This window comes from Phyllostomus hastatus, unplaced genomic scaffold (assembly GCF_019186645.2).
Source record: "Phyllostomus hastatus isolate PE091 unplaced genomic scaffold, TTU_PhHast_1.1 phas_scaffold_501, whole genome shotgun sequence".
Lineage (NCBI taxonomy): Eukaryota > Metazoa > Chordata > Mammalia > Chiroptera > Phyllostomidae > Phyllostomus > Phyllostomus hastatus.
Genome location: NW_025334033.1, coordinates 22,922,262 through 22,994,350, shown reverse-complemented (window position 1 = coordinate 22,994,350; position 72,089 = coordinate 22,922,262). Strand labels below are relative to the sequence as shown.

At 40.4% G+C, this 72,089-nt stretch overlaps 1 protein-coding gene and 1 pseudogene across 2 annotated transcripts; one reads left to right on the top strand and one right to left on the bottom strand.

Annotated features, from left to right (window-relative positions):
- Positions 1–15,754: 15,754 nt before the first annotated feature.
- On the bottom strand, positions 15,755–58,627 carry AQP9 (aquaporin 9). Of its 2 annotated transcripts, none has more exons than XM_045823149.1 (6): positions 58,303–58,627; positions 35,908–36,034; positions 30,856–30,993; positions 29,931–30,049; positions 23,778–23,995; positions 15,755–19,054 (listed from the first exon to the last, which is right to left on the bottom strand). In XM_045823149.1, exons 1-6 carry the CDS (start codon positions 58,411–58,413, stop codon positions 18,880–18,882), a joined length of 888 nt encoding a protein of 295 aa, XP_045679105.1. In that variant the 5' UTR covers positions 58,414–58,627; the 3' UTR covers positions 15,755–18,879. The 2 variants fall into 2 exon arrangements, with proteins under 2 accessions (XP_045679105.1, XP_045679106.1); XM_045823150.1 differs by lacking the exon at positions 15,755–19,054 and adding an exon at positions 20,843–21,075.
- On the top strand, positions 43,098–43,615 carry LOC123808321 (annotated as a pseudogene).
- Positions 58,628–72,089: the final 13,462 nt, after the last annotated feature.

Below are 72,089 nucleotides of genomic sequence, written 5' to 3'. Positions count from 1 at the left end.
AATAATAAAACAAATGACTCTAGCTATATTGCATTGATAAAATAACAACATAGAGAAAAGAATTGATTCCATTAACTTTTTAAAAGTATTTTTTATTGATTATGCTATTACAGTTTTCCCAATTTTCCCCCATTATCCCCCCTCCACCCTCCTCCCCTAACCCTCCAGCATTCCCCCCGCCTTAGCTCATGTCCATGGGTTGTACATATAAGTTCTTTGAGTCCTCTGTTTCCTATACCATTTTTCATCTCTCCCTATCAATTTTATGCCTACTAATTATGCCTCTTTTTCCTGTACATTTTCCCCCCTGTTCTTCCCTTCTCCCTCCCCACTGAACTCCCTGTGTGATGTCCATTTCTCTGATTCTGTTACTGTTCTGGCTGTTTGCTTAGTTTTTGTTTTTGTTGATTTTTCTTTTCTTTTAGGTTCGTTTGTTAATAGTTATGAGTTTATTGTCATTTTATTGTTCACATTTTTTATATTCTTTTTTCTTAGATAAGTTAATTAAGTTAATAAGTAAGAGCTTGGTGATGATGAACTCCTTTAACTTGACCTTATCTGGGAAGCACTTTATCTGCCCTTCCATTCTAAATGAAAGCTTTGTTGGATAGAGTAATCTTGGTTTAGGTCCTTGCCTTTCATGACTTGGAATACTTCTTTCCAGCCCCTTCTTGCCTGTAAAGTTTCTTTTGAGAAATCAGCTGATAGCCTTATGGGAACTCCTTTGTAGGTAACTGTCTCCTTTTCTCTTGCTGCTTTTAGGATTTTCTCTTTGTCTTTAATCTTGGGTAACTTAATGATGATGTGCCTTGGTGTGTTCCTCTTTGGGTCCAAATTCTTTGGCACTCTCTGAACTTCCTGGACTTCCTGGAAGTCGATTTCTTTCACCAGACTGGGGAAGTTTTCCCTCATTATTTGTTCAAATAAGTTTTCAATTTCTTGCTGCTGCTCTTCTCCTTCTGGCACCCCTATAATTCGCATATTGGAACGTTTCAGGTTGTCCCAGAGAGTCCTTAACCTCTCTTCGTATTTTTGGATTCTTGATTCTTCATTCTGATCTGGTTGGATGTTTATTTCTTCTTTTTGTTCCAAATTCTTGCTTTGAATCCTGGTTTCCTTCTTGTCACTGTTGGTTCCCTGGATATTTTGCTTTATTTCATTTTTGGGTATCTTTCATTTGTTCTTTCATTTTTCCACCACCCTCAATCAGTTCTGTAAGCATTTTGATTACCAGGGCTTTAAATTCTCCATCAGTTAGGTTGGCAATCCCCTCATCGCTTACTTTTGAGGTTTTGCTGTGTTCTTTCATTTGGGCCATATTTCTTTGTCTTGGCACAGCTGATAAATTGTAAGGGGGCAGGGCCTTAGGAATTCACCTGGGCAGGGCAACCCTCCTTGCTGCACTTCCTGTGGGGGAGAGACCAGAGAGGGAACAGTGCAGCTCACCTGCTTGTGTCCAGCGCACTTTCCAACAGACTCTGTGTCAGACTGGAAGTATCTCTCACTGTGGCAACCCCAGCCACAGTCAGCTCTGAGTCTCTCTCAGTTTTCCCCTTAAGTCAGTCCCTCCTGTGCAGCTGCGGAGCTGAGCAGTCAGCCCGACCCCTCAGCTGCCTCCCTGGGGAGGGTTTTTCTGAGTCGCCCAGTGGGGTCCTCCCTACCAGTCTGGTTGTTCTAGTTGATTTTTTTCTGTAATTCCTTGGTTGTTGGAGTTCCATGCAGTTTGATTTTCTGGTGCTTCTGGTTGTTTACTGATTTTAGATTGCTTGTTATCCTCCTTTTGGTTGTGTGAGGAAGTGAAGGGTTTCTACCTACGCCTCCATCTTGGCTGGAATTCTGATTCCATTAACTTTTGATACCGGAACTCTGGCTGACCATGCCTTAGTGGGATCTTTCTTAAGAACAAAAAGACGAATGGCATATAAAGTTTTATTATATTTATTGGTTATTAGCAATGTTAGCATTACAGTTTTGAAATGATACATAAGTTTTGTAGGACAAAGCAAATAAGTGGATATAGAAATATAAGGGAAAAGAAATAAAAGTAGAAAATAAAAGAAGTTTAGATAAACATTTTACATTGAATCTGAATATGTGAAGCCTTAAATATATCTATTCCCTGGCTTTGCCCACTTGAAAGGACTCACAGGTAATGACACACAGGGGTAACGAGTGCACTCGCTGCCCAGGTCTTGATGTGAACATCATTTTCCACCAAAAAGGGACAAGACTCCTTGGAGAATGGCTGAATCTAGGCTTGGGGAAGAAAAACTATGAAACAAATCAGAAAAACCTTATTTCCTTGCTAAACAGCAAGGAAAAACTAAAAAAAAAAACCCCAGCACTACTTATAGTAAGGATATAGGATCCATCTTAATTGGACTTTCTCTAGCCAAATTTGGGACCATTTGGACACCAAAAAGAATAAAGTAAGTAATTACAACACATTACATAATAGAGAAACTCATGAGACCATAGTAATAAGAGGGAGAAGGAGAAGGAAAGGAAGAAGAGAGAGGGTGAGGGAAAGAGAACTGGAGAGACAAGAAAGAGAGAATAGAATGAGAAAGAGGGAGAAAGATTAAGAGATGGAGAGGAGAGGGCGACAGACAGAGACCGAGAGAAGAAAATGAGTGAAAGGAAAGCTCATCTTCACAGAAGAATGCTAGCTAACAAATACAGAAGGAAGCATAGAATTAGACAATGCCTGTAACCCAGCATAGTGATGGAGACAGGTAAGGATCTTCAAACGGTTATTAAAGTAGTTGGGGGAGAGGTTTGGGGGAACAGTTTATTCATATAATGTCCTGTTACTACTCCACAGATTAGTAAGGATAAAGGAGGAGAAAATGGACCTTCACTCTGGGGAAATCTGGCCATCACCACCTTAGCCATCTCAAACTTACCATCCCAAATACTGGGACAGTCTGAAACTATGTGGCTCCTCGTGCAATGCAATATAAAGAACACAACGTTGCCTATGAAGTGTTCTTGCCAAAGGTGCTTGACCTGAATCAGATCAAGTTGTCAGACCTAGTTTTCAGTGTAAAGGAAATAATGGGGATGTGATAAATTTCACCACGAGGAAACAGCTTTATCCAGAATATGTAAAATGTTCTACAAAATAACTGGATGCCTCAAAAAATCAATGTAAAAATTTTAAAAAGAAAACACAGTAAGATGAACACTACTCAATACTTTAAAATTTTAAAGGTTAAAAAACATAAAAAATATAAGAATTGGTACAATGGTAGAAATATGAATATGAGCTAGATATTAGATTATATGGAACTGTGGTCATTTTCTTAAATGTGATTATAATATTGTGGTTATGTATACAACATAAGAATGTCCTTATTCTAACATGCATAGTGAAGCATTCAGTGATAGAATGTAACAAATATCTTAAGTGATTTCACAACAACAACTATATATATATATATACCTTCTGCATTTCCTCTGTAGATAGATAGATAGATAGATAGATAACAATGGAGTCAGAAAGATAAAGCAAATGTGGCTTAATGCCAATAATTGGTGAATCTGTATGTTAATTCAATTCTTTGATCTTTTCTATAGACTTGATCTTTTTTTTTTTTTTTTTCAAAATACAAACTTAGGAGAAAATGCCTGACTATAAAACTTAGGATCTGGAAGGGTCTTTGGATTTTTACCTTCTAAATATTTCATTTGTAAACTGTAAAATTAAAATCCGAAAAGATTAAGTAGCTTGCTCAGGTCACAGAGTTATTTATCAAGCAAGAGAGCTTGGCCTCATTTCTGTTAGTCTTTGCTGTCTCTTGTGAAAGTTAACCTCACTTTGTTGGCATGTAAACATTGGAATCTCTCTAGTAATCCATTGCCTTTTCCATACCAAAGTGACTGGGGGAGGCAGGGTACACACGAGGCCTTGACGTTGGTCCCTGTCTCTCTTCAGGGCTGTGGTTTCTCTTGCTCATTAGCCCTTCGCACCTGGACTACAGGGCACCTTGGCACTCTCCATAACCCCTTACACTTGGTTCCCATCACAGCAACCAGGGTTTTACCGTTTCCTCCTGTTGTGATCTTGGTGCCACTTTCACTGACGTGGTCGCAGCAAGTTTTCTTGATGTTCTAGGGCTTTCTTTTTTTTTAAAGGTTTTATTTATATATTTAATAAATAAATTAGAGAGAGAGGGGAAGGGAGGAGAAAGAGGAGGAGATAAACATCAACACTTGGTTGCTTCTTGCACACCCCCAACTGGGGACCTGGCCTGCAACCCAGGCATGTGCCCTGACTGGGAATTGAACCAGTGACCCCTGGGTTTGCAGGCCAGCACTCAATCCACTGAGTGACACCAGCCAGGGCTCAGGCTGATTTTTTAAAAAAAGCTTCTTTGCATTATTGAAACAAACCCTAACACAGCCAAGATAGCATACTCATACCTTGACCATGCTAACTGTAAACCTGAGTTTGAAACAAAAGTCTACACTCAAAGCCGTAACATCCCCTGGTCTCCAAAGGGATAGCTTGAAATACCCCAACCTATAAATTAAATCACCATGCTGAGTTTGCCCAAGAATATTTTACAAGTAGTGAAACAATAAGAAATAAATATGTTGCCCAATCAGCCCTCTTCCCACAAAGGAAATGATGGAGGTGCCCAGTGGAAATCAAGCATAAACTATGGGGCTTAAGCCTGCTCGGTGGACAGGTGAGAACAACTCAAAGATCTTTAAGGCGGGAATTGAACTTTTCTCCTATTTCCCTCCCATTCCCGTGGCCTTGCCTTTTTTTTTCATTTTAACATTTTTTTCTTTTTCCTATTCTGATGTGCTTGCAATTTATTTTTTTCTTTGACTGGAACAAAAATGGTTTTCATTCTTAATGTGTGTTGGCAGTTTGGTATAAAAACTTCTAGACACTTAACCTCCCCCCACCCAAGCTGTTGCTTACCATGAACCTCTTTTCAATGAGAATCTAATGAAGGTAGCTGTTCAATAAAAATGAATGTTGTATAGAAAGTTGAGAAATGTTATCTTCTACCTTGTAAAGAAAAAAATGTATCCACGTGGAATGTACAAGTATAATGTATAGCCGAGCTGGAAGACTGTGACATCAGATGTAGAGTGGGCAGGAAAATCTGCAGTCATCAGGGAACGCTGGAGCATGTTCTAGATACTGCAAGACAATGCCCAGAGCTTCAGCGTGTTTGCTGAGTAAGGCCCTTGGAAAAACCATCCTGTGGGTTTACATTATTGGCACATTCCCTCCAGAGGAGAGATAATTTCTTCTCCAGAATTTTTTGGGCTGAGTTTCTCAGTTCTAGAATGTTGTGTGGCTGCATATGGAGCTCTAAAATTAGCTTTAAAAGCAGGCACAACAAGCTGCTGGCCTGGATTTTATTTGGTCTGTGCAGTATCTTTAAAAATCAGAAATGTGCACATAAAAACCCTGATTTCCAACTTCTCTTGACATATTGGAGAATCTGGCAGCACTGGGCTTGCATCTCCTCTAGGTAACGGGCGGTTGTCTCCCGTGGCGGCTGTGAACTCACGGTTGGCTGCAGTCCTGGACGTCCTTGTCATCAGGCATCCAGGCAGCTTTCCTTAAATGGCTGGCTCCGGCAAGCATCCGAGTTTGACACCCATGCTTCAATCCATTTAGATAAAACAATTTCTTTTTGACAAATGTAGGCATTTACATCTATTAAGGCATTTTGCACCACATCATTTTATTTAATCCTCCCAACAACCCTTTGAAGTAAGTGTAATTATTTATAACCACTTTGAAGATATGATTCTGAATCTTGGAGAAGCTGTGTGACTTGTCCATGGTCACATAGCTAGTAAGGAGCAGAGTCAGGATCCAAGTCCAGCACCTACACTGTCAGAGAACTGAGGAAAAGTGAATGTCAAGGTCACAATTATCTGCAGCTAATTTCCTTGCAGAGCAGAAAAGCAACATGGCAGCATCGAGAGGACCATGGGTTAAAGACCCAAGAATTAAGGTTGTAAATATAGGCTTTTTCCTCCCTCCCACACTCCTGAGGATCTTACCACTGAGCATTAGTTGGGAACTTTGGGAAATCCCCTTTCCTCTTTTGACCTCAGTTTCGCAATCTATAAAATGAGGGTGGGAATGGAGGGGGTGGGAGGAGCAGTGAATGAGGAGACCTCTAAAAGTCTGGACCTTCAGTTTTACTGTTTGGTATCTAATCTGAGCAAGAACTTGTTCCTTTTCTTTGGCTCCCTCTGCTGGACATGGAGTAAGAGAACACATTTGTGGCCCACTCTATTCCATAGTTAATTTGATCACTTGTGGAGGGCTTGCTTTATACAAGGTCATGGTGGGCTCCTTGTTATGAGTCACTTTCTGATTGACACTGAAAAGAGCAAAAGAAGTGAAGGTCTAAAATAACTCAAGATTTTATTGTATATATGGAAATCACAGACTCAGAAAATACTGTAGTAGTGATCATGAAAACCTAATGTTACGTACAATATAGGCCAGGAAAGAAAATATCTAAAGTACTTTATCTATTTTCCTGTCCATTGTATCCTTGACATAACCATAACAAAGTTGGTGTTTATTACCCTGACTTTGCAGAGGGAAGGAGGTTGGAATCCAATCTCCTCCTTTTCTAGATAAAGACGTTGAGGCCCAGGGACATTAAGTGACCCATGGTCACAGCAGCTGACTGTTGGCAGAGCAAAGACTAGACACTACTCCAGAAATCTTTTTATTCCTTCACCTAGCTTCTCCAGTTTAAAGTCTGGCTGGGGAGATAGGACTCATACCAAGAAATAACTAACAGAAAGGAGGCACGTAATTAGAAGCTGAGATTTCAAGAGTTGAAAGGGACCTCAGAGGCTATCTAGCAAAACTTCCTGCTCAGACAGAAACTTCTCTGCATGCCCCCAGATGAGGGGGCACTCAGCAGTTGTGTCGAAATCTGGTCTACTCCGAATTTCGTTCCTGGAGATACATAGGATATAGCTAAGCCCTCTTCTCTACCTAGTCCTCCAAGATTTTGAAAACAACTCTTCTGAACCTATAAAACAACACATCTGTACTAAAACCCCCAAGTTTATTTAAGTCTTTCACATTCTACAAGAATATTAGAATATAATTCGTTACAATCCTGGTTGTCTTCCTCCAACGGCCTCCAACGAGCAACACGCCTGGCACCCCTGTCCTGGTGTCGTCTGCCCCACACCGAATTTTGGCTCTTCCTTGACCTACATAGACTAGGCAGAGGTGGCTGTGCCAGTTTTGGTCCAGAGCCTTAAAAGAGTCTAACAGATTTTATCTTTGTGCTCTCGGAAGCTAACCACCATGTAGGGTCAGCTACCCTGCGGGAGAGGAAAGCCTTGGAGGGCGAGATGCCACATTGAGAACCGAGATGCTGGCTCTGTTGAGTGGAGTGGCCGTCTGGATGGCCCGCTCGTGGCTGCCACTGCATCAGAGGTTCCCAGCAAAGCCAACGAACACCCAGGAGAGCCCAACCAACACACAGAATCATGAGACATAAGAATAAAAAATTTTAAGCCACTAAATTTGGGTTGTTTATTATATAGCAATAGATAACTTGAAACAACCCACTCAAACATATATTCCCAGAACCAAAATCGACCCATCTCTTGCAGAGGATGGAAGGAATAGTGCCTCTGTCTATATCCTGACACCATGAACACTGTCCTGGCTTTAACTTATGTCTAGCAATCCTATCATTAAATTGAATGCGCAGCCAACTATAAATCCCTGGCATTTGTCATAGAATGACTGTTTGGTTACTTCCTTCCAGTGGTTTCCTAAATGGCATTGTGAACCTAAATAAAGGATTGTTACATATTTTTTTCTTCATAATTTCATCTTGTCTGCTGTGACATCATTCCAACTTGATGACGTTTTTAGAAATATTTGAGTTCTGCCATCGAATATTGTAATTATCCCTCATGTTCTCTGCAAGTGGGCAAACATGTCATACATCTTTCATTCACATCACTGAGAGAATTGCTGAGTAGGACCAGACAAAGTCAGCCTTTTAGCCGCAGGGCACTAAAGATCTTCTGAGTAGGTTCAGAGACATTGAGAACCATTTTTAGAAAATGGCCATTCTAGCTAAACAATCTATTCAAATCTGTCACCCAATATAATCATTATCCCTTGTGTCCCCTGCAATTTGACAAACATGCCATATGTATTTTATTCAAATCATTGATAAAATTGTTGAATTGGGACCAGGCAAATTCAGAATGCTGGGCAGGTTTGCTCTATTGATTGAATAATACTTTTAGAAAACGATCATTTCAGCTGCAGATCTGTTGAATCTGTTATCCACCACACTACCTTACTTGTTTTGATTCCCAGTGACATTGCAGAGGATCTGCCTTGCTGATGTCAAGGAATATTTAGTCTCTAGCTTTTCTGGGTGAAATGCTCCAATAAAGTGGTTTAAATTTCATCTCACACAACCGGCTGCCCTGCGCAGTCAGTGAACTCAGGGGGTCCAGTGAGCGCCACTTGGCTTCCTGCACAGTCAGGGGTGGTCTGCTTCAGAACTGGATGAGCACAGGCTCGGCAGTCCAGCACGCCTCTCTGAGCTTCAGTTTCTTCTTCTGGAAAATCAGAATAGTAATGCTTTCTTCATGGGTTTGATGTGACAGCTCAGAGGCAATGCTGTAAGCAAAGCACTAGCATGTAGTAACTCAGCACATGTTGGGCTTCATTTTTGATATTGTCTTCTCATTGTAATGATGAGCTGTTACTCAGTCTGTAGTTTCTGTATTTGACCTCTTTCTTTTCACTTTTCCGAACATTTGAACAACACATGCCTCTTCCTAATCTTACGGCACTGTGTCAAAGAATATAGCAAAAATAAAGCAGCACTGCTTTCTATCTGCCCTCTGTTAGCATTAACCATCTTCCCAAAGCTGTGGGCATATCCCTTTTTTTGCTCTTCACTCGAAACATTGATTAAAATGTGTCCCCTACCCCATGCCCAACTTACAGCTTTTGTGACCCTGGCAAATTTCACATGGCTCAACCCTGGGGGACTCCAGCTGCCATCACACAGACCCCTGGGGTGACTGTGTTCCTGCTGTATTTTGCATTGGTCTGTCATCACCGGGAGTGAGGTGGGTGAGATCTAGACATTATTTAGCTCTGTCAGAAGCTAAGGGGGTAGGAGACCATTCAACGTTAAGAAGTCGTGGGAACAAGACTTGGAGAGGCGGGAGAGCACTAGGCAGGTGGCCGTCATGGAGAACTAGGCCACCGGGAAAAGAAATGGCACAAAAAAATTATAGTGGCAGGGACCTGGGTACCAAGTCGTAGAACCATGCACAAGCCTAATATATTAAGATACCAGGATTTCTTACATCCCTCTTCGAAAGAGGTGGTACCAGATCTTGGGGCCGAGTTGAGTCTGTTAAGTAGTATTAGGTGGTCCCAGCAGTGGGGATACTGTGCTGCTGCAGCACAGAGCCGAGCAAGGTACTAGGATACAAGAGAATTTCCAACGTTCCTGACCCTTGCTCTTCCCATCTGCTTCTTCCAGCTGGTCCTGAATTAAATCCTGGAGAGCCTTTCTCTTACTGACTTCCAGGTTTTCTGAGAGATGATGACCTATTGTAAGGCCAGTCAGAAACTACTCGATGCCTTTCTTCCTGTGGGATGACAATATTTGATGATAACTGAGTGGGATCAAGGTCACCGGAGACTCTGAGTACTCAGAATGTCAATTTAAGGCTAGAATAGATCCTACAAGAATGGAGAGAGGTGGTGTTAGGTTATATTTCATAACACAGTCATTTTTAATCTGCTTTAATGCCCTGAGGGAATGACACTGGTTATAATTTTCTGGCTGTCTGTAGCATCAAGAGGGACTTAAATGTCACTTAAAAGCCATCTAAGACTTTTGCCATTTTTAATCTTTCAAAATTAAAAAATATACTTAAAAGATTTTGTTTTGAAGGAGATGGAGAACTAAACCTCACCACAATTCTGCCTCCTGGAGACAATCTGTTAAAATTTTGGAGTGCATCTGAGCTACCTTCTTCGTGCCCTCCTTTCCTCCCTTCCCCACTTCCTTTCCGCCCTCCCCCTTCTTTTTCTCTCTTGGACCTCAAGGTCAGAGAGTTATTTCTACTTCTCCATCACAGCACATTATCAACATTTGCATGTCCTTGCCTTTGCTTCTATTTTATTTTATTATTTTCCTTATTCATCCTGGGTTTTTACTCCCTGCCCCTGCTCCTACCACTGGTAGCTATTCTAAGATGCTATATTTTTGCATTATTGAAGAATATATTGTATTTATGTATTTTCAGTTTACATAAATGGCACTTGGTCTGGGTCTTGTTCTGTTTCTCACTTTCCATTTTTAAATCGACACTGTTTCTATACTGTTTATAAGATCTATTTATAGTGTGGAATGCTTATCTCGCTCATTGCTGCTAACTGCTGCATGGTGTTTGATGGTACGTATCCACCACATTTCAATGATCAGTTTCCCTAGCGATGGACATTTGGGTTGTTTTTAACATCCTGCTGTCAAAACAGCAATGAATGTCCCCATGTGTATGCCTCTAAGGCTCTGATGATCGGAAGCACACAGTCAGGAGTGAGGTTTCTGACTCAGAGGGATACACATATTTAGTGTCGCTAAGTGCTTCCATATTGCTCTTAAAGTGGTCATAGTGTTCTTTTTTATTGAGAAATGATTCATGTACGGTAAAATTTGCTCTTTTAAAGGTATATAATTCAGTGATTTTTAGATCATTCACAGAGCTGTGCATGTAATTCCAGAACAGTTTCAGCACCTCCAAAAGAAACCTGGGAACTATTAGTAGCCATCCCCCATTTCCTCTCCCCCTGCCCCATCAGCCAGGGCCTGAAAGTCTGCTTTCTGTCTTTACAGATTTGTCTATTTTGGACATTTCACATAAACGGAGTTATACTCCGTGTGGCCTTTTGTACCTGGTTTCCCGCACTTAGAAAATTGTTTTCAAGGAATATACCTCATTCCTTTTGGCTGCTGAATAATATTCCATTGTATGGAGATACCACACTCATTTATCCATTCATCAGATGATGGACATCTGGGCTGTTGTTTTGGTTATTGTGAATAAAGCTGCTACGAGCATTCATGTGCAGGTTTTTGTGTGGGCACGTGTTTTCAATTCTTTTGAACACACACCTAAGCATGAAATTGCTACCTCATACGGTAACTGTTTACTAGGAGTTTTCCCAAGTAGCTGCACCATTTTATATTCCCAGCAGCAATATATAAAGGATCTAATTTCTGTATATCCTTATCAATGTTTGTTAATGTCTTTTTTTAATTTTAGCCATCCAAGTAGATGGAAAGTAGCATTTTGTTTTGGTTTTGATTTGCAGCTCCTAAAGACTAATTACTTTGAGTATATTTCTATGTGCTTATGGTCATTTACACATCTTCTTTGGGGAAATGTCTATTTAAGGCCTTTGCTCATTTTAAAATGGGGTTATTTGTGCTTTTATTGTTGAGTTGTGATAGTTCTTTTTATATTATGGATACAAACTCCTTATCAGATAAATAATTGCAAATATTTTCACCCATTCTGTAGACTCTTTTCACTTTCTTGACTGTGTCTTCCAAACACAAAATTTAGTTTTCAGGAAGTTCAATTTAGTGTTTCTATTGTTGATTATGCTTTTGATTAAACCATTGTCTAATCCTAAAGTTCATAAAGACTTGTGCCTATGTTTTCTTTGAAGACTTTTATAGCTTTAGCTCTTCCATTTAAATCTTTGATATATTATGAATTAATTTTTGTATATGTGTTAGGGTATGGATCCAAATTCAATCTTATGCAAGTGGATATCCAGTTGTTCCAGTGCAATTCGTTGAAAGGCAATCGAATTATCTTGACGCCCTTGTTAAAAATCAGTCGACTGCACATACGAGGGCTCATTTCAGGGCTCTCAGTTCTATTCCACTGTTACATGTCTCTCCTATGCACACTGTCTTCATTACTGCCACTTCTTACTGAGTTCTAAAACCGGGAGGTGAAAGTCCTCTAACCTTGTTCTTTTTCAAGATTGTTCCAGGAGTGTTTGGGAGGGTTATCATTTCTATTAGTTTGCTATGGCTTCTGCAACAAATTATCATCAGTCTGGTGGCTTCAAACAACAAAGTTTTTATTAACTTACAGTCCTGTGGGTCAGAAATTCCACACGGATTCGCCAAAACCAAGGCACTGTGATCCATGAACTAAGCATGGCCCTATGCAGGTTCTTTGCACCTGAGTATATTAAGAGAATTGTCATTCACTACGTTGTTGTCTTTAGGGGCAGGAGGGGAAGGTAGAGATGGAAGAGGTCATAGGTGAGATAAATGGTGATGGAAAAAAATAGAATAAAATTTAAAAATTTTAAATTCATAACCAGGCCACCAAAAGGCCACATGAATGCCAACCTCATTAGAGTTTTGCCTTTGGAAATAACAACATCATCGTCATCAACAACAACAATAACAAATGATGGTGATGATGATGATGATGATGATGATGAAGATAAAGAGAAAAGAAAAAATAAAGAGAAAAGGCAAAAAAAAGAGATAATTGTCAAATCTAAGTGAGTCGCATATTGGATTGTCAGCAAATGCACATCCCCAGAGAATTTTCATCAGTGTTTTTTTTAATGTTAGCAAAGCAGATATATATAGCTGAGTATGTAATGTGAGATAATGATAGAATGAGCTGACACTTATGAAGAGGGAAGTCAATTCCTGGCACCACGTTCAATGTTCCACAGACATTTTCTTCATAGTTTCAACAACCAACAGAAAGCACGTGCCAGTACTGTTCCCATTTCATGGATGAGGAGACTGAGGATTAGAGGGTCTCAGCTATCCAGCAGTGAATCAGGTTTCAGTGTGGCTGTCTGCAGCCCTGACCTCTTGAGCACTAGCCACACAGCCTCCAGCCTGTGATCGCAGACTGCCCTCATGGTCTTGTTCAGTGGGTCAGCGACAGAACACCTATTCCTATCCTTGGCCTCAGCTAAGATTAGGCTGCCGTATGGACAGTGTGAGGTCTGCCCCTTCCTTGTTCTATGAAGACCTTTTTTGCTCTGTCATCTACTAGATGAGAATCTTATTCTGAGAATATCACCAGAGATCGGCCTGCTGAGGGCCACTGAAACCCCCTTTCAGTAGAGGCGATTTCCTTTAGACAAAGGTTGAGACTTATTGTGCCACTTTTTATTTGCTTTTATTTCCAAAAGTCTGAAGTCCTTGGGTAAAGACGTGTAAGTAAATAGGAAGTAGCAAACAAACACCAGTACTAAAGCTTATAGTAGCTTAGGCATTTTCAGGTTGTCACTTACTTCAGTGAGCCACAGTGTCTCACACGGCGATACATGGCTGTTAAAAATGTGGAGTTCTATTCACAGTGCATTTTAGCTTTTAAAATGTATTTTAAAATGTAGTATGCATTTTTGATATAACAATAGATACTAACAATCTTTTCCACAATTTCAAGTAAATTCAAGAATTCCTCCCCACCTAAACATAATTTCACTCCTGCCAGATGGCTACTTTTAGTGACAGTAGGCAGCAAATGCATTTTTCCTTTTTGTGTAAAAATGAAAATATTTTGCAAAAATCTTGTAGAGTATTCTGACACAAAAGTGCAGAACACAGGTAAACAAGTGCTACTAAACCCTGATGTCCCCCTGAGGGATCGGATTTCAGCATGAACCACCTGTCTGCTGTGGTCACAAAGTCCACGCTGTTATCTGCCAGAGTGGAAGGGCAGTCTCACTGGAAATATACACTGTGACTGAATATAATGTGCATGACATCAAGAAATTATTGATCATTATTTTTATGTGATATTAATATTTTTAAAGAATTCTTATCTTTTAGATACACATATTAAATTTTCCTGAATACAGTGATATCACGTCTGGGATTTGCTTCAGAAGATAATTCCAGGGAAGTAGTGAGACAGAGGTGGGGGTAGACAGGAAACAGTACTGGCCATGCATTGGCGACTGTTGCAGCTGGGTGGAGAGAACATTATATTATTGAACTCCCATCCTACTCTTCTCTACTTCGTGGATTTATGGGCACAGTGGTGGGAAGTGTGTAAGTCTTGACTCAGGCGGTAGGGTGACTGACTTTTCCCGGCTTTAGCATGGACTTCAAACATCTCAGAAAATCCTTGAGTCTGGGGCAAACTTGGACCATTGTCCACTCCACTTAGGAGTGTGATTTGTCTTCCACCTCTGCCACTGTTCACTCTGGAACTTGGTGCAGATCATTCAGGCCTCTAAGCCTCAGTTTTCTCATGTCTAAATGGGGATAATAATCTACTTGCTGGGCTCCTCTGAGCATGTTATCAGATACTAGATGTGAAAGTGCTTTGTACACTGTGAAACACTCCACAAGAATTATGTGTTAGTAATGTAGCACAGGGTCTCTGCTGTTTATGGTGTCCAGGGCCCAGGACCCCCTTGCTTTCTTCTCAGGAGGTCAGGAAATCCCCTTTCCTACTAGGTACTTCACAAGGAGGGAGGGGCCAAGATATGGAGGATCCCCAAGGCCTTGGGCCAGGCCTCTGGAGTATTCCTCACAACTTCCAGGACTCCCAGAGCTCTCTTCTGTCTTCACTCCCACCTCTGGTTTCAGTCTTCCCTGGGCCTTATTGGCTGAGACCCTAGAGGCAGGGGGAGTTGAGGGCCTTGAAGAAACTGGCTACTGTACGGCTGGGCTCCAGACACCAGGGGGTGTGCTAGAGGGAAGAAGCAAGAGGGCCAACTTTTTCATTCTGCACAAAGCCTACAGCTCATTATATTTTCAGTAGCCCACAAAAATGTTTTAATCTTTTCTAAGATGATATGAAAAAATAATATAATAGAGCTTATCACCAGTACAGTCATAAAATATAGTTTGTAATTTGTGTGTGTGTGGGTGGGTGCTGGGGAAGGTCCCCCAAAAAACAAAAGTGCCTAAAGCCCCCAAAAGACATAATGTAGCCCTGGAGGGAGAATCAAATTGTGCTGGATAGAGTCTACACATTGTTTATTCATATTCAGTTTATAAGGGGGTTCTCCCTTCCTTAGTCCAGAGACAGCTTTTCTTGGGTAAGAGCTACTCCCTTTCCTTGGATAAGGCTTGGTGGATTGCTTGATCATCTGTCTGTTGATCTACCTATCTCTCTACCTATCTGTCTACCCACCTACCTATTTAGTTATTTATTTGTACAGACTAGAGAGTCAACACAGTAAGTCTGACCAGGACTACCGTTTCTTCTCTCCATGTGCTGTGATTAATAAACATGTTATTTCAGCGACTCTAAAGGCCCAGTTTGAGAATTGATATACGGCATCTCTTTGTGGGTGATGTTTGGTATGTTGAGTAATTCTGTTTAAACTATTGAATTCATTTATTAGGAAGCCTGGAAAATTATGTCAGTCTGAATTCACATAGCTTTTGGTAGTTTCTATCCTTGAAACTTTTATAAAAATGTTCAACAGCTTGTTCCAAGTATTTTACCAATGGTTTTCAAGTTGTGAAATTGTGTTCTGAAGATTGCATTGCATCTTACCCAGCCCCCACCCCTCTGCCACCGACACACACACATACACACACTTTCTTTGCGGAGACATCTCCGGGGCTGTGTTGGGTTTGAGCAGAGTGGGGTGTAAGATTATATCATGCAGAATGAAACTCCCATCCCCTTCCTCACCCTTTCTCTATTTATAGCAGTTCTGGAGGTTTTCTTGTGGGTTACCACATGTTTTTATTGGAACAACAGGTTCTGTGGCTCAATAAAACATAAAACAATTCTTTAAAACTGGAAGTGGTAATTCTTTTTCCATGATGACATTTTTGAGCACTGACATACCTTTAAATAAGACAAGTGTGTGTGTGAAAGCCATAAAGGAAATAATAATTTATATCTTAAGGATCAGATTTTAAATGTGACTTTTTACCCCACTTACCCTGTTCGATAGCTGAATATTAACTCTGGCTCTTACTGGTTAGAAAAGTCCTTCAACCTTAGACATGCCCTGTGATCTCAACTGGTTGGAAAATCATTCATTCTATTTTGGCATAAAAATAAGTGTTTCTATTAAGTTTTAGGATTGACAAGGAAGAGAAAGAGAGCATGTTACAATTTTAGCTCCCAAAGGATCCTTTTAACAAGTAGGTTAGTTGTTTCTATCTAACTGACTTCTGAACAAATCACTCAACCTCACAGACATTCTCTTGGATAAGAACTCGACTTAGGTTAACCCACTTGTTGGGGCTGGGGGAGGGGAGGACTGGAGTGTGAGCACCTGGAATCAGAGGACTTTTTTCCATTTAAAAAAACCATCCCGGGGCTGATTTTTATAAATGTACATTTCCTCTTCATAATCCAAGTCATTAATCACTGAGTAGTGTATAATGAACACCTGTGTGGATCACCGATTTCACAATCCAACCTGAAAACTCAAATTTTGGGTTGTCTCATCCTCTAATAATTATAATCCACCCCTGGGGTCTGTTCCTGACTTGCGTGGCATCTCTGTTTTTGGCAGAACTTGAATTAGGGAACAGGATTTCAACATTTTCTCTTACTCCTCTCTTTGCCTTTTCTCTATTCCAGGGTCTCTCAACCTCTGCGCTATAGACATTTAGGGCTGAATAATTCTTTGTTGGGGGGAGAGCGATGTCCTGTGCATTGTAGGATGTTTAGCTGCCTTCCTGACCTCTACCCAGCAGATGCCAGTAACACCCCTTCCCAAGTCGTGACAGCCAAAAACGTCTCCGGACATGACAAAATGTTCCCTTACAGGAGTGGTAGGCGGGAGTGGGAAGGGAACAGTGGGAACCACTGCTCTCTAGTCCGTGAGGCTCACAAGACTGAGAAACTTGCCAGGACAACCCGGCCACCACTAGACTTGGTTCTCAGAGAAACCTTAGAGCCATGTGATTCACCAAGCCAGTGTGCTTAACCATGGCTGCCCATTAGAATTCCCTGAGACATTAAAATGACCAGCTGGGCATTAGCATTTTCAAAAGCTCCTCAGAAGATCTAATTTAGAGATAGGCTAGACAAATATATGAACTAAGTGTACTTAGCAGTCTTAATGTTTATAAAAACTCAATAAAAAATCCAATTTTATTTCAAATAGGAAATATCCAAGTAGTTTTGGAGCAAGAAAAAAATTCCACATGTCAGCGGATTACAGAACACAGGCCACAGGAGGTATTTTACTTTTGCTTTTTGTGGTTCTGCTATTATCACAGAGTAATTGAAAAACTGGGTCCCTCTGGGAATTCTGGGCTTTTTAACAGTTTGACTAAAGATGCAACACTTGATGCAGAGCAGTTTCTCTGGTGTTTGTAACTCAGAGACGCTTTTGACCAAAGAACATCACTTAGAGGATTTATAAGGGAAGAGCCTAACCCAGGGGAAATTTCCTGAATGTAGTGTTTGGGACTGGCAGGGAGGGGAAATCGAGACTGAATAATAATGGTGGACTAGGAAAGGAGGTCTTCTGATAATGTTTTTCAGCAGATGAAATACATGATCAAATCGTTACCTCTTTCCTTTGTTAATGCTTCAGAACAGCAGGAATAAAACCAGACAATGAAGGTCTTTTATCTCAGGATGGAGAATTACGTCCAGAAGGTGTACACATCCTGGCAGCTGTCAATACTGCTCCTTCTGGCCGGCCATAAGGGCTGGCTGAGATTCTCAGCCAGGGACTGATCTTCTGAACCGTGTAGGATACAGGAGAAGGTGCTCCACTTTCTGCCTGACCTAGGCAGTTCCACTTAGCTCCCCTGACATTTTGAATTCTTATCCAAAAGACGTGTACGAAGCTCAGACAGTCCCTATGAGGATTCAATTAGATAAAACATGTGAAAGTGCTTTGTTTACTGTGAAGGCCAAGAGGCATGTTATTTCCAGGGACCTTCTATCCTGAAGATTGCACTAGACTGGGAGCCAATGGCTTTCTGTTTTTGGCTTCTAGGGCACGTACAGAAGAATGGATGAGTGCAGTCATTGACTTCACTTGTCAAATGTCTGTCCTCAAGTGGGCAATTAGGAAAAGACATTTGAGCTAAAAATACAGAGTGATGTATTTTTCATGACTGAGGGTTATGATTATATTTTAGGTTATTACATACTAAAGACCAGGGAATTAATTGGTGCCCTCTAAAAATGCAAGGAGCAAGGGATTATTCTGATAAATGGTTTCCATTTAAAAATTCCATTTGGTTTCCCAAATTTATCTTGTCTCCTGAGGTTTCTGAATGCCACAATGTCCTTCTCCTATGCTTTCCAGCTGCATTCTACTGCTTCTTACATCCCCAGGTTTGGAGAATATCAGTATTTATACAATAATAGTGGCACAGCAAAACTAGGGAGTTAACCCTTTAGTTCCCCAGTTCATGGATATGTGAACTGAAACCACTGTTCTATCTTTCAATTTAGTTTTGGCTGATATTCAGAATGTAACCTTTGTGGATTTGAAAATAAAGCATTTGGTGATACTGTTTTATACAGATAATGCAGCTGAGACTATCCAAATAAGTCCATGGTCAAAGTTCCAAGTTATTAGTGCTCACCCAATAACAAAACTTCACATGAAAGAATGAAATAAACAGGGTGGAGAGAAGACTGTTTCAGGAGTCAGTTCGTGTTATTCTGGGGAGGAGGGCTGGTAGAGAAGAGGTCAGTATTCTCAAAACTTCATTCAGATGCTTTTCTAATTAGGTGTCCCGAGTGGCTAGCAGAGAACATTGGGCAGATCTGCCCCGGTCTTAGGAAAACATAGACACATGCATGCCATCTTTCCTGAAGAGAACGTCAGCTCAGCCAACTGTAAGCCTAGAACTGAGCACGCTGCTACATTATCACACTAAGTTCATGTTTCTCTGGTATGTCTTCAGATTGTTCTGCCTCCAAGTCTGGGTCAGGGTCTGGATGGTGGATTTCAATGATAAAAACATAGATGAGGCCTCCAATGGCAGCGCCAACCAAAGGGCCCACTACAGGAACCCACCAGAAGTTATTTCCAACTCTGAAATCAAACAAGGAATTAGTAACACGTCACTTGGGCTTTCTCCTGCTATTACTGCTTGTGATTCGCCAACCAGCGCACCTTTCTCACGCTACAGCTTCCTTTGCATGCAACAGTCAGGGCACTCACTCACTGCAGCTTGGCAGCCTGGGTTTTCCAATACACCTGATTTCAGATGATGCACTCCATTGTTTTATGAGTGCTTAATGAGAGACTTTGTCCCATTTATTTTCCTTTCAGAAAATATCGTCCTTGAATATGGTCATCATAGAGGGCATTTAGCAAAAGTGCAGGGTAGTTATTCAGGAGTCTACTTTCTGTCATCCTGAAATAATGAGTTCTGAGGATTATGACTGGGAAGATGGGGGGAGATGCCTGGACATCACAGGTGTATGAGGGCAGCCATATTTTTTGAGGACACAGCTTAAAGTTATTTTCTGATGAGGCTATTGTGCTGTGATTCCCTGTCCCCTCCAGACATCCTCAACATCAGTACGTTATATTAAAGGTATAGTTCTATGAGAAAGCTGTTTTTGTGAATTGTCATCCTGTCTTTGGGAGACAGGAAGTCCACTTACCTAACTCAATAGAAAGGACCATGAATACTCATAAGCAAGCACAACTATGTAATATACTGCATTAGATACAAACATTTGAGATAAGACTTTTTAAAAGTGGGGCAATGATGAACAAAAAATAATTCAGGACAATGTGGAGGAGGGCAGGGGAAGCAGGAGGAACACGTTGATACACGTGGGGGGTTTCATAGTGTTCTGGTAAAGGGAAGGATTCAGGGCTGTTCTTAATAACACGGTATCATTGTGCTGAATAGCTACACATAGGGTCTTTTGCTTTGCATCAAATTTTGATGATAAAGGATAATAAAGGAAATAAGCACAAACAAGGGGCCAGTCCTAGGATTCATGAGACTGAGTTCTAACCTCAGGATCATCTAAGAGGTCTTTGGGCAAGTCTCCCCCTCTCTGAGATTCATGCTTCCATTGGCACAGTGGTGTCTTCCATTGGATCATCCAAGCACTCTTAGATTATAAACCTCAGATCATCAATGCTGGCTCACGGGAACAGCACTGAGATTGAGCATAGCCACCACAAGATGTCACTCTTACTGCATGGGAGAGAGGACAGGGCACTGCTGTTCCCACAGCACCCTTTACCGTGTCCCCAAATCCAGATGGAACTTTCTGTGAGAGGTATAGGGGTTTTAAAGAACTAAGAGGTCTTTCATTCCCTTCCTTTCATCACTATTTCATAGTGGATCTCTCACTGTCACTTAACAGATTATTGTGGGGGAATAGGAACAGAAAGGTGCTCCCCACGTGAGGAGTGGCCCTTCTGTTCCTATTCCCCCACAGGATCTGGTTGTCTCTGTGTATGTTTTTAGCATGTTTTGACGAACATCTGCAGCCGAGATGGATACTGCTGGTCGGTATCCTCCACAGATTATGTCCAAGATATCCCCCAAGCCACAAGTTCTCCTTTCCCTGGATGGACTCTCCTCTTATCAGAGCTTAACGGCTTGTGTCAGGGTCACAGGTCATAAGTGGAGGGGCTCATATGGGGCTCCCTGACTGGTTACATCTTACATGTACACAGGGTCATTTGTATGCTATAATTTTGCGGGAAAAATATCTGTGCTAATTGCTTAAAGTGCCATCATGGAATTCATTCATTCCTTCAGATAAAGTTTTGAAAAATTAAAATTGCCCTGAAACCCTTCATCCATTAAGTCATTAATATCTTCATGTGAATTCATGGAGAGAACCCGAATAGGAAACATCCTCATGTTTACTGGAAAAGCAAAACTCAGCCAGGGTCTGTTGACACTGGCTCTTGTTAGGCCTTCTGGTGACTCACTTCCCGGTCAGCCTCACTGCTTGCCATACAGGGGCCCATGAGGGTCTGAGAAGAAGCATCCTGGGTTTTAGCCGAGGGTGAGGGTCCAAGCTTGGACATCTGCTGAGGTGCTTGCCTTCGCTGTGGAACCTTGAAAGGACGGGACGCTGTAGGGACACGTTGGAGTGCTGCTGTCTCTCAGAGGTTTTCTTGAGAATTTCTTGGTTGAGGATTACCAGCAAGCCTCACTTTTTCTTAACTGGTTTCTGCTCCTTCTACTCTCTTATTTTTAATTCATTTTTATATTATTATGTCAGATTAATTTTGCTAAATTAAAGTTCTAAGCATGTCAGGCTTCTGCCCTAAATCTTTGTTGTTTCCTGCAATCTATAGAATAGGGAGAAGCAAAGCCCCCACATTTTCATTCTGGGAGTTTAGGACCTCTATGGTCTATCAATACTTGCCATTACTGACCTCCATGCACCCTTTCCAGCTAGACTGGATCACTTGTTATTTTAATATTCAGCTTTTGTATACAGGATCCTCTCCAGCTGAAATATCCTTGGAAATATCCCATTTAAAATGTCTAGGTACCACAAAATGCTCATGTGTAACCCCCACAATTTCTAAATTTGGAGCTGCAAACCTTCTCAGCTCCTGGAGGCAATTAGTCAAATCTCTTTCGTGTCACTTGTCAGCTTCAACCTCGTGGAGGAGCCTATGCTAGCCCCTCTGAAATAGAACATAACAACAGCACAAAGGGCAACGATTGGCTGTTAACCATCTTTAAAAGCACAGGGCCTTGAATAAGAGATCTGGTAGCTGCATGGATGAATAAGTGAATGCATGAAGGGAAAAGACCCTGATGCTAAAAAGGGACATGGAATTCAGAGTTTGGCATTTAGTGATTCAGTGTTCTTCCACAGATATGGTCTCCTACCACATACTTAGTAAAGCTGAGAGAGAACGGGCAAGATCTCTGCCTGTTCTAGAACCACCGTCACTCATAGAGCTTTGGTGAATTACCAAGCAGGGCTCAAAGGGAGGCTAGATCACCTTGGGGCATCTTAGTTCTAGGGTCCTGTGTGAAACTAACAGGAGTGACTTGGTGGTGGGGGTAGTGGTCTCCTGAGTGAATATCAGGAACATGGGATTAAAAGAAACTCATGGGCTAATTCTGGACTCTGGGAATAAGGAGATCTTTAGGACTTACATTCTGAATCTCTACTAGAAGCACACAAAGGATCATTTTCAGCTGAAGACATTTTATTCAACCTTCTTGTGTCCTAGTGGTGACTATTCTGGAATAGAGCTCCTTAAGTGGCACTCCTGATATTTTTGGCCAAGTAATGCTTTGTTGTGGGGGTCTGTCCTGAGTACTGTAGGGTGCTTAGCAGTTTCCCAATATGCTAACCTCTACCCACTAGATGCCAGTAACAACTGCTGCCCCCAGCCTTCCCAGCTGTGACAACCAGCAATGTCTCCAGACACTGCCAAATGTCCCTGGGGGCAAAATGCCTCTGGTCCAAAAATCACTGTTTTAGAAAATTCATTGTATTTCTTGTTTCTTAAAGATAGGAATGTTGCTTGATTCTTCTCATAACCCTCATCTCCTCGGACATGTATGGAACACAGCGTATATTCATTCCTTTGTCAGTAACTTCTATTGAACTCTCTGTGTGCCAGGCCCTATTTTCATGGATACAGCCATGAAAAAGCTGTCAAGGTATCTGTCCTCATGATGCTGATACTCTAGCAGCTCTCAACACTATCTGTGGTGGTGGTTATGTGAATGGTGAATGGTGTCAGTTATTCTAATGGCTTGATCCTCATACTTGTGAAGGCCAGACAAACTCTCACTTAAATAAGGTTATCACATGGGTATGACTATTTGTGCAGGCCAGCATTTAGGGACACTCAAATCCTTTGTTCTTACAGCAAACATTAAATGAAAATTTGTTGTCAAGTGTTTTTCCTACTTCTCTTTCTCCATGTTAGAGCTCTATTTCTGAGGAACCAAAGGAAGTTCCTTTCCTGTAGAGAGATGTGGTGAATGGGTGGGATGAGTCACTGTGACTTTAAGTGGGGAGAGTGGGAGGAATTAATGGGCAAAATTTGTCCTGGCAGCTTGGCACTAATTGTTGGCATAGTTCTTCAGTACATTCTGAGGTTGAAAGCACAGGGTCTTGCCATTTCCTGTGCACAGGCTGTCTTTTATCTCTGACAGGAATTTTTTACTCATACCTAAAGACCCAAGTCAACTCTTTTTTCAGTGGTGCCTTTCTGAACTTCCCCAGGCAGAGCTAGTCATTCCTTGGAACTTTGTCTGAGGGGTTGCCAGACCACTCATTACATTGGTCATGACTACTGACTTAGCTAATTTCAAATTTCCTTGCCTAGCTCAATGACCACAGCATAGATAGTGTTCAGTGAAGATCTGCTGAATGAATGAATGAATCAATCAATCAAAAAAACATAGCTAGCATGGGTCACTAGAAAGAGCCCTGAAGTAGTATTGAAACATGTAAATTCTAGTCCAATTTTGTCAGAAAGTGAATCTATAGACAAGTTATACAATTGAAATATTCACCTTTAACCGTATACCAATTATATACAGGACAGGACTGTCTCTTTGGAATTCTTTCTCTCTGTCTTTCTGTCTCTCTGTCTCTCTCTGTCTCTCACACACACAGAGCCCCATGTTATCACAAATCACCAGTAAAACATTCCACATTCATGATCAGAGTATGCACTTGATCTCTACCTCTGCAATCATACTCTCCGGGATCCCAATTCAAAGCACAGCCTTCCCTGATAAAGTACAGCCTGAATCTTTCTCTCCCCTCTGCCCGCACCCATTGCTACTTACGTGAAGACCTCAAAGCCCCATCCAGCCAAAGCAGTGAACAATCTGGGACTCAGGTCTCGAGCTGGATTCATGGCACAGCCACTGTTCAGCCCCAAAGAGGAAGAAAGGACAATAATCAGGAGGCCAATGACAATGGGTTCTAAGCCTTTAGGGGCTCCCAAGTTTCTGGAGTCAAAGATGGCAAAGACAACCATGAGGAGAAACATGGTGGCCAGTACCTGTGGGAGGAGAAAAAGCACAGAGGATTTAGCTTATAGTCTGTCCATTCTCCCACCTCAAAATTCACTCCTTCCTGTTAAAAACAAACCTAGTAATAACTAACATACACTGGGTGAGCACACTGTACCAGACACTCACTTTATCATAGCACTCTTAGGTGTGGGTGCTAATATTTTTGTGTACAAATCAGTTCTTTGCCCAAGGCTACACACTTAGTGGCAGTCAGGTGTGGACCCAGAGAGTGAGGCTCTAGAGAATGTTATCTTCACTACACTCTCCTGCTAAACTACTACCCAGCTAAACAGAAAGACAAACTGCAGGTTGGAAAACCTGCAGACAAAGAGGCTCCTTCAAGTTGGCAAGACCAATGATGTGAGGTGTCAAGAGGTAGATGGGTAAAGGAAATGAACAGAAAGTTCATAAAAGAAAAGCAGAATTAAGAAACAAGTTAGCGGGGAAACTGATTTATAATGAAAAGAAATGCAAACAATACCAAAAGTTAGAAAAATGACAGCAGTTCTCTCAGGCTTTCCCAGCAGAGCTAAACATGCACCACACTTCTGAAAAGAAACTCAGCAGAAATTTAGCAATATGCATTTTAAAAATTATTCAGTTTGACTTCATTGGGTATTTGACAACCATACCATGAAAATAATCTAAAATACAGAATTATCATAGAACAGATGTGTTCATTAACCATTACAGTTGACCCTTAAATAACATGGGTTTTCAACTGCATTTTTTTCCAATAAATACTGTAAGTGTACTTTCTCTTCTTTGTGATTTCTTCAATAACATTTTCTCTAGTTTACTTTATTGTAAGAACATATAATACATACAACATACAAAATATGTGTTAATCAACTGTTTATGTTCCTGGTAAAGCTTTCAGCCAAAAGTAAACTATAGTAGCTAAGTTTTGAGAGGGTCAAAATTTATATGCCGGGTTTTGATTGTATGGGGGTGGGCACCCCTCACTCCGATGTTGTTCAAAGGTCAACTGTACTTATAGTATTGAAAAACTGGAAACCATCTAAGTACACATCGACAGGGAAATTAGTGCCCATTTTATAGTCTACTATATAGTCACTAAAACGAATAGCCCTAGAGCCACTTCCGGTCAAGATGGAGGCATGGGTAGACACGCTTCACCTTCTCACACAACCATAAGAAGGATCACAACTAACTGCAAAACAAAAAATGCCCAGAACTGCCAGAAAATTGAACTGTATGGAAGTCCACAACCAAGGATTTACAGAAGCCATATTCATCTAGATGGGTAGGAGGGGTGGAGATGGAAAGGACACGGTGTGGCAGTGGCGGGGCTGCGATGGCTGGGCCCGTGAGATGGGCAGTCCCACATTCATGTGTGACAAATAAAACCCAGAAGGCCACTTGGGGAGCAAACAATCCCAGCCTCATGGCACACCATGCAGCCCAGGGTTCCAGCACTGGGCAAATGAAGCCCCATAACTTCTGGCTGTAAAAACCAATGGGAGTTGGGGTGACAGAAGAAACTGCCAATTTTTCAGGACAGTTTGTTTAAAGTGGCTGCACAGTTCTAGAATATACACAAACCCGCCCACTCTGGAAAACACCACTGGGGCAGCAACTGGAGGGGTGCCAGTCACATACGGGAAGAGGGTGAAGTGACTGGCAATGGGGTGAGTGCCAAGCAAGCTTCCACTAACCAGATAGTGGCATTGTCCTCTCTCCGACCCCTCCCCCACATACAGAGCCACAAAGCAGTGAAACAAGTACCCAGCCCTGGTGAATACCTAAGATTCTGCCCCATACAACTTAACAGGTGCGCTAAGATAGGGAGTCAAAGCAGCTCTACCTAATACACAGAAACAAACACAGGGAGGCTGCCAAATTGAGAAGACAAAGAAATATGACCTAAATGAAAGAATAGAACAAAACCTCAGAAAAAGAATGAAATAAAACAGATAGCCAACCTATCAGATGCAGAGTTCAAAACACTGATGATAAGGATGCTCAGAGAACTCACTGAATACGGCAAAAGTATAAGGGAAGAAATGAAGGCTACACTAAGTGAAATAAAGAAAAATTCACAGAGAACTAACAGTGAAGGGAAGGAAGCCAGGGTTCAAATAAACAATTTGGAACATAAGGAAGAAATAAACAGTCAATCAGAACAGAATGAAGAAACAAACATTTAAAAAAAAAAGAGGAGAGAATAAGAAGACTCCGGGACATCAACAAAAGACCCAACATCTAAATCATAGGGATGTCAGAAGGAGAAGAGGAGGAGCAAGAAATTGAAAACTCATTTGACAAATAATGAAAGAACACTTCCCCAATTTGGTGAAGGAAATAGACATACAAGTCCAGGAAGCATAGAAAGTCCCAAACAAGTTGGGCCCAAAGAGGACCACACCAAGACACGTCATAATTAAAATGCCAAAGGTTAAAGATAAGAGAGAATCTTAAAAGTAGCAAGAGAAAAAGCAGAGAGTTACCTACAAAGGAGTTCTCATAAGATTATCAGCTGATTTCCCAAAAGAAACTTTGCAGGCCAGAATAGTCAAAGTGATGAAAAGCAAGGACCTACATCCAAGATTACTCTGTCCAGCAAAGCTATCATTTAGAATTGAAAGGCTGATAAAGTGCTTCCCAGATAAGAGCAAGCTAAAGGGGTTCATCATCACCAAGCCATTATTATATGAAATGTTAAAGGGACTTTTCTAAGAAAAAGAAGATCGGCCCTGGCCAGGTAGTTCATTTCGTTAGAACATCGTACTGACATGCCAAGGTTGTGGGTTTGATCCCTGGTCAGGGCACATACAAGAATTAACCAATGAATGCAAAAATAAGTGGAACCACAGGTCAATGTTTCTTTCTCTCTTCCTTCCTCTCTCTCTAAAAATCAATCAATAAATAAACATTAAAAAACATCAAAACTATGAACATTAAAACGACAACAAACTGACAACTATCAACAACTGAATCTAAAATATGAAAACAAAAACAAACTAAGCAAACAACGAGAACAGGAACAGAATCATAGATGTGGAGATCATTTGGTGGGTTATCAGTGGGGAGGGAGAAGGGGGAGAATAGGGGAGGTATAGGGACTAAGAAGCATAATTGGTAGGTACAAAGCAGACAGGGAGAGGTTAAGAATAGTATAGGAAATGAAGAAGCCAAAGAACTTATATGCATGATCCATGGACACAAACTAAGAGAGGGGATTGTTGGTGGGAAGGGGGATACCTGGCAGAAGGGGGCAAAGGGGAAAAATGGGGACAACTGTAATAGCATAATCAATAAAATATACTTAAAATAAAAATAAAAATTAAAAACTATAATGCTAAATGAAAGAAAGATCTGTTACAAAAGATCACATATTGTATGATTCCCTTTACACTAAATGTCCAGAATATGCAAATCTACAGACACAGAAAATAGATTAGTGGTTGCCTAGTGCTATGGGGTGGAATAAAGTCAAGGATTACAGCTAACTGGCAACAGGTTTCTTTTTGCAGTTACAAAAATATTCTAAAATATATTGTAGTGATAGTTGCACAATTCTGTAAATTACTAAAAGCCATTAATAGTACACTTTAAATGGGTCAACTGTAATGATATGTGAATTTGTATCTCAATAAACTTTAAAAAATAGCCCTGACTGGTGTGGCTCAGCTGGCTGGGCATCGTTTAGCAAAGCGAAAGGTCACTGGTTTGATTCCCACTCAGGGCACATGCCTGGGTTGCAGGTTCTATCCTGGGCCAGGCGCGTATGAGAGGCAACCAATCAATGTTTCCCACACCAATGTTTCTCTCCCTCCCTTTCTCCCCCCTTCTTCTCTCTCAATAAATAAATAAATAAAATCTTAAAAAAAATAAATATAAAAGCTAAGGGGTAACATTTAAAAATGCTTCTGATATTAAATGAAAAAGTTATATGTGTATTATATTTTACAAACATGCATAAAAGAAAACTTCTAAGAGAATATACAAAAAAAGTGATAACAGATATTCTGAAGTGGAGGCTTTTAGCTTGTTTTTCCTCCCTTTGTTTTCTAAAGTTTCCAAACTATTGTTTTACTTTAACAGCTAAAAGACAGTGACTATTTGCTGAACACTTATTCTGGGCCAAGTGCTTAACATGCTTTATCTCGTTAGAACTTCAGAATAACCTATGAGATAAGTCCTATTATTATTCTCAGTTTACACATGAGAAAATTTGGATAGAATGAGGTTAAGAGACTTGCCCTAGTGCCAGAGTTTATAAGCAAAAGAATCAGGATGACAACCAGGCAACTGATTTTAGAGTTTAAGCTTTTCATTGTTTTATCTGCCTTCTGAATGAATAATATTACAAGAATTTGCATTCAAAAAGACATGTTCTCCCAAGAGCTCTCTTCTCTGGAAAACCTATCCCACTCTCCCGGGCAGAGTAGAAACTTCCGCCTGTGGGTTCTGGTTGCATTCTGACTTGACTTCTATCCTCGCCATCGTCACCCTACAAGGAGTGATCCACCTGTTACTTGTCAGAGTCTTGGCCCTGTATTCCTTGAATAAGGAACAGCATGGGGCTGTACCTGCTTTAGTAGGTGCCAGTAATTATTTATAAGGTAACAGAATGATTGTTAATTAAATTATAGAATATGCTTGAACAATATTTGGAGCCAAGCAATTGAGTTATCTTGAGATAAAGTGACCTAAAAATGTCCTGGGGCCAGCTTACTCTGGGGGTGGGGGGGGGAGGTTTTGCATTGTTTCTTTTGTTCTTATGTGACCATTTTGTTCTTCAACAAGATTCTAAATTCCTTGGGCAGATGCTGTTGACAATGCATTTTCCTCATATCATTCATTCTAGCCTCATTAGTAACCATATAAGGGCTAATATTAGCCCCATTTTACAAATGAACAACCTGAGACCAAAAACGTTCAGTCATTTTCTGACATTGCATAGGGAGTTGGCAGAACAATTATTTTAGTCTGGGCACTTAGGCTCCAAGTCCTGGATCTTTACAACTTACATTTCCTTTCAAGTCACAGCCCTGTGTCCTTTAAGCTCCAGGCACAGGGCTGATCACATAGTGAGTGTGCAGTAAGCATTTGTTGCCTGCTTGGTTTACTGGTCACAGTGTAAAGGAACAGGGTGGAAGCCATGAGAACTTAAATTTTAACAGATTTTTCACCCACTGAATGGAGGAAGGCGGAGTCAGCAAACTGAAAACTCCATTTTATCCACATGTGCACTTTCACTTGTGTAAGTCCTATACACAAGAAAAAGTCTTAGAATTGCTGGAGATTTCCTTCTTCCTTTCCTCCTTCCCTTCCTCCCTTCCTTCCTTCCCTGTCCTGACCAAGCTGGCAAGCAGCCTTCCTAGGATACAGTAAGGGAGGAAGAGTCTGTCAAGCTAACAATGTTGGTCCTGCCACAAACTGACCAGAATAATTGTGCTATTGGCTACACCACAGGTTCTTGGATGCAGCTTGTTCAAATGTTAATGAGGCAGAGAAACTTTGATATTTCTAGCTTCCTTGAGAATTTGAATAAACCTATTCACATGAAGAGACAGAGAGGGTCTGTGATAACCTAAGGCTCAACTTCCTCACTTCACAATCTTTGAATTGAGATTGAAGTATCTTTTCCTGTGTCTCCACATTTAGATCACACACACAAAAGAGACATAATAGTGAAACAGACTCTACTTGTAGTTACAGAGGTTGAAATGTCCAGTCATCCACTATTTTCTGGACCTCAACTGGTATGAACAGTATATATATTAATGAGGGAGCAGGAAACTCTTTGCCGACAAAGCTTGGGTGATGCCTAGTGACCTGTGACTTTGGAAACACAGCCTTTCTTTTCTGATAAGCCTATAGTTCTCCCATGCAATCTCCTTATTAAATCCCATCTTTTCACCAAAGTCAGCTCTGTGTTGACTGTACACTTACTTGGTCTGCAAATGCATTCACCAGAGACAGATAAGGAGCTGGGTATGTTGCAAAAATGTGTGCTGTTGCATTTTCTCCCACGATGAGTAGTTTCCCACCAGCAAAGGACATAAGTCCATCTGTGGAAGACAGAGCTCTGCACGTTATGTTCTCTGGGAAGGGGTGAGGGAGACCTATGCCTGGTCTTGTGTTAACCAATGGTAGTAAACACTCAGGTTTACTTTGGAAGATCCATATGGTTTGCCTTCTTTACTTTATAGTATGGTGGGTTCAGAGATGACCAGAGAAGTCACAGGATGGCAGGTCAAGGATAGAAAGCACTGGCTGCCCTCAATGGTTCACTCTAAACTTGAGTCAAATCCTTAATCAGTGGACCCTGGAAATAATCTTTTGGAGAGTTGTTGGAATTTTTGAGCTAGACCAAAAGCCAATGTAGAACTTGTACCTACTCTAGGCAGAGTTCATAACTCTATTAGCAGTTCACAACTTGAGGATGTCATGTATAGTGAAGTTGCCTTTGGAGGAAGGGAGACAGCAGTCCCCACAGAGCCTGTGCTGGCCCCAGGTCTCTCCTACCACATTTTTTCCAGAAAGGAAACTGGGATCGGTAAGACCAGGTGACTTATTTAAGTCACACAGCTCCTTACTTTGTGCAAGTTCACAGTATAGCACTGGTTGGGCCTAAATATATGCTTCCTTTAATTTCTGCTCTACCTCTTAAGTTGTGACCATTTTCATGAAGAGGCTTCATGAATTTCCCCTAATAATAATGTTGGCCCAATTATTTAGAACTTAGAACTCTTAGAATTGCTTGTCTATTGTAGACTGTTTCCTATTCTTGCCTTATTGCACCTATTTCAAGTAATTCTGCTGTTCAAATTATGCCCAGCTCTCCCTAACCTTTGCACTTGGGGCTCTTACTCACCATAGTAAATACCAAAGAGGACTGCGGCACCTACAAACCCTCCCAAGAACTGGGCTCCCACATAAAACGGCAATTTGAACCATTTCATCCGTCCAAAGAGACACATTGCAAAAGACACAGCTGGGTTGATGTGGCCACCTGCAAGGAAAATAAGATCATTTGGAATGTTAGAGAGCAGGTCAGGGAGAGTTACTACGATGAAAATCCTGGGCAGAACTTAGTCTTCTAGGAAGAGATCTGTATGTGAGAACATAGAGTCTTGTGTGTCTGTGTGTCTGTGTTGAATGTGTGTGTGGGGGGGGAGGAGAGGGAGAAAGAGAGAAAGAGATTGAGTGGGGAGGAAGGGAGGACTAATAATCTACATGGCATCATTAGACATTGTTTAGGATGTTTACCTTTGTGATATATTGAATAGAAAGAAATTTGTACTCAAGTGTATAATTTTTGCTATCTATCTATCTATCTATCATCTATCGATCTATCTGTCATCTAGCCATCATCTCTCTACTGAGTTTTCTCTATCTATAAAGCAATAACCTCTAAGAGATTGATGTGAACTGTTATGTTCAATATACTTTAAAAAAGTCAATATACAATATACTTATAAGGTTTAAATCTGTATCTAGTCATTTATCAGTTCATGTTTGGAGGATATAAAACAATCTTAGAATGAGAAAGAGATGTCTCTTTAGAGAAATGTCCTATGGCTACTGGGCTGTGCCTGCCACTGAGGTAAGGGACTCAGTTTACTTTGAGGTGATCACACTGTCTGAGTGGATTCTCCGTAGTTCTTCTGCATAAACAACGTATTTCCCTCACACACAGATGTAGGAGCACTTCTGTTATCCCAACCTAAACCAAGGCTAGACAAATCAGCCTCCCAATTCTCCTCTAGCCACAAGATCAGAGAGTTTGTTCTGGAAAGTCACTAACAGTCCCAGCTGGCTTTGCTAGTAACAACAACATTCACTGAACACTTGCCAGATGCTATCACAGGGGCCTTACATGCCCTTGATCTTTATAAGAACCCACTGAGATGGGTACCACTCCAGTTAACTGGTGAGAAAACTGAGGCATAGAACTAAAGTAACTTTCTTAAGGATACATGTTAGTAAATGGTAGAACTAGAATTCAAATCCAGGCTTATCTGAACTCTAGAGCTTTGGTCCAATGTTATATCACTTCCAGACCTTTTTCACCAAGTTTATAAAGGCTTATCTGCCTTAGCAGGCAGAAAAAAATAAAAAGAACATGAGTACATGGATTCACTTTCCTTCAGACAAAAAATTGTACATTTGATGCGTACAGATGACGTTTTGTGTGCAGGGGGAATTAGAGTCACTGTCAATATGACCACATTAAAGTGGGGACCCTCAGACTGTAGATACAGTTGTAAAAAAGAGTGACGATAATGATGATGATTATGATGATACTTCGACATTTGATCCTCCACAGCACCTGTAGGTGAGCTTATTTCTGGAAGCCCTCCTTGTGAAGGGAAGGAAGCTATGCTTATCCTGAATCTCTAAGCCGAAGTGGGTTTGCAGTGGGGAGAGTTTTTTCTGTCTGCTGGCTAAACCACAAGGGTCCTTTCTACATCTGCCCCTGACACTTGGGGGTTAATATGAGCAAGAAAACACCAATGCACCAAAGCAGAGATGATTTCCTGAAGCCTTACAAACATGTCACATGTTTTGTTTTACTTTTAAATCCAAGAGAGTTACAATTCTGGAGACTAGCAGGAATATAGCATGCTAGGAAAGCTGGAAATGGGTTAGGAGCAGGAAGCACACACGGTGGCGGAAAGTTCCTGAAACCAACCCTGTTCCCCTTCTCCCAGGGCTGCATTGGGGAGTAGCTGCCACCCGGCCAGCCCAGGGGAACCCAATGTGAAAGGACCAGGGTACATCAGAAATCACCTCCAAACAAAAACACCTCCCCTCAGATGAGTTCATTAGTGGAGGAGTTGTTTGTTTAGAGAGCTCCTCTTCCAAAATGAAACTTCCCATAGGTAGGGTTTTGCTTTTAAGTCCCTAATAAGTACCATGAGACAGGAACTATTATTCACCTTGGACTTCCCATGCTGCAAGGCAGTTAGTATGTGTCGAAGTTCAAGAAATAGAGACCTTTGTTCAGATAAATCAGATCACAAATATCTACAGAGAGGGGACATTGGAAGCCAGAGAGGGTATGTCTGGGAGGGTGCTTTGCAAAGCAATGAGGACAGTTCCTCCTCACAGAGATGAGGGGCCACTCTGGCTGACCCAGCAGGACCAGGCAGAGCAGTGTACTGGAAAGAACATGAGTGCTAGAGTCAGAGAGTGCTGCACTCAAAGTCTGGCCCTGCCAAGGTTGTTGTGATGATCAGATTATTTGCCTAAAGAGCCCTGAAGGGCAGGCAGAGCCCACGGAGGCCTGAGATAAAAGTCTTCAGTGAGCAGGCTGAACTCTTTCAAGGTTCTGTTCTAGACCAGTGCCCTCCTCTCCACCACCCACAGACAATTCTATGACAGAGATAACCTCAATATTTTGTCATTAAGCAAAGCTGTTCTGACTTTTCAATGAATTTATGTTACTTATCTCCACCACCCACAGACAATTCTATGACAGAGATAACCTCAATATTTTGTCATTAAGCAAAGGTATTCTGATTTTTCAATGAATTTATGTTACATATAAAATGCTACATCCAAACAACCACCATTGCCTAGGTGCAGGTAGGCAGTGGGACACTCAGTGTTGGATGGTGCATGAGGATGTCATAAGTTCTGATTGGCTGGGTTGGGTTCCCAGGCCACCCGCACAGCCACAAGGGAAGCAGGGTGCAGTAGCTTCTTTGCAGTAAGGTAATGTTTTCTATTTCAAAACCAGAGGCCAGCTCACCTTACCAATCTGCAACCACAAAATGAGATCTCATTTATGTTTATGCCCAATATATGTTGGTTATGTTAGAATCCTCAAAGAGGGCCTCACTAGTGCTCCTAAGCCATTAAGTTAGCTGTAGCTACCATGAGAAAGTCGCCTCCTGCACACAATCTTCTCTTATTCCTGCTGCTTCTAGAGCCAACACTGAATCTGCATGGATGTCATTGGTGGGCCAGGGTATTGTCTGTGCAGGTTCCCAAAGCCACCAGTTTTCAGGGAGCCTGAACAGTGCTGAGTGCCAAACAGAGAAGAGTAGATAAGCTCCATTTCCTACCTTCCAACATCATTCAGGTTCAGAAACTGCTCTACTAGTATTTTGGGATCTCACAATCCCTCATGAACAATTTGGCCAGCTTCCAGTTCTCACCCAGAAACAACTCTATTAAAAACAGTCCCATCAGTTCATGCCTTCACTCCTCTAAACCCAGGGGCTTAACCTGAGTCCTGGGGCCTGATGGAAAGTCTTCATACCAGCCTTCATTCCCTCTCCCCCTTCCTGTGGGTCCCTGCCCTTATCCTCCTACAGTGACTGCCCAAATTGCCTAGTATATCTATGAATGCCAACAGTCATGGACAGCAGTGGTGGTAAAGGGTGTTAGTTATGGAACTAACTAATGGTAGGGTATAGAACAAAGTGATCTTAAGTAAATATTTGACAATGTTTAATTCAGGGTGCCGTGTAAGCAAAATATTTCAAAACCTCATGTCTACACACACATACACAAGCAAACAAACTAGCTGAGAATATGCTCACATGTGTTAACACAGAGGAAACCACACTGTGAGAATGGAATGGGAGTGTGTAGGCATGGCAGCAAGCATCCTGCATGCTCGTTTTAATTTGGGAGTGTGTCCTGTGTGTGGTGCAGAGGCCTGCACTGTAATTAAGCCTCAACACATGCACATTCAGGGTGGTCCCCTGGTTAATCTTGTGCCTTAGGTAGGCAGTACAGTGCTGGGATCACAGCAGAGGCTCAGCAGGAGTTTGAACAGAAACACTGCTCATGCCAAACAAATTACATCCACAGGAACCTGTAGCCTGGACCTCCGCAGGATCTGAGTCTGACTATGATGCGGAAAGGGGGCCAGCCAGCAGTGACTGTTCTGGGTGACCAGCCTGAGGAGGCTCCCAGGTTGTCCAAGCCATCATTCTTCAGTGCTGCAGTGACAGCACCTGTCACTAGGCCAGCTGGCTTAATGGCAGGCCCTACCTGTAATGCCCTTCCCAGAGAAGACTATGGCCTAATAACAGGGCATGAGCTTTAATGTCATATAGACCTGGGTCAAATCTTTGGTCTGCCTCTTCACTGGCTGTGGGGCTTCTGGCCATTTACTTCCTCCCTCATAGTTCCAGTTTTCTCTGTAGAAGGGAGACACTAATACCTGCCGCAGAGTCCTGCTGGAGAGGAGAGAAGACAAAGTCCATACAGCAGCCAGCACAGTGCCCAGCATGCACCGTTCCTTTTTGTGCCTTATCACCAGCAGTCTTGTCTTAGAGTTCTCAGCACCCAGACCAGGCTGCTGAAAGATTCCAAGAACCTTTGGGAGCCGGGTCATTTTCACAGTCCCTTTCTAAGTTCCCAGGTTGCATTAAGTATCAGTTCATCTTGCTTCTCAGAAACTTAATTAAGAATGGCTTCCAATCAGCCCACCATTTGGGGCAGAATTAGACCAAGAACTGGTTCAGACCTGCACTTCCATGAATGTGCCAGTCAGTGACCCAGACTCCAAGTGCTAGAGATAAAGGTCCAGGGACTTTGCCTCTGTGGAGTGGCAATCTTCACTGGGCTATTCACAAGGCATCTGGGAAATAGTTTCCAAGTGTGACATAGAGCAAGTAAAAGACTGCATTGACAGATGAACAAAATGACTCAGTGGCCAGATACAGGAATTAGTTCTGAGTTCTAACACCCATCTCTGTCTCTTGCTAAATGTTGCTGTTGCACATGTCACTTGCCATTTGCTGGACATTTAATTTTATCATCTCTAAAAGTAGAATCAAATACATACTCTTGCAGGACTCCTGAGATCTAAATAAATGAAGGTATATAAAGCACCCAGCATTGTGCTAGCACATGGAAATGGTTGAGATAATAGTAACTATTATTATTTCTATTACATACATACCAGAGACACCTCCAGTCACATAAATGGCCATTGAGACTGCCATTGCAAATCCAACATTAATAGTGATGATTCCTCCAAAATGTCCTCGACTGAGGGTAGCTTGGGCAACACAGCCACATCCAAGGACCTGGAATGAGAGGAAACTCAACAAATGGAAATGACAAAGTAGTAAGAGGTACTTTTTATGCAGATTCATGCATTGGCTGCCACAGGCTTCACACAAATCAAATATGCACAGATCATCAGGAGTCAGAGGTGACTCAACAGCATGTAACACATAATACGCACCGATCACAAAAGTGATGGTCCTGGGGCTGCAAGTGGTAGACAGATGAGTTTCATTGGGACTGTGCAGTGTAAAATTTTGCCTACATTTATCAATCAGGTAATTTCACACAGTGATCTAAGTGTCTGGTTTTTATTTTAAATTAAACTTTATATTTTTAAATAATTATAGATTCACATGTGGTTGTAAGAAATTAAACAAAAATATCCCATATACCTTTTATCCATGGATTCTTGTTAATCAATCAGATCTAGTAACCTACAGGAAAAGAATTTCCCAGAACAAAATAGCAGCTGGCTGTTCCCTTTAAACAGAGCTTGTGCTCTCCCAACTGGCTCACTTCACTTCGCTCATTTAGGTCTCTTTCATGGTCTCCTACTTGAGAGGCTGCCAGTATATGTCAGATCAGCTTCACAATCATGTACATCCAGCATGGATGTGAAAAGGCCATTTATACCATATAGAAGGCTATTATTAGAAAGAGTCTGATGTGCTTGAAAACAAATGAAAACTGTGGGGTGATTGAGTTGGCAATCAAACCTTCCCCATCCCCATGTCTTTTATTGTTGATGGAACTGTAGTTTCCTAGAGAGCAGAGGCTGCCAGATTCACTGTTTCTTCTATTTGCTATGGCTCCGAGTGCAATGCTATAAGCACTCCGGAGACAGCTGTGTACTAAAGATGAAGTATGATAGTCTTCATCAGTCTTCAGGTGGTAGGGGATACTTTGGAGAATGGAATAAGTGTTTAGAAAGGTTTGGAATAAATATATTATGGTACATCCACTCAGAAGAATACTATACAGTATTCTGTACAGTATAATAAAATAGAATGAGGAAGACCTCTGTGTACCAAGGTATATTATTAAATTTAAAACAAGATGTAGAACAGTATTAAAATACACTGCCAATTGTATTAAGAATACATTATATAGCCCTGGTTGGTGTGGGTTAGTAGATTGAGTGCCAGCCTGTGAACCAAAGAGTCATGGATTCGATTCCCAATTAGGGCACATGCCTGGGTTGTGGGCCAGGTCCCCAGTGCGGGGTGCTTGAGAGGCAACTGCGCATTGATGTTTCTCTCCCTTTCTGTCTCCCTTCCCCTTTCTAAAAATAAATAAATAAAAATTAAAAAAAAAAACAGATTGTGATTGGAAATGTGATTGGACCCTGTGGGAAGAAAGTAGATGGCTGAGACAAGGGTCAGACAAAAACTTTTCATTTCGTATCCTTTTTCTTTTTACCATGTGTCTTAGTCCATTTGTGCTGCTCTAATAAGATTCCATAGACTGGGCAGCTTATAAACAACGGAAATCTATTCCTCACAGTTTTGGAGGCTGGGAGTCCAAGATCAGGGGCCAGTATGATCAGGTGAAGTCCTCCTCTGGGTTGCAGACTTCTGCTGTTTTCACATGGTGGACAGGGCAAGCTAGCTGTCTGGGATGCCTTCGTGTGAGGCAGCAATCTTATTCATGAGGGCTCTGCCTTCATAGCCTAGTTATTTCCCAAAGGCTTCACCTCCTAATACCATTACCTGGGGCATTAGGTTTCCAATAAACAAAGTTGGGATGGGGAGGGGAAACACAAGCATTTAGGCCAAAGCACCATGTATTTTCTAACATTATAAAAAAATGTCCATGTGCTCATTGAATAACCAATTAAAACCATTTGATCATGGCCTATGAAAGAAATATTTGATTAGAAACTATTTTACTAATACATATATAATATACACACAATGGAACCATAAAAAGAATGAAATCTTGCCATTGCAACAATATTGATGAAACTTGAGAATATTATGGTAAGTCAGACAAAGACAAATACTGTATGATCTCACTTATGTGTGCAATCTAAAGTCAAAAAGCCAAGCTCATAAATACAGAGAACAGATCGGTGGTTGCCAGAGGCAGAGGGTAAGGCGTGGGGGATGGGTGAAAATCATCAAAAGCTACAATTTTCCAGTTATAAAATAAGTCCCGGGGGTGCAGTGGACAGCATGACAATTCTAGTCAATACTGTTTTGCATATCTGAATACCACTAAGAGAGTAGATCTTAAAAGTTTTCATCACAAAGAAAAAGATCTATAACTATATATGATAGTTATAGTTATTAACTTGACTTATTGCGGCAATTATTTTGCAGTATATACAAACATCAAATCATTATATTCTACAACTGAAACTAATATAATGTATGTCAATTATAACAAAAAAGATAAAAGAAACATTTGGTGAGGGAGGGTTATTGAGAAGGATGGGACAATGATATACAACTTTAGCAGGAAAACAACAGGACGACAAATGGCCCTCAGCCATCCTCACACTGTGGTTTAAAGAGCCAGTATAGTCCTGGAGGAATAAGTTCTGGTCTGTAGGATCATTGGATCATTGTTCTTCTATGTCAAATGGCCAAACCTTTTCTAGAATACAGAGTCTTGTTTTGGGTTCCGAATTAAAGAAGAGCAACCAGCTTGAGGGAGGACTCAGCATCAAGTAATGAATATTATTTAAGGGAATATAAGGAAAAGTTTCAGAAACAAATATATTTAAGGAAAAAGAGATTCAGAGTGTGAAGGCTTCTTATCAGGAAGATAATAACCAGCTATTTTGTCTCTCCACAGAAAAATGAAGTTTGAAACTGAAATATGAGAGGTTGAGCCTAAACAGTTTTCTGATAGTAATCAATTAATTCTAAAGAGCTTTCCCAGGGATCATGGGTGAGGTCCTTCAGAAAAATGTAATTTAAAAACAAAGCATGTTTAATACATTTGGAACGATTTTGGTTTACTCCTCCCTGAAGGCAGAGAAATTATCTAGATGATCTTTTAACATCCCCTCCAGCCCCCAGTTCTAAGGTATATTGACTTGTGCTAGTTCTAACAGCTAGACAGTAAGAGAGAAGTAGAGGAACTTTATCCCATACTTGGCTGCAGACCATTAACTTTGAATGCCCAATAGAAGTTGCAGCAGAAAATGTTCCCTTGAAAAAATCCCTAGATTCCAGGTATAACAGGAGGGAGAGAAAAAAATTAATGGGAAAGAAAGACAGCCATTTGAAAGGAAGAATTCCTACAAAAGACTGATTGATGGGCAAGGTGCCCCGTCATTCCCAAACACCCAGGCCAGACATTCTGGAATCATTTGCTACTCTTTCCCCTCTCTCCCTTAGCCACCCATAGGCAATCATTCCCAATCTTCCAAACTTTCTTTAGTTTATTTCCAGTGTCCCCACTTCTAGTATCTCCCCACACAGTGCCAGATGAAGCATGACTCATATACTCCCCCCTCCCTTTGCTCAGAAAGTGTCAGCACAAACCCCTCAGTCCTGTACTCAGGGGTTTTCCAGTGCCTTGACTCATGACCCCCAGCCTGGTATTCTTCAACATAAATCTGTATCACCCAGGCTGGCATCCTACTCACTTTGAGCTCACATCGAGAGTGATGTTCTAACCTTATGAGTATCCACACTATAGTTTTCTCTGTAAGTCTGCCCCCAGTCTTTGTCATAGACTGGAGGTGCTGGACTGCCTATAATGCCACCAGCCCTGCAGACAACACTGGCACCAAAGAATAACAGTGAGTCAATACAGGTGACTCAGCTTTTATTAATGCAGGTTCAATCCAAATCTATAACAACCCAATAATAATAATAATCACTCAGAAACAATCAGTAATAACATCACACAAAAGAATGGGGGGAGGGTAATGAACCCAAGTTCTAAGAGTCCAGGTCAGGGAGGCAGCTGGTCAGTGTCTTGCAAGGCAGAATCTACCACCGCTTCAGAGTTAGCTAGAGTAGGGTCAGTCGGAACAGCGGGGCTCCTTTTAGCCATCCCAACTGTCTGTTCAAAGGTCTTGACTTTCATCCTTGTTATGATGAAATGTTGCATCAGCCTTTGATTAATACATGTAGTTTTGTGCCACCTCGATAAGGACATGTTGTTATGTTGCTCTACTGTGCATGCTCTGAGAGAGTGATCTTACCCTTCAGAAAGGCCCGTGTTGCCAGCACCTTGTACTGTGCATGCCTGAAGGGTTGCATCATCCTTCTGAGCTGTTGTCTTACTGTGCATGCTCTAAACATGGCTTCTTAGTTGACAGGACTGATGCCATCTTAGTTCAGCCCTGCTCTCCACAGCTCATGACACCCATCTCCACCTCTGCACACAGGTGCTCATGCTATGCCTTCCAGCAGAATCTTTTTGCGCTGCACCTTCCCCAACCAAACCCATTCTATTCCCTTCACTGAGCTAAAATCCTACATTTTTGTGGGAATTCCTCTGACAACTTAAGGCCTCATGGACTCTTCTGCTTCTTCTGCCATATTTTTATAATGTCATTTCATTATACGCATATTCCACTTTGCCCGGTGGCACCCCACCAAGACTATAATGTCCATCAGGGCAACTTGGGCTTCCTAATGTTCCAGCTCAAACAATATTTGATGAAAGATATCAAAATATCTAAACACAAGCAGGGAAAAAACTCTATGTATATGCTTTTTCAAAAGAAAAAGTTAGTTTGGGGATAGAATGTGAAAAGTGGGAGGTGTAATTTCTAAGAAATATCAGTTGGGACTCTGGGAAGTTCCCAACTGAGCCATGACCTCTATGACAAGATAATTACTGGACACAATGTAAAACCTAATGTAATGAAGTGATTATCATGAATCAAAATGCTGAGGATGGAAGAGAAAATAATAAGCCCTCAGATTTTCTTTCATTTGACTTTTCGCAAATACCTTGCACATCTACTATAGTACTTCCTTTAAGGTATAGACCAAGGTGTTTCTAGCACAGTACACAGCAAATAACAGACTCAATAAGTATTTTTTTCAGTAAATACTGAGCCCTTTCAGAAAAGAAGTAGTCAATGAAGGTTGGAAATTCCTTAGAAAAATGTTTGCAAATGCATGCAACTTGGGGTCAGGCATCTTCAGCTTCCTTGTAATCACTGCAAGGGGTCTGTGATTCTTTGTGCACATCATTGTCCAAAAAAGGGAAAAAAATAGAATGTCTTGTGTCTACCTTCTGTGGTTCAGTATTTTCAGAATTAAGAATGGTTCCTATTCCATAGAGTTCTTGAGAATGTTTGAAGTTGAAGGGAGCTCCTTGGGAAATGTCGTCGTGGATTTTAATAAAGGCTATATGAAATGTTTGCTATCTTTACTCATCTGTTTAAGGTGTGTGACTAAAAGAATACAAACTCCAGCTACCATCTGTTTTGCATGTTCTTTGTGTCAGGCTCCATGCTGAGTGCCTTACCTGTATTACTTCATCATCATCTTCCCATTATTTACTTATAATCACCCTAGGAGAGAAGTAGTGTTATCTTTATTTTGTGGATGAGGGAATTAAGGCTGAGAAAAGCTAAGCAATTTGCACAATATTACATAATACAAATAAAGGAAACAGAACCAGAATTTGATCCCATATCTGTTGTAGAGGCCCGTGTTCTTACTTGACACATGGGATGAAGCAAACAATGCCCCCAAGAATTCATGGAAGGGGTGAGGGAAAACACTGGGCTTCCACAGGTTGCAGAACCAGTTTCCTATCTGCATATTGAAAGTGAAGGGCTGTCCAGGAATGTTGAAGGACTTGGAGATTCCAGGTAGCAGCCATATGTTAGCAATCTACCCAGTACCAAAGGCCTCCCTGTAAACCAGATACAGTCTGAGAAGAAATGACTGAGGCTGAAGCCCACTTGGGAGCCACTTTATAGGTCCTGGTCATTGTGCAGGACAAGTGGCTTTTTGGGTGATGTCCAAAGGTTGTTATTCTGGTTTTAAAAAATACCCAACAACTTGTGGTTTTTCCCCAAAGCTTCTCATGACCTAGAGAAAAGTTCCTTTTAGCCCCATTTCCCTTTTTTATTTCTCAGAGATCAATGAGACACATTTTTTCTTTTTGCAAAACCTATTTATTGATTTCTATTGCCTTCTTTTCTAGCTCCCCTTGCATAGAAAACTTCCACTTGTTGATCAAGGCCTCACCAGGGGAAAACCAAACCTGAAGGCAGAATTAAACCCTTCCTTGCCATGTCCTCCTTCACAGTGTCTCTCAACCTCACTGGCATCAGCAGAAGGCATACTCACCTCCCTAATACTGACTATACCCGCCTAGTAGGGATGTGTGGGCTGAGATGATAGTAAAGTGGGCCTTTTCCACACTGATGAACCACACCCATGAGCCACACAGATTTTTTGTGGCACTGGATAGCATTTGGGGAACTTATTAAGCAATCTCAACACCAAGACCAAAGAGGTCAAGCAATTTCCCCACCCACGCCTGCCTCTTCAGTAACTTACTGAACCAGAGCCAAAGAAGTAACCCTGGTGACCCTTCTAAGACGTCCGATACCTCCAAAGTTTACTCAGCTAGTATTTATTTATAATTACTCTTTTAAAAACTTTTCTAGGAAGTTAATGTTCTCTTTTAATTCAGTAGTGACAGTTTTGGGCACATTTGCAGCAACAATATGTAGCTGGAGAACATGAGTCATTTATGACTGTTTGCTTTATACATTGCTGCAGGTCTTCTTGGAAATAGGCAAGGGATATATTTTAAGTCAAAAATGTCCTTCAGGAGATTATGTGTCATTAAATGATGCAAATACTCATGAAACAAAATTCAGCATTAAAAAAAGCATGCCTGGAGTTGCTGAGCCGATCCATGCCCTGTTAATCCTTGTCCTGGCACTTCATCTGACACGCCAGCTAGCAAGCCGTCCCTGTTGTCCTCTCATTCCTCAGCTCCTCCTCCTTCTTGCTCAGTTTTCCAGGAGTGAGAAAGGAGAAGGCGGAGGAAGCTCCAAACCTCTCTGCTCCTGCCCATGGCCAGTGCCACTACCGTCAGGAGCCTCACCATCTCCTCCCATCCCTGCCTTTTCTGCAAGAAGCAATGCACATTTTGATGGTTGGCTTGGATGCTGCTGACAAAATGACCATCCTATGTAAATTGAAGTTAGGAGAGATAGTCAGTACCATTCCTACCACTGATTTTAATGTGGAAACAGTAGAATATAAAAACATTTGTTTCACAGTATGGGATGTTGATGGTCAACGTAAAATAAGGCGTCTCTGGATGCATTACTTTCAGAATACCCAGGGTCTTATTTTTGTGGTAGACAGCAATGACCATGAAAGATCTGAGGAAGGAGCTGAAGAGCTGGGGCAGTGGAAAAGAAGCTTCAGGAAGATGAGTTTTGAGATGCAGCATTGCTCCTTCTTGCAAACAACCAGGATTTGCCAAATGCTATGGCCATCAGTGAAATGACAGATAAACAAGGTCTTCAGTCTCTTCCCAATGTAACATGGTATGTTCAAGCCCCTTGTGTTACACTAGGAACTGGTCTATATGAAGGACTCGAGTGGCTTCAAATGCACTTCCAAACGTTAAATGAAACTGGAGATGTTTGATAGAATTGGTCTAGCTTGTTGCAACAAAATTAGTTTGCATCTTGGTTATTAAACAGTATCTGGGACTGGTTTGGGCAGAATATAACAGCGTTTAAACTTATTGCGTTGTCAATTATTGCTTACCAAGTATAATGTTGCACTTTAGCAATATGCTTGGTTTTAAGGAAATTCTCCTTAATTTGGGATAAAAAAGTGTCCTTTTAAAATTTTACTTCCCTTAAGTCTAAATACCAGGACTTAGCTATTGTAACACCTTTAAATAACCCCGTTGTGAATGTTTTTTTAGCCCAGAACAAATCATGCTTCAAAGTTATCCCATTGCTACTTTACTAATGCCCCATTCCAAGGGCAGTCTGCTGATTTAAAAAATATATAGTATTATATTTATATTTATTTTCCTCCCTTGCCAAAAAGATTTTCTAATATTACTCGTGATGGCCAGGGAAATGCTTCAAAACACGACTGAGATCTCTTGCAGCGTGGAACTTATTTTTCCCCCATTATTGACTCCTGGCTTCCATCAGCCAAGCTTACCTTGGTTTGGTTTGGATTCAATAACTATAATAATTAGTTCTGTGCTGGTAGCAGAGTTCATGTTGAAATGATTTTTAATTACCAGCAGATTGTGTCTCTTTTTATATTGTATCTTTTTTATGTTGCATGTTGCTTTGGTTATCAGCCTGATACTTTGCCCATTATATGATTGTTCTGCTGATGTTTTACTGGTGAACATATCTTCATAAAGATTTTTTTTGAAAACTCATCAAATTCAAATGAATAAATTTTCTTCATAATCCATTTGGAATTATTCCTGATAGTAAATTATATAAATTTTAAAAAAGCATGTCTGTGGCAATACTTGTATTTTAAATTAACTGATTTGTTTTATGTGTGTGTCAGATCTACATACACACATATCTGTTAGAAATATTCTCGCTTAGTCCCCATGATAACCTAAGAGGGAAGAAAACTCTGATGTTTCCATCTAAAGAAACCTGGAAACAAAGAAATTAATTTGCTTGAAATCATATAACTAGGGAAGAAATCTTTCTGAACCCAAATTTAATGTTTGTGTCCAAAGTTTTGGGTTCCTTCTCTCACACTAAACTGCCCTCACCTCTACCTGAGCCACATGGTTTGTCCAGATTTGTGCTTTAGAAGTCTTTCAAATAATCATATTCTAGAAAACTAAGATCCCCACCCACATCTACAAGTACCTCTAATTGGGAATTGGCACTCTCTCAGCCATTTCTTCCTTTCTCTCCTCCACGTGTATGTACATTTGAAAATTCTAAGTGCTATACATGGTGTCTGCAGTGCTTGCAAGGACGCAAGAAACCAAAAACGAGTCCTCTGAGAACTTACAGACCAATAGAAGAGGTAAGTAGCCAAGAACTGGGAAGAGTCATAAGAAAAGTACAGATGAAGTGTGGTGCTGGCTGTCACTTAATGTTATAAGCTTGTGGTCAATGAATGGCTGAAGCATTTAGGCCTAGGGAAAGTGTGCATGGAGGTACAGTTTCATAATTCAGCTCTACTGAGTACGTGGTGGTTTTCTGACATTTAAGGCTCCCTGAATTCTTGAATAATTTGATTAGTACTTCAAATTATTGAATCACCTGACATAATACTGTTGAATCCGAGCTATATAACATATGCATATAAGTGCACAACAAACTGGCCTAATGAACTTAATTAAGATTTTATGAGATTAAGGCCTCTCTTCTGATATTGCCTGAAATGAAAATGGTTTTCATACTATTGCCCTGACGAATTTGGTCAGATGGAAGAATGGGGAAAAAAAGTCCACTATCTTGTATATAGGAATTAGATTTCAAACAGTCAGGTCTGTTATAAACAAATGCTATTGAACAGAAGGCTTAGACCCTCACAATCTGTCCAGTTGCCCATTTTTTGTGAAAATATTTTGTCTTTGTAGAATGTGGTTAAACACACTTTAGAGCAGAGGCACAAGCTGGTGGTCCAAGGCTGAAGATAACCTGTGAGTAGGTCTGACTCCCGGGTGTGCTTTATTTGGCCCCCATGGTGATTTTGTTTTTAAATTTTAGTAATTGTTGACAGTATTTAAAAATAAAAAAAAGTACACACAGATCTCAATGTCTAGACATTCTTGAAAAACTGGAAGATCTGATGAAGACCTATACCACTCCCACTCAGCTGCAGTGGAGAGGGTCTGGGCGGCAGGTGCCCCGATGACAGGGCACACCCTGTGTGTTCCCTCCCTAGCCCCACCACGTCCACTTCATTCATATATGGGACCTGCCTGGTTGCAAAAACGTTTGGAGCTATTTACTGCATTCTTTTTTAAAAATATTTTATTTATCTACTTTTTAGAGAGAGAGGAAGGGAAAGAGAAAAAGAGGGAAAGAAATATCAATATCTGAGAGATACATCAATTGGTTGCCTCTCACACTCTCTAGACTGGGGACCTGTCCCACAGCCCAGGCATGTGCCCTGACTGGGAATCGAACCGCTGAAATTTTGGTTTCTAGGTCAACATTCAACCCACTGAGTGACACAGGCCAGGACCTACTACTGCATCCTTAAATCCTGGAGAGAGAAAGCTATTTTGCTTTTGGTGCCAGTGTCTTTCTGGCCCCTGATGTTATAGTGATAACATACCTGGGCTGAGATGCAGCACACCTCCCAGTTCCTGGAGGAAGGGTCTGGACTACCTTCAAATGAAGGACCCACTACAGGGAAAACTTTAAGTTGGTGATGCTAGGGAGTCCAAAAAACAGTCCCCATTCTTGAGAAGGGAGTCACTTTGCAAGTGGTTCCCCTCCCCCATGAACACTTGGCTTTTTGCAACTGGAGAGAAAGGAGAACAAATGCTAATCTTTCAGTCCAGCACTCTGCAAACCTTGGCTTTCCTGCCCTTGCTGTAGGCATGTGTTACCACAAGTCCCACATCCTACTCTTCCTGTCTATATATACTATTTTGTTCATGTGACTATACACATTGAAACGTGCAATGATCATAGTGACAACAGCAATACCAACTAATGTTTACTGAGTGCCTTTAATGAGCTACACACTTTCCATACAACAACCCCATGAATCAGGTCCTCTCATTTGTCTCCATCTTACAAATAAGGAAACAAAGCGTGGAAAGGTTGAGAGGTCAAGAGACTTTCTCATGTTTACACAGGTAGTAAGTGATAAGGTCCAGGTGTGACTGCACATAATGTTCACCCCTGGATGGGTGATGGGCACATGCTTATGTATGGTTTGAGCCAGGCACTCTCACGTACATTACTTGCTCCATTCCTTCCAATACTTAGTCTTCGTTTAAAAAGTAGAAGACTGGACGACTTGACAAATTTCATATTGCTAGTAAGTGGTCTTATCCGATTCTGGAGACAGGTTCTCTGATTCCTAGCCCTGTATTCCTCCTGGGACAACGGCTGCTGTCTTGGTAGGTCTACCTGTTCCCTTTTTTAAGGACAGGATGCATGGTATGCATGACTTTCCAGTCAGTTAGTTTTCCAATAAATAAATAAATACATACATAATAAATACAACTTTCTTAATCATAACAAAAATAGTCACAAAGGACCAGGACTGAAACCTGGACATTCTGGTTAAAGATAAAGTATTTGGTGGCATGCAGCCTGAGAGAATATCAGGATGACATCAATCAACCCTTAAGTACTAAATGTACTTGAAAAGAGATATTAGGGCAGGCTCATCAAAAGGGAGGAATCTCAAATCTGTGATTTGAGAAGCAGGTGAATGGGCAAATGGCCAACCTCAGAGCTCTCTGCATAGAAAAAGTATCAAGAACAAACTTGGGCCTCAGAAATGAAAGGTGATTAAACTCCATTATTTCTACTAGGCTGAAAAAAACAATGCTCTTCTTTTCTGACCTACACCACACCCCTCAGCTCATCCCAAATAATGCTCGCTTTGACAAGAACTTGATCCTGATCCCAAGGCCAGAATAAAAGCCTAATAAAGTAGTTCTTTATTAAGGTGTGCATGTTCATGTTTGGATAATCACGGGTCTGAGTGTGCTGTGTGTGGATAAATGTTAGTCAGGTCAGTTTTCTGTCCTTTCAGAGTGGCCCAATGATATCAGTTGTACCAGGGTTCACTCCCAATCTGGAAGATTCCTGAGGTTGGAGGAGTTCTGGGAGCTGATTTGTTTTACAGTCACCCTAGGCCTTTCCATTCCCGAGGTGTATTTCACAGATCATCAGTTCCATGAGATGCTCCTCAGTAAAAGGGATTTGTGGTCAAGTAAATCTGGGGACATCTGTATATTGTATTCCTCTGTTAGAGATTTCCAGTGAACATTTAAAGCCTCTGATAATTTCCTCAGTTGAGAAATCTGCTTAACTTGGTTTAACCCAGGGTTTCCCAAGCGTATTTGGGAAAGACAGCATTTTTCTCACACTTAATTTCTTATCTGCATTCATGGAACCAGAGTTTTTCAGAACCTATTTTGAGCAACTCTCTGAAATACTTGGAAGGGACAAACCCTGCTGAGTAAGCTCTTTTGTGGGGAACAGGGGAGTGAAGAAAGTATACACAAACATGTAAACTTTTTCAATCACAAAGGGTATACAATAAAATATAAGACATTTATCTGTTTGTGATCCCAGATGTTACATTTTATTCCCTTCAGGGAGCTAATATCAATACTTTCTGGTATATTCTGTAAAATGTGTGCGTGTGCATGCAAATAAAAATATTTTATAAATACCATTCTCTACCTACTTTTTCCACTTGATAGCTTAGAGAGTCATTCCATGTCATCATATAAAGATTGTCTTTAAAAGCTATATAGGGGTTCATTACAGGATGTACCCCCACAATCATATATTTGCAAAGTGCCCCCTTTGATATTTCCAGCACTCACCTGGCACCATACATAGTTATTATAATATTATTGACTATATTCCCTATGCTGTCCTTTAAATCTCTGTGGCTATTTTGTAACTACCAATTTTTACTCCTTAATCCCTTCACCCTTTTCACCCATTCCCAAGTCCCTACCTCTCAGGCAACCCATCCATTTGTTCTCATATCAGTGAGTCTGTTTTTACTTTGTTTGTTCCTTTATGTTGTTCTTAAGATTCCACATAAGTGAAATCATATGATGTTTGTGACTTATTTCACTGAGCATAATACCACCTAGGTTCATCCATGCTGCTGCAAATAGTAAGATTCTATCTTTTTTTGTGGCGGAGTAATATCTCATCATATCTATGTACCACAGATCACTATTTTACCCACTTATCTATTATAATGCTGCAATGAACATAACGGTGCAGGCAGATATGCTTTTGAATTAGTGTTTTTGGTTTCTTCAAATATATACCCAGAAGTGGAATCACTACCCCAACTTCTTTAATAACTCACCTAGTGATTAGAGGCATGGGATTTGGGGGAGAGCTTCTCCTAAGGAAGTCTAAACTTTCACACAGAGACTAGAGCATGTGGGCTGATTCTAGTCTTAGGGGGACTAAGCTCATGGTTCCTGTTGGTATTTACTGGCCATCCCAGGTCTGTGACTTAGCATGACCAGCCAGTCTATCAAGATGGAGAAAGGGAGGGGAGGGGACACATTTTGCTGGCATATTTTCTCTTAAAACATTTGCTTTGCTTTTAGGTAGCAACCCGAGCTCAGGCATGAATAAGGTGCCCACTAGGTGATGGGAGTACCCTTCTCTGCTGGGCTGCTTTAACATTTTGATCAGTTCTACTGATTATCTCACTTTCATGAGGCTTGTCCTCCCCACATGTCCTTCGCTTTATGCTGTGTCTTCATCACAAGGCTGTGAGTAAAAACGAGCCGTCTTCTGCTGTCATCACTGTGTTCTCCTTTCTTGTCACGTAATGAGAACATGTTGCAATGGACTTCAAACATCAGCCAAACTCACTGCTGGGAAGTAGAAAAGTATTGTCTTCCCCCTTGAAAGTCAAAGAAACTAGCAAGTTTTCTGGGTCAAAATTAAAACCTGGGGATCAAAAGCAGAGTTTTATTCGGCAGAATCAAGTTGGCTGTAGGAGTCTGTGGCACTTAGGTCAATGACCCAGAACAGACTTTCATCTCTAGTCTTTTGGAACTCTGAAATTTCCCAGGTTGGTCTGGCCCTCTATGTTCAAGCATATATGCAACTGTAATAGGAGTTCTAAAAGGAGAAAATAGAGAGAATGAGGGAGAGGCAATGTGATAAATCTGACACTTTTCCAGAACTGGTGAAAATTATAATATCTAAATTGAAGATGAACCATGAATCCTGAGACTACAAATAAAATAAGTTAATTCCTGGTCATATTATAGGGAAATTTCAGAATAAAAAATAGAGAACCTCTTCACTGTAACCAGAGCAATGCAAACATTTAAGGACAAAATTAAATCAAAACAGACTTGTCACCAGCAATAATAGACATTGGGATGACACCTTCAAAATGTCAAACAAAATCAATCACCAACCTAAAATTTATCACTGATACTTAGAGTGAAATAAAGACATATTCAGGCAAACAAGGACTGAGAAAGTTTATCTCTCACACACCCTTCTTGAAAAATTTCCTAGAGAAAAATTTTTACTGCACAAAGAAGATTGCACCTAAAAGAAAGTAATGCATGATGCAGTAATGATTAGAAAATAAATTGGTATATGATAGTAAATTTATTTAAGTATTAACTATTAAAAATACCAAAAACAGTAACAATGAGAATAGAATTTAAATATTAGACAATGACATGAGTAGTTGATTACAATTAGGAATAAAACTTTTTAATGTCGTTCAGAAGGAGATATTCACTTTATACTTTGTTAGCTCAAGAATACATCTTTTGAAAAAGTATATAGGCTTCTGGCCAAGATGGAGGTGTAGGCAGACACACTGTGCCTCCTCGCACAACCAAAAGAACAACAACAATTTAAAAGCAAAAAATAACTAGAACTGACAAAAAACTGAACTATATGGAAGTCTGACAACCAAGGGATTAAGGAAGAAAATTCATCGAGACCAGTAGAAGGGGCAGAGATGGGCAGCTGGGAAGAGAGGGTTTGCAGCAAGGTGGCGGCTGGCGGACCTTGCGAGGCTGCGGCTGGAATGGGTGGTCCCACATTCACGTGCAGATAAACGGGGAGGAACAACTGGGGAGCGGGACAGGCCACACAACCCAGGGCTCCAGCGAGGAGAAATAAAGCCTCAAAACACTGATTGTAAATACCTGTGGGAGTTGAGGCAGTGGGAGAAACTCGCAGTCTCACAGGAGAGTTCGTTGGAGAGACCCACAGGGTCCTAGAACATACACAAACCCACCCACCCAGGAATCAGCACCAGAAGGGCCCACTTTGCTTGTGGGTAGTGGGGGAAGTGATTGAAATCCAGCAGAGAGTGGAGCAAGCACCATTGCTCCCTCTTGGACTCCTTCACCACATACAGTGTCACAACACAGCAGCATGGGTTACCCCGGCCTGGTGAACACCTAAGGCTCAGCCCCTTACTACATAACAGGCATGTTGAGACAAAAAAAAAATTGGCCCAAATGAAAGAACAGATCAAAGCTCCAGAAAAAAATACAACTAAGTGATGAAGAGATAACCAACCTATCAGACCCATAGTTCAAAACACTGGTAATCAGGATACTCACAGAATTGGCTGAATTTGGTCACAAATTAGATGAAAAAATGAAGACTATGCTAAGTGAAATAAAGGAAAATGTATAGGGAACCAATAGTGATGGGAAGGAAAGTGGGCCTCACATCAATGGAGTGGACCAGAAGGAAGAAAGAAATATCCAACCAGGAAAGAATGAAGAAACAAGAATTCAAAAAAACGAGGAGAGGTTTAAGAACCTCCAGGATACCTTTAAACATTCCAACATCCGAATCATAGGGGTACCAGAAGGAGAAGGGGAAGAGCAACAAGTGGAAAAATTATTTGAACAAATAATGAAAGAGAACTTTCCCAATGTGGTAAAGGAAGTAGACTTCCAGGAAATCCAGGAAGCTCAAAGAGTCCCAAAGAAGTTGGGCCCAAGGAGGAACACACCAAGGCACATCATAATTATATTACCCAAGATTAAAAATAAGGAGAGAATCTTAGAAGCAGCAAGAGAAAAAGAGACAGTTACCTACAAAGGAGTTCCCATCAGAATGTCAGCTGATTTCTCAAAAGAGACCTTACAGGCAAGAAGGAGCTGGAAAGAAGTATTTGAAGTCATGAAAGGCAAGTACCTACATCCCAGATTTTGCTCCAGAAGTTTTAACTACAATAATAAGACAGAAAAAAATTTAATATTTAAGGAATAGAAAGAAAATTAGTTCTCATCTTCTCAGAAAAAAAAATACATCTGTATCAACACAGTCCAACAGAACAGCTTGCAAACGAGGGGAGAGTTCTGTATCTTTGCTGTCTGATGTGGCAGCAATAGTCATATATGGCTCTCAATCACTTGAAATGGGACTGGTAAGACTGAGGAACTAATTCCTAAAAGTTTATTGTTTAATTTAAGTAACCACTAATGGTCAGTGGCTATCATATTTGACAGCTCTGATCTATATAGAATATTAAAGATAATCTATAAACTTACTTTAATTAATGAGAGTTACCAAGTTTGCTATGTACAAGATCAACATATAAAAATCAATAGTTCCCAAACCCTATAATAACCAATTAGAAAATACAATTGTATTTTCTAGCATTCACAGTAGTAATAATAACCAGTAGGTACCTAGAAATATATCAAACAAAATGTATATAACTAATACCAAGTAAATTACAAAAATTTAGAAAGAAATGCAAAAAGCAGACCTATGAACGAAGAGCTATTTCACGTTCATGGGTGAGAAGATGCAATATTTGAAAGATATCAGTTCTATCTAGAATAATATATAAATTCAATGAAATTCCAGTTAATATCTCTAGAGTGTATTTATGGAACTTGATAAATTAATCCTAAGATTCATGTAGAAGAATAAAGTGCTAAAGGTAGCAAAGATGATACTGAAAAAATAATAAGGAAGAAAAATACCAGATAAAATTATTTAGAAAGTGATTATAATAAAAATATATGGCATCAGTGCAGGTTGGGACAGAGAGATCAATGGAACAAAATAAAATCCAGACATACAGCCACATCTATAAGTGGACTGGTACATAATAGAGGCCACTACAGTCTGTAGAGATAGGACAGACTAGTCAAAAGTGGTACTGGAACAACAGGCTATCCTTCCAGGAAAAGACACACCAGCTGTACATCATATACCAAAATAAATCTAGCGATTTAAAGACCTAAATATAAGAAGCAAAACATTGAACCATAAAAAGAAAATAAAAAATATAATTAATATGTGGATTTTAAATAGATAACAATACCTATCCTTTGGTTTAGAATCCTACAACCAAAAAAAAAGTTTTTTTCAAATGTGTAGAGGATATAAACAGGCAATTTATAAATAAGAATCTAAAGTTTCAGTAAACATGAGAAGATAACCAACTCTACTAGGAATTCACTAAAATTACTAGTGAAATTCCATTTCTTATATCAAAAGGACAGAAATATGAAATTTGGATAGTATCATGGTCAGCGAGTAAGCAGAAAACTCACATGTTGCTGCTGGTAGTACAAATTGAAAACCACTTTGGGGAGCAATTTTACAAAACCCACCCAGTTGAAGAAGCCAGCCCTAGGGCCACCAAACCCAGTTCTAAGAACATACTCAAGAGAAACTCTGGAACATGGTACAGAGATATGTACAAGATGTTCACTGCAGCAGTTTTGGTAATTGTGACAAATTGCAGCCAACATAACAGCTCATGAGGGGGCTGGATATATAAACTTATCTGTTGCACAGTGGCTAAAATGAACAACCTTATTTCTACACGTCCCCAAATAGCTGAATCTAAAAAAGGGTCTTGGGGTGGGGGGGATTTTCAAATTGTAAAAGGTGTACAAGCTATGAAACCATGTATATAAATTTTCAAAACACTCAAAAGGTAACATTGTTACAGGTGACACTGGTAAAAGTTCGAAGGCAGAGGACAAAAGGTGCCTTCAGCACAGTGAAGAGATCAGAGATTTGATCCCAATCCCACTGCAGACTTGCCTGTGGGCAAATTGCTAATCTACAGATCCTGGATTTTCTCTGCTGTAAAATGAGAACAACCCCTTTATGTCATGAGATTTTTCAAGGAATGGGTGTCTTGGTGGAAGAGTACGCTCAGTCAATGTTAATGAACCCCTTCATTGTCCTTCGTCATCATCACTGTTTGAAGGGAGAGAACCATGTCTCTTTAATGTCTGCAAGGCCTCTTCATACCCCACTGAAGGTACAGGACAAGAACCCCCATGTTTAGCTCTTGCACACGTTCAGATTTTAGAAATTTGAACTTTCTTGCTGTGATAGAACACCCAAGTATAGAAGTGCATATCCATGAAAGGCTGGGTACATGACGTAAATCATAAGAAAATAATTAGAAATAGGTGGGATTGACTGTGGAGGCCCTTTCTGATGTCCTGCTGTGGTAGAAAGAGCACTTGATAGAATTTTGTGAGTATGTGGGTCCCTGTTTCTCCATCTGAGAGACACCGGGGCTGGACAAAGGAGACCACTTCACTCCAAAGCCAGTTACTTCACCTCTTTGAGCCCTCATTTCTCTATCCGTTTATGGGTAATAAAGCCTTCCTAAGGCAGCTATTATAAGGATAAACAAATGCATGCACTGAAGCTAACAAATGGAGGTACTTACTACATAGTCCTTATTTTTGCAGCTCAGGGCTTCTAATCTCTTCTCTGTGATAAGGGAGATGCATTGCAGACCTCCTCCCTGACATTAGCAAAGGTCAAAAGACCTACCTATCTTAGTGCCTAAAAAAAGTCAAATTCGAGCTAGTTCTCTGGCTTATAATGTAATTATTATTGTTTTTAGTTTTTTACTGAGAATTTTTCATGGACTGTCTCTTCCCTTAATGCCACAGTGGGTCTGTAGTAGGCAGGTCCATAGGCTGAACAGAGTAGGGACAGTAGGCCAGGTGCAGAGGAGCACCAGGAGGAGAGCCCCGGGTGCCTAGCAATGAGCAAACTACAAGCCCTGCACAACCACTGCCTTAAGTATTAACCCCGGGTGCCAACAGGTATGAATGAGTTTGAGTGGCCTTCCCTAAGAGCAGGGTTTTGTTTTGTTTTGTTGTTTTGGTCGGGGGGAATGACTTCAGATTCCCAGGGTCTGGGGAAAAACCAGCTTCACAAACATGAAGGGCTAAGGAGTGATGACTGTCCTCTGCCATCTTTTTAAGGGTCCCTTTTCCCCTGCCTTGTCAAAATGCAAAGCTTTTTACTAGAGAAATCAAGGCAGAACGAGCATTTTCTAATAAAGCAGACAATTACTTTGCAAATATTTAGGCAGAAGCATATAGATTTATGGATCAAGAAATGATTGTGTTTGTGCAGCAACTTCTTGTCTACACATCCCCAGGGCCTCAACAAAATTCGAGTTTATAACCGCAGTCACAGGTTTCATTATGGTTTGCTTCAGGTAGGAGATACATAGGTTAAATTTTCAATATACCTTATTTTGCCATGTATAATGTGCACTTTTTTGCCCAAATCTTTTGGGGAAAAATAAGGATGTGCATGATATGTGGGTAGTACTAATTCTGTATCTATATAAATGTTTTTAATTCTTTTATGTATGCTTATGGGTTAAAAGTGTAAATCTAGAAAGCAATAACAATATCCATATGCAAAATAATACCTTGGAATATGATCATTGGTTTTGTTTCTAAATACAATTAAGTAAAAAAAAACTGAAATAAAAAATTAAAGTGAAATATTTTTTCTTTGAAAGTGTGTACCAAAAACATGGGTGTGCGCTATACACAGGTGCGCATCATACATGGGAAAATACAGTACATTAGCAAGATATTGTTTCTTTAGCTCCCACCTTGAATACTAGGGGAAGGCACAGAGCTAGTTATATGACTAGTTTTAAAGAGAAAAACCACAGGCCCAAAATGGCATCATGATACCAAAATTAGATGTTTTTAAATCCTCACCTGAGGATTCAGAGAGACAGAGAGACAGAGGGTGGGGGTGGGGAGAGGGACAGAAGTTGTGGGGAGAGAGAGAAAAGGGGAGAGAAAGATCGACATGAGGGGGAAACATCACTCGGTTGCCTTGAGTACACACTCCAACTTGGGATTGAGTCCTCAACCTAGGTGTGTGCCCTGACCAGAAACTGAACCTGCAAATTTTGGAGTATGAGACAACACTGCAACCAATTGAGCCATCTGGCCCAGGGCCAAAACTAGATTTAATGCCTGATTTAATTGCAGTTTCAACCTCTCCCCAAACCATAATTTTAATCAACCAGTCTGGAATTTTCTGGCCAAACACCAGTAAGGTAATTTGTCCTGTGGACTCTCTCTGATCCCTCCAACACATAGGAAGAAGAAATCTGCAAGTTAAAAACCCTTCCCTTCATCTTGGTTGGTGTGGTTCAGTGGATTGTGTGCCAGCCTGCAGATTGAAAGGTTGCTGGTTCAATTCCCAGTCGGGGCACATGCCTGGGTTGAGAGCCAGGTCCCCAACGGGCAGCATGCGAGAGGCAGCCATCTCCCTCTTTTCCACTCTCTCTAAAAATAAATAAAATATTTGGGGAAAAAACCCTTCCCTTCTTTTCCCCCAAAGAACAGGTGTCCTGGCTCCAAAGTAGTCATTTCCTTTCTATAAAACCTTCCTAACAATCCTCTGCATTACCCTTAAGGAAAGGGCCTCACCTGAAATAATCCACTGTAATTTCTTAGTGCCACCTCATTCTGCCTATAAAACCTTCCTTTTTGTACAATTCCTCTGACTGCCCTTTAGTTGCTAGATGGGATGCTGCCTAATTTATGAATCATTTACTAAAGCCCATTAGATCTTCACAGTGGTGATGTTGAATTTTGTTTGTTTTAAACAGAAGAATAACGAGTGGCTGAAAGTCCTCACTCAGCCCAGAGGGGATGGGATTATGAAACAGGTTCTTGTTAAGAAATAGAGTTTTAACTTTTTTGGTTGCAAAATGAACGTTTACTTCACTTCCTCCTCTGTGTTTTCTACAGAACACTCAGAGCTGTGACTGAATTTGCTTCCGTTTCTCTGGACCACAGTTTGCTGTGGAGCTAAAGTCAGTTAGTGGTGACAACCACTCTCCTCCAGTAATGTGCCCTGAGGGTTCCTGTCTCCCTGAGGGTGATTTTCCAGGAAGCAAAGACTGGAATCAAAAGAATCCTGGGATTTCATGTATCTTTTCCTTCAAAACCTCCCTTACCTAATCATGTGAGGTCAGCCCAGGAGTGCAAGGAATTGCCCATACGGCTTTAAAATACTTGAATAAAGGAGATAAAAAGAAGCTGCCAGACACCAGAAAATATGACTCACTCTCATTTTACACTAATTCAATGTTTTGTGTTCATATTTGTTTCTCAATTTTTCCCTAGTCTCCTAAATTACTATACATTCACCCAAAGCAAGTAACTTTTTAAAAATTAAGGTATGACTGACATATAACATTATGCTAGTTTCAGGTGTACAAAATCATAATTTGATATTTGCATATATGGTCACATGATCACCACACTAAATTAACATCCATGACCACATATAGTTAAATTTTTTTCTTATGATGAGAAGTTCTAAGATCTCCTTTCTTAGCAACTGTCACATATACAATGTAGTATTATTAGCTGTAGTCACCATGATGTGCATTACCAAAGAGCTTTCAATGTACCAAGTTCATGGGCAATTCTCTCTAACCTTAAGAAAAATGGAATTATTTACACCTGGAGTAGGGAATCCTTGAGCAGATTTTTTTTAAAGAAAGTTAAAATCGGTAGTAGCTACACATGAGAATAAACAATGATTTATTTTTCTGTTCACAAATGGTCTGGTTCTAGCTGAAAAGTCAGGCTCCAGAGAGCACAGAAACACGCAACAGGACAAAAACCTAGAGCTCGTGCCGCTTAAGTACACTTTCTAGATTTTTACTGTTAGCCACGCAGATCTCTAGATAAAATCCTCAAGAGATTTAGAACCAGTCCTTCCTTTATATACATAGAAGGTTCTTGTAATTGTCTAATTAAAGATCTCTAGAGATTAGCTTTAGTGAGAGAGAAAAAGTGATGTGAAGCCAAAACTGGACTGTGGTACAGCACACTATTTCTACCTAGTGCAATGTTCAATATAAGAATCCAGTGATCCATCAACACACTCTTTGCCAAACACTTGAAATAATGAGCTATTTCTTGCCAATAGATTTATTGACCGTCAATACTTATTTCAAGTGATTGAGTCACTTCAATGTTTGTGAGAAACAGCAAGGTATAAATTAATTAATCACAGAAAAAATTTCTAGTGTCTGACATTAACAACAAAGCCATCTTCAAGTCCAGGCAAATCTCTAAAATGAAGAAAGTACTTCACTCCGGCTCTTCAACTCCCGCCAGCTGTTGTGGACAAAGAAAATGAGTAAACGGAAGCCTAATATTGAGGCAACTAAGTAGAAAAAACAACCTGGAAGTAATTTGCTGCTTCCTGGAAGAGATGAATCCGATGCGCAACTTAAAGAAAAGAAACCAAAACAAAACTCTCTCCAGCACCAGCCAGGTTGATAGGAGGTATTACTGGTTGGAACACAGAAAATCAGCAAGTACTTACGACCATTATTAATGTGCCCAAGAACTCAGAGAGTGTTTCTTTAGCTACACTGCTCTTCAGGACCAGTCTTTGCTTGAAGCTTTTCCTCTTTTGTCTCTTCTCAGGCTGCATCGTGTGGCTTCTCCAAGGACCACTCTTGCTGCCAATACCTGCTTCTTCTGGTCTCTACTTCACTCACACAGGAAAAAGGAAGTTTGACAACTGCTCATAAATTCCTTGAGATCTCTGATGAGATTATTCGACTCCACACTGTCCCAGTGACAGTCTGTGACTTAATCCTCCTCTGGTGAAATTGTCACTCCCTGTTCGCTGCTATTTATTTGAATCAGCAAGTTAAAACTTTTGAAATTTCAAAAGAAACTTTTTATACTTTTTCTGCCTAATGGATTAATCATTACCTTTATTCTGAAGGTACTTTGTCTTGGATGGATTGGGTTTTTTTTCTCTTCAAGAGAGATGAAAAAAGAGACGTGCTGGTTGTGTTGCCAAACCACAGCGATGGGCTCCCGTCCAGAGGAGATTTCTGTTACACAATGGCAGGCTTCTGATTTTTTTCAACTATTCGGAAGTGGGTGGTTGGGGTGCAGTTTGGAATTGTCAAACCAGGTGTATATACATCTGTGTAAATGTTCTTTTGTGAAAGAGATTGTCATGCAAATTGGAGAATGTGAAGAATACATTGATGTGTCTTTCTGTAAGATGAATCACTCTTGTTTTCTTTTAATATCATTTCAATGATTGAGTGATGCACCCTTAAGAGTGATAACCACTGTGTCCATTCTAGAGATGGAGAGACTAACATACAGACAGACCACTGCAAGTCTGTAGCATAAAATGGGGTCTCTTCCTGTCACTGAAACTGGACATAATTTTCTGAGGAAGTTTGGGATCCAAGAATCAGAAAGATGGAAAAGGCAACTTGTTGAGTTCCTTCCGAAGAAATATTCCAGTTTGAAAACCAATTTCCTCCCTTTTACGTACCATAAAATATTTAGGTAAATTACATGAAAAATAAAAAATAGCAGCCTAAAAATTCATACCGCTTAAAGGTCACTGAGCTAGAAAGAGATCCGTCTGAATGTATGCCACCCCAGTTAAACAAGAAAGTGGGTAAATACACCTAAATCGGGCTTTTAGGTTTTCAGTTTGATGAATTATATTCTTTCAGGGAACACTATTGAGAATTAGCTTCTTGTCATGTCAAATATTCAAGCCTCGTTTTTTTCAAAACTAGTTTGTCTGAAGAAATAGAATCCAGCAGTTGTTTCTAAATACAAAGGCAGTCCCATGCTCCTTCCAACCCTCCCACAGAGAAGCTGGCTTTGTTTTATGCCCTCCCCTACCTTTGCAGGAGGCCAACAGACATTTCCAGCTGAGGAGGCAGGCTGGAAGGGAAGGAGGAGAGGTCTGGAAAAAGCTGTTGAAAGTTCAAGGGCAAAAGGAGACACCTAATGTATAGGTAAAACATAGAGTTTAGGACTAAAAAAATTATGTCTTGGCTGAGGACACACCCTTTATTGTAAAGCCAGAACAAGAATAAAGCATTTTGGCTGTAATTGCTGGTTAAGTTATCATTGGCTATCATTACTTAGGAGAGTTCATTATGACCACTCTACTCCCAAGCCCCAGAGGATCAACCAGAGAAACAAAACTTCATTGCTGTGACTATAGCTAATACCAGACAGAGGTTTATTTTGGTTTCTTTGTTGGCTCATCTAAGAAGTATTTATGGCATACCCATTAAGTGCCACACCCTATGCTTAGCAAAAACATGGGGTTTTTGCCCTTCGTGAAGAGTCTACTGAGGGAGACAGGCATAAGTGAAATAATCGCACACACAGAAACATGAGCTCACAGCTAAGATGTATGTCATAAGGTTGGGGGACATGAGTGAACATAACAGGGAGATTTCACTTTGTCAGAGAGATCTCTCATGGCTCCTCCAAAGAAATCATATCTGAGCTGAGATCAGAAGGAAGCTTAGGGGTAAATGACAGATACTGGAGAAAGAAGAGCATGTAGCTAGGCCTTGAGGGTTAGAGATGAAAATAGTATGATGCCTATCTAAGAATGAAACAATCTCGTTGCAGCTGGCTCGCAGAGCAAGCGCAGGAGTGGGGCAAAATGAGCCTGAGGCGTGGGCAGGGCTCAGACCTTACTGAGCCTTGTAAATACTGTTTAGGGCTAAAATCAATAAGTCTTTGAGGTAGTTTAAGCAGGAAGGTAATGCCAACAGATTTGAGTTTTGAAAAGATCACCCAGGCTGGTGAGACGGAGAGGGGATTGGAAGGGACCTCGTGTGGTCATAGGTGGGTCCATTGTGGATTATTACAGAAATCTAGGACTGGATGGTAGCTTTGAAAAAGGAGAGAAATAGAACAATTCAAGAGTTCTTTGTATCTTAAATTGGAAGTCTTAATGGTTTGGATAGAGAAAATGAGGGAAAAGGATCCATCAAAGTTGATGGCTTGCTGGGAAGAGGTGGCAAGCAACTGGAGAGCAAACTCTGGAAGAGGACCAGGACTGGGGTGGAAAATCATGTATTCTGCTTGCGCAGGGCAAGCCTCATGGGCTCTCTGATGTTCCTGAGAGAAGATGTCAGGTAGCGAATGACATGGGTCTTGATTCAGAGGGCAGGTCTGTGCATGCATAGAGGTGATAATTAAAATCATGAATAAAGATGAGGTTATATAGGGAAAGAGTTTGAAGAGAGCAGAGGCTGAACATTTCATGTTCAGGTAGAAGAGAATAAAATCTTCATTATTTTTTATTCTATCTTCAAACAGTGGTCACACTTTTCACCTCTATCACCATGAACAACTCATCACCAACATAACCTACAGTCCCCAGCCAGCCACCAAACAAAATATTCAAAAGCACCCAGAGAAGGCAGATAATAACATCTCCCCTCTACATGGGAAAAGACATTTTCAAAGTCACTCTCATGCTAAAGTTCCTACTGGCAATATGGGACTGCTTAATTTCTTTCATGTGTTTATCCAGAAAAACCTTGGGTATTTGTCATGTGTTAATGGGGGACTCAAGAGTTGGAAAATGTTAGTTTAGGTAATAGCTAAGAAGCTTAGTAATCAATGCATTATAAAAAAACTATTGTTCCAGGAACTGAAGGTATGACCCACCTTGACTCCAGGAGACCATAAACAGTTCTACCTTTGTGCCTCAGGAGGATTGCAAACAATCAAGATGGTATCTGAGCCATTGTACTCTAAGGTGAGATGACCACCGCCCAGGACATGGATGAAAGAAAGCTGCAGCTTTTAACTGATTAACTTTTCCCCTGAATTCCAAACCCCTTACTTACACTTTTCTTCTCCTTATAAAAAGGGTCGATTTAAAATGGAATTGAAGACAGTCTGTTAGGGTACAAACCCTCTGTCTTCACAGATTGCTGACCACCTGAATAAAGCACCCATTAAGATTCACTACTTGTCTCTGTTTATTGGGTCTGGTAGGTGACAAGCAGCATGAATGCTGGCTTTTCTGGTTTCAATGTCAGGCATGATATTAAAAAGTGGACATTCAAATATGAGGAAGAAAGATCTCTTCTGTTAAAAGAATTACATTGTCCACATGATAAAGACCTCCAAATGAATATATCAAATAGTAAAATAGAAGTATATGCAAAGTACTGAACCAAAATTCCAGCCATTGGAGAACTTCTGGTCAAGATGGCAGCATAGGCAGACATGGCTTGCCTCTTTGCACAACCACATCAAAATTACAACCAAAATATAGAACAATCATCACTCAGGAAAGTCAGAAATTGAGTTGAATGGAAGTTTGGCAACTACAGAATTAGAAAAACTGAAACTGGAAAAAACACTGGAGTTCAGGTTGCCTGTCACTACAAACCCCAATAATCAGAGACAGGGATTGAATCTTTATGGGCGCTTTATTCAGATGGCCAGTGATCTGAGAAGATGGTAGGTTAATACCCTAATAGACCATCTTGTCTTTTCTTTCCAGGTCAAGGTTTTTATAGCAGGGAATAAACAGGGTATGGTGAAGGGTTTTGAAATTCATGGAAAAGTTAATTGGATTAAAAAAAAAACAAATTCAGCATTCTTGTCCTGGGTGGTAGTCTTTAGCTGTGTCCTGGCCAGTGGTCATCTCACCCTGGAGTACAGTGGCTTGATTTTGATAGTGGCCTATCATCTTGAGTTGCTTTCAGTCCTCCTGAGGAACAAAGGTGGAACAGCTTATGGTCTCCTGGAGTCAGGGTGGGTCATACTTTCAGTTCCTGGAACAAAAGGTTTTATATGTATTGATTATTAAGCTTATTAAGCTTGCTATTGTTAAGCTTATTAGCTATTGTTAAGCTTATTAGCTAAACTAGAATTTTCCAGCTCTTGAGTCCCCTATCAAAACCACATCCATCCAGACTGGTAGAAGGGGTGCAGGTGCGGAACACCTATGTAGATAAAAATTCGGGAGGGACATATTGAGAGTGAGGAGTCCCATCAGGCTCACCAGCTCAGGATTCAAGTGCCAGGAAAATAAGTCACCAAAACTTCTGGCTGCAAAATCCATCAGGGATCAAGTCAGTGGGAGAAACTGCTGGATCCCCAAGCATTCCTTTTAAAATTCCCACACACCATACCCAGACTCACTCCCTCTGAGCTCCAGCTCTGGGGTAGCAGCTTGAAAGGCACCAGTGGTATATAGGGAGAAACTGAAGTATCTGGCATCAAGGTGAGCAGAAGCCATTGCCCCTTTGCTAAACCCTCTCCCCACAGAGCTGGTAAGCTGTTGCCATATCTGAGACTCAATCAAGCTGGCTAACACTATTTGACCCACTTTGGAGATTCCCAGAGGCTCTGCCCCATCCAACTTACAGGCCTACCTAAGCCGCTTTTCCCTATGAATGACTGATATTGGCTCCTAAATCATATCAAATACGAAACAGCTGGCTTCTGTGAGCCCCAGAGGAGGTCAGATTAGAGTCACAGCTTGGCTTCAACTGGGAAACTCCAGAAAAAGAACTAAATGAAATGGACATAGCAATATCAGATAGAGTTTAAAACAGTGGTTATAAGAATGATCAAGGAGCTTAATGAGGACCTCAACAGCATAAAAAAGATTCAATCAGAAATGAAGGATACACTAATTGAAATTATCAATTTACAGGAAAACAACAGTAGAGTGGATGAAGCTGAGGATCTAATAGATGATTTGGAACATAAGGAAGCAAAAAACAACCAATAAGAACAAGAAGAAAAAATGAATACCAAAAAAATGAGGATAGTATAATCAGCCTCTGGGACAACTTCAAGAAATCCAACATTTGGATCATAGGGATGCCAGAAGGAGAAAAGAAAGCACAGCCCTGGCTGGTGTGGCCCAGTGGATTGAGTGCCAGCCTGCAAACCAAAGGGTCGCTGGTTCAATTCCCAACCTAGGGCACATGCCTGGGTTGCAGGCCAGGTCCCCAGTAGGGGGCGCATAAGAGACAACCACACATTGATGTTACTCTCCCTCTTTTTCTCCCTCCCTTCCCCCTCTAAAAATAAATAAATAAAATCTTTAAAAAGAAGAGAAAAAGAGCAAAGAATTGGAAATCTATCTGAAAAAATAGTGAAAGAAAGCCTCCCTAATTTGGTGAAGAACATAGACATGCATGTCCCAGAGTCTCCAACAAGATGGATACAAAGAGGCCCACTTCAAGACACATCATAATTAAAATGCCAAAGGTTAAAGATAAAGAGAGACTCTTAAAAGCAGCCGGAAAAGAAGTTAGTTACCAGATGGTTGCCAGATGGGAGGGGGGAGAGAGATTATGGGTGAAGAGGTGAGGGCATTAAGAAAAACAAATAGGTAGTTACAGGACAGCCATGGGGATGTAAAGTACAGTGTAGGAAATAGAGTAGCCAAAGAACTTATATGTATGGCCCATGGACAGGAACAATGGTGTGGGGATTGCCTGAGGGAGTAGGAGGCACTGGGCAGAGGGACGCAAAGAGGGGAATATCAGGACAACTGTAGCATAATCAATAAAATATTATTTTAAAAATTCCAGCTATTATCATATAGACATTTGAGAGGTCACTGTCCATTGCCCAAATATTGACTCATCCTCCCACCAACAGTTTAAGATCGTGCTCCTGTAGGTGCAGTGCCAAGCTGAATCTCCAGGTCTAGCTTAGCCAGTATCTCGGTTCCTCCTGACTCTGTCCCTGGCCCTAATATTCTCTTTTTTGCTATCCGGTTTGGTCTTGAGTAACCACCCTTGCTTCCACTCCTGAGATCCAACAAGCCTGGTGTTCATAAGGGTAACCATCTCACCCTCTGACTGCATTTCTCCAACCTCTTCTACTCGGGTCATCTTTATCTACTTTCTGCTTCAGACGCTCCTCCTCTTTATGGCCACTGTTGGGGCTGTGTCACCATCTCCTCTTTCAAAATCTTTTACCCCAGAACACATTTCACTGACCAAAACTTCTAGTTCTTGCATTTCACTCTCTCTGACTTTCCATCTACTTTACATCCTCCTCATAAATTCCAGTCCAACCCCTCTCTCTCCACTCCCTTCTTACCTTGTGATTATCCAAGTTAATGATTCATTTACCCGAATATCAAGTCCCATCAACCCATCCACTTAAGTTCCACACCCACATTGCTAAGGCCCAACCAACTCTGGGTATACCCAGCCATTTATCTTTTTCAAATATTCTCTTCCCAGGTTGTGAAATAATGCTGGAGAATATCATATAAATGTGTTAATTGACCTTATTTCAAATAGCATCAGCAGTGGTCCCATAAACTTAGTTAAACTTCAGAGACTGTGGTTTGGTAGATTTGGGATGAAGCTCAGGAATCTCACAAGGATAATTCAGATACCACACCCTATTTTGTTCTATGTAGCAGCAATATAGCTCTTCTACATCCCTCAGCTCCCAGTCCCAGGCCTCCTACTCAGCTAATGATCTTTTCTTTCAGTCCAGTGGGAAAACACATGGTTTCATTGACTATAATGCTGTTTATGTCCCTGCTCCAAAAGATGCCCTAACTTTATTACTTATGTTGTCCTTTTGTCCTTCCTTCTTTCTAAAGTTAGCCCTGATACTGGTGTACTGTCCCAGCCCCTCTGGGAACTTGGCTGAATAATTTTCCCCTCACTCTCCTTAATCTCTCCCAGCATTGACTTCTTTCCCAGGGCCTAAAAACAAGCTCAAGTCTTACCTATCCTTAAAAATATTTCTTCAAAGGTACTTTACATAGAATTTCATTATCTCAGACCTATAGACTGGGTGGCTTAAACAATGAACATTTTTTCTCACAGTTCTGGAGGCTGGAAATCTGAGATTAGGGTGCCAGTGCGGTTGGGTTTGGGTGACGACCCTCTTCCTGGCTGGCAGACAGCCACTTTCTCACTGTATCCTCACATGGCTAGAGACAGCTCTGGTTTCTTTAACCCCTTTTAAGGGCATCACTCCTATCATGAGGACTCCACCCCCATAACTTCATTCAAAACCAATCTCCTCCCAATGATCCCACCTCCAAATACTACGATATTGCGGATGAAGGCATGAACATAGGAGTTTTGCAGAGACACAAACATTCAGTTCATGGTAACCATTTTATCTCTCTCCTCCACTTTCTTTCTTTTACAGTTTGGGAAGAAATAACCACTCCCCTTGAGCAAAAAATCATATTAAATAGAGAAAAAATAAAAACAATTCAGGAGTATTTAAATTAAAACAAAATAAATCTCATAGTCCCAACCCAGAGATAACCACAGTTAACAGGTTGGAATACATCCCTCTAGAATTTTTTTCAGTAGATCTATATAAATATTTCTTTTTATTTCCAAAAGTGAGATTATAATATATATGCTAAAGTACATGTTCCACTTAAAATATTCCATGCATCTTTCTGTGCCAATGTGGAACTCATGTTTTTAATGATGGTGTAATGTTCCAATGGACAAGTGTGCCATAACTTAAATAAGTTTCTTTTGATAGACAGTTGGTTATTTCTAATTTTTCCCCATTAAATGAACATCCTTATGTGTATATTTGATTATCTTTCAGCATGACTGTCTAAAAGTTGAATTACTCATCAAAGATTATACATATAAAATGTTTTCAAAGTATCTATTTCTCCCATTCTTTTCAATATTGGTTAATGTAAATCCTTTCAAACTTTTCCCAATCTAACAGTTAAGAAAATATTGTTTTAGTGTGCATTTCTTTGGTAAATGATGAGGCTGAGCATTTTTCATGTGTTAGCTATTCTTTTATACATTTTTTTACTTCTGTCTTCTACCCATTTTTCATCTATGATGTTCAATATTTTATTTATTAATTTTTGTCATTCTTTACAATATAAGAATGTAAAAATGTAAATATTTTGTCTGTTATAGGTAGTAAATGATTTTCCAGTAAATCATTTATCTTCCACTTACAATGGTAGTATTTGAATGCCATATAAAACTTTAGAAAATTTAGGTACTTAAGTTCATAAACATTTCCTGTAAGGTTTCCAAATTAATATTCATGCTAAGAAAGATCTGCTCTATCCCAACATTACAAAAATGTTAAATTTTGTCCTATATTTTATCCATTATTTTCATGATTTTACTTTTTACACTTGTTTGTTATTTTTCTAGAATACATTATGATGGATAGTGTAGAAATTTAATATTTTTCTCTAAATCATTTGACAAATTTTCCAACACAATTTGATTTGAAATTTCATCTTTTCTGTATAAAAAATTCCCAGAAATAAAATTGTGATTTTAATTAGCCTTGCTGTACTATTTGATGTCTTTCTGGTAGATCCTTTTCATTATTATTTTCAAATATTTATTATCTAGGTGAACTATAGAATCATTTTTTAAGTTCCATCTCCTCCAAACTATAATTTATGAAAACTATTAACTTCATGGATAAAGTGATAATATTGAATTTTCCCGTTCAGAAATACAATTCCTATCTCTCCACCTTTTCAAGTCTGTTTTAAGTTCTCAGGTGAAGTTACATAGTTTTTTTTCCATTGGGTCTTGCAAACTGTTAAGTTTATTTCCAGGCATTTGATATTTAGTCATATTTATTTTTGGAATTAGAATGAGATCTTTTTAATTCTATTTTCTAACTGGTCATCACAAGCAAATCTCTGTTTCTGTGTATATGTCTTGTATCTACCCATCCTAATGAACTTTCTTATAGTTTCAAATAGGTTTGTAGTTAATATTGTACTGAACATTGTTAGTGCCTATTTGGTATCTATTAAACCCTCTTTCTAATAGCACCAGATTTTCATTTGGATACCGACCTTTTTTCCTGGGCAACTATAGGTGTTGGGTGGAAAACAGATTATATCCTGATTTAATAATAAACACTGATTAGTATAAACTTTTCGTGATTCTGATCTTGAAACCATGGCTGGTTCAAAAATAATAATATTACTTAATCTCAGCTGATGATGTTTGAGAAGAAGCTTTCTGGGGCTTTGGAAAAGAATTTCTCACTTCTTTGAAGGTTAAAAGAATCCGGTTGTCTATCATCCCCCAGACAGTACAACGAAGCTTATGGCCCCAACTTTTACAGACACGCATCCCATAATATTGTGGGGAACTAGCCTAGCAATTAAGCCGATACAGAGACTAACTTGGCATGAAGACAGGATATACCTTAGTCCTTGATGACACCACTAAATTATTGGATCAATCAACCTGATGCCCACTCCATCTTTGGGCTTGCAGTTATGTAAACCAATATTATTTCTTATTTTCAAGGCCAGTTTGAATGGGATTTCTGTTAATATTGATATTGAAAAGCCTAACTGATTTGGTTACTTAGACTTTTGAGGTAGAATAATATGAACTATAAATAATCGTTATTTATTTATAACGATATTATAACGATAATAACGAAGAGGATCGTTATTCTCTTCCTTTTAAATTCTTCTATTTCTTTTTCTTGCCTTATTGTATGCATGGAAATCATTACAAAAATATTGACTCATAATAATAAAAATGGGCATCTTTATATTGTTCTTGAATTTAAGAACAATGCCTTTAGTGGTCCATTCATTAAGTTTTCATGTTCCCCACTTATGCTAAGACTTTGTTTTTCTTTATTTTAGACGTTTTTTTAAACTGAGACATGTTACGTTAAAAACAAGAATGACCCTGGCTGGTGTGGCTCAGTGGATTGAGCACTGTCCTGTGAACAGAAAGGTCACCAGTTCGATTCCCCACCAGGGCACATGCCTGGGTTGCAGGCCAGGTCCCCACTAGGGGGCCTGTGGGAGAGAGTCGATTGATGTATCTGTCACACAGTGATGTATCTCTCTTCTTTCTCCCTCCCTTCCCTTTCTCTAAAAGTCAATAAATAAAATCTTTTAAAAAAAACAAGAATGGATGTTAGATATTTAACAAAGATACTGCATTTCAAAAAATTTCTGTTACTCATTATATTATTAATAAGTTAAACTTTATTTTAATTTTCAAATATTTAGTCTTTTATTTTTTGGCTTGATTATTTACAAGTAAAATTATAAGTAGGTGATTTGTGTTTTATTTCTTAGACTTTGATATTAGACTAATAGTAGTCATGAGTAAATAAAATGGGAAGATTTACATATTTCTCTATCTTATGAAACAATTTAAATAACCCAAGAATAATCTGTTTCTTAAAAATCAATAGGCTCCATTTACATACAACTATGAGCCAACCTCCTCTTTGGGTAATAGATCTTTGAAAACATTTTCATATTTACTATAGTTATTGTTGTTTATAGGTCTTAAGAGAATTTTCATCAGTTATGCTTTCTTTAAATATTGCAAATTTAATGTAGATTTTCAAACACATTAATATAGATGTGACATATAATTTAAAGTATCCTTTTTCACATCAAACATTATTTACTAATATTCCCTCTCTTTTCTCCTGTGTCTCAGTTGCCAGAAGTGTACCACTTTATCATTATTTTTGAAGAAACATGCCTTGATTTTATCAATTATAATTTTGTTGTATTTAAAATCAATGCATCTCTTATTTTTCTTAATATATTTCTCCTGATTTATTTGAATTTCTTTCATTGTTTTTATTTCCTAAGCTTACCGACTCATTAATTTACTTTTATTCTTTCTTGTAGAGGTAATTAAGGTTGTGAAATTTCCTCTGAGAACTGCTCTAGTTGTTTGTATCAGCATATTTTGATAAATTGTGCTTCATCATTCCTTCTCAGAAAATCTGTCGTTTCTGTGGATTTCTTTTAGTTATTTGTCATTGTGATTTTTTAAAACATAGTATCCAAGAAAGTTTTATTATTACTATCTGCTTTAGTGTACAGTTTTCAGAGACTGTCTCATATGTGCTACATATAAAGATTTCAAATTTTTCAATGTATGGAAAATATATTTGTAGCCTGATATATAATCAAGATTTTTAATGTTCTGCAAACTTTTGAAGGATATCTTTGCATTACATAAAGTTATATATTCATGTAGTGAAGATGAATACTTATTTAAATTTGTGTTACTTTATTGTACCTTGTATATTGATTTTCTATTGTTGAATAAAGAATTACCACACACTTAGCAACTTAAAACAACACAAATTTATTATCTCTCAGATTCTATGGGCCAAGAATCTGGCATGGCACAAATGATTCCTCTGCTCACGATTTCACTGGCTGAACAATCAAAGTGCTGGCCAGCTAGTGTCCTTATTTGGAGGCTCAGCTGGAGAAAATGCATTTCTACTCACCTCAGCTTGTTGAGACTGTTTCTATTATACTGCTAACATGTTCTCAGAACCTCAGGTCCTTGCCATGTGACCCTGCCCATTGGCCCTCTCAGAATTCCAAATCTCTTTGTTTAGAAATGGCCCAGTCCATTTTAATGGCTCCCTTAATTATATAAAGCCCACCTACGAAAAACTCCTGTTTAATTCAAAGTCAACTAGGGACCTAAATTATACCTTCAAAATCTCTTCAGCCCTGTAACATAATATAGTCACAGGAGTGACATCCTGTAGGGGAGCTCTGCCCACAGGGCTCCCTCCACCCTGCCCCCTCGCCCCCCGGCCACCACAGATGAGAATAAGTCTACCAAGACATGATCTGCTTGGGGAGGAAAGGTGGCCCATCTCTCAAAGGAGAAGGGCCAAGAGCCTTTTCCTCAATGGGCTTTTTTTGGGTTTGTTTGCACAAGAATACAGGTAAAGCTCATTAATCATTGTCAGGTGGTAAGGATCAAACAATAGATAACAAAGAACTCTGAGGGCCTATTTTGAGTCAGGGTCAGATAACTAAAGAACTATAAAACTTTGAGGAACAAACTCACTTCTTGCTTGGACCCTTACCATTTAATTGAGAGTGATGGGGTCTGCCTGCCTGGTCTCAGGAAGCTGTAACCCCCCGCAACTTAGGCTGAGTGGGAGACCTCCAAACCAGGAGACACTAAGGAGATAAAACTTATTTCTCTGGCATGAATGCTGCCTGTTCTGTGCCTGGCCTCCAATGCTTGATCAGTTAGCCAATGACGGGTAAGATTTCCCAAGGAGGGAATCGCCTAAGACAGGCATGATCACGTGGAGGCCTCAGGGAAGGATTTGGGGGGCTGTGGAAATGAAGGGGTGATCGACATCGACCCCTGCCCCCTCAGTGTTGTCAAAGCCTGAGTCCTTGTTCTTAGTTGTGAGAAATCCAAGTCTCCTGGCTGCCTTTGTCTCCTCTGCCTGACTCAGGCCTGCAGAAATAACAGGGGCGGTGCAGTCCAGACCAGAGTTGGTGGACCCCTGGGATAATCAGGCCTGGGACATAGAATATGCAAGATCCTGTGAGATCTGCTTGCTGGAGGATGCTATTGAATTAGAATATGAAGGCACGGGCAGGAAATGAGACTAGCCTTTTAAGTCCTGTAGTCTTTTTAACTGATAAAACACAAACTCTCAGCCCAGAATCCCAGCAGGAGTTCTGTCAGTCCTTTTGAGAACTACCTATTCCTTTTGATCTTCCCTGCCAGACTATAATCCACAAACTGTATCGGTATTCTTAATAAAAGCCTGCTTGGGCAGGAAAATGGGGCGTTCTCTACTAGAGAAAGTGGCTGTTTCATCCTTATTTCTCCACAGGATCCAGTTGTCCTTGTGTATGTTTTTCTCATGTTTTGACAAGCCATCCCCAGCGTTCTGCGGTCACGGCAGGCCGGTGGCCATGACATGAGAGCATTCTAAACAAAGCAGGTTTCACAGGATTTTACATATTCTTTCTTAGGCCTGATTGCTTGGGGAACCCACCTTTTCCAGCACAGGGCTACACCACCCTCTGTCATTGTTTCAGGCTTAAGTCAGGCAGGGGAAGTAAAGCAGCCAAGAGATCAGGAGACTGCTGGCAGACAGGATGAGGACTCAGGCTTTGTCAAAGCTGAGAGGCAAGGGTCGATCACCCCCTTTTTCTGTAGCCCCCCAGGTCCTTCCTTGGGGGCCTTCCATGTGATCGTGCCTGTCTTAGGTCATTCCCTCTTTGGGGAATCTTACCCGTCATTGGCTACAGACCAAGCATTGGGGTCCAGTTATGGATGAAGTAAAAGGAGCAGGAGTGACACTCCTGCCAGGGAGATAAGATTTGTCTCCTTAGTGGCTTGCAGTCCAAGGTTGCTCACTCAGCCTTAGTCATGGGGGGTTACAGCTCCTGAAACCAAGCAGGGCAGTCCCCAACAACATCCCATTATACTTCCAAGTCTGGCTCTCTTAAGGAGAGTGGATTATAGAGAGTATGTGCACCCCAGAAGGTGGGGAACCTGGGGACCATCGTAG

Coding starts and splice junctions, on each gene's coding strand:
- AQP9 (XM_045823149.1), bottom strand. CDS start 58,413: ATGCAGCCTGAGAAGAGACAAAAGAGGAAAAGCTTCAAGCAAAGACTG. Junction 23,996..29,930: donor TGAATGCATTTGCAGACCAA/GTAAGTGTACAG, acceptor CTCCTCCCACAG/GTACTGGCCACCATGTTTCT. Junction 19,055..23,777: donor TGGGGCTTTGAGGTCTTCAC/GTAAGTAGCAAT, acceptor GTTTGATTTCAG/AGTTGGAAATAACTTCTGGT.